The 68,868-nt window shown below is 37.9% G+C and overlaps 2 protein-coding genes, 4 non-coding genes and 35 pseudogenes across 6 annotated transcripts; 15 read left to right on the top strand and 26 right to left on the bottom strand.

The window, feature by feature from the left end:
• Positions 1-8,441: 8,441 nt before the first annotated feature.
• Positions 8,442-8,514, top strand: TRNAY-GUA (transfer RNA tyrosine (anticodon GUA)). Its single transcript has one exon. It is a non-coding gene; the product is annotated as a tRNA-Tyr (tRNA).
• A 17,634-nt stretch (positions 8,515-26,148) lies between these two features.
• On the top strand, positions 26,149-26,251 carry LOC149611023 (5S ribosomal RNA; annotated as a pseudogene).
• A 122-nt stretch (positions 26,252-26,373) lies between these two features.
• On the top strand, positions 26,374-26,492 carry LOC149611022 (5S ribosomal RNA; annotated as a pseudogene).
• Positions 26,493-26,854: 362 nt separating this feature from the next.
• On the top strand, positions 26,855-26,973 carry LOC149611021 (5S ribosomal RNA; annotated as a pseudogene).
• A 137-nt stretch (positions 26,974-27,110) lies between these two features.
• Positions 27,111-27,229, top strand: LOC149611020 (5S ribosomal RNA; annotated as a pseudogene).
• Positions 27,230-27,365: 136 nt separating this feature from the next.
• Positions 27,366-27,468, top strand: LOC149611019 (5S ribosomal RNA; annotated as a pseudogene).
• A 122-nt stretch (positions 27,469-27,590) lies between these two features.
• Positions 27,591-27,709, top strand: LOC149611018 (5S ribosomal RNA; annotated as a pseudogene).
• Positions 27,710-27,846: 137 nt separating this feature from the next.
• Positions 27,847-27,949, top strand: LOC149611017 (5S ribosomal RNA; annotated as a pseudogene).
• Positions 27,950-28,071: 122 nt separating this feature from the next.
• On the top strand, positions 28,072-28,190 carry LOC149611016 (5S ribosomal RNA; annotated as a pseudogene).
• A 137-nt stretch (positions 28,191-28,327) lies between these two features.
• Positions 28,328-28,446, top strand: LOC149611015 (5S ribosomal RNA; annotated as a pseudogene).
• A 137-nt stretch (positions 28,447-28,583) lies between these two features.
• Positions 28,584-28,702, top strand: LOC149611014 (5S ribosomal RNA; annotated as a pseudogene).
• Positions 28,703-28,839: 137 nt separating this feature from the next.
• LOC149611013 (5S ribosomal RNA) lies at positions 28,840-28,942 on the top strand (annotated as a pseudogene).
• A 122-nt stretch (positions 28,943-29,064) lies between these two features.
• On the top strand, positions 29,065-29,183 carry LOC149611012 (5S ribosomal RNA; annotated as a pseudogene).
• Positions 29,184-29,319: 136 nt separating this feature from the next.
• Positions 29,320-29,422, top strand: LOC149611011 (5S ribosomal RNA; annotated as a pseudogene).
• A 643-nt stretch (positions 29,423-30,065) lies between these two features.
• Positions 30,066-34,835, top strand: LOC149611010 (uncharacterized). The gene is made up of 6 exons (XM_089858822.1): positions 30,066-30,116; positions 30,205-32,979; positions 33,036-34,141; positions 34,218-34,365; positions 34,481-34,722; positions 34,796-34,835. Exons 1-6 carry the CDS (start codon positions 30,066-30,068, stop codon positions 34,833-34,835), a joined length of 4,362 nt encoding a protein of 1,453 aa, XP_089714948.1.
• Positions 34,836-36,681: 1,846 nt separating this feature from the next.
• Positions 36,682-36,784, bottom strand: LOC149611009 (5S ribosomal RNA; annotated as a pseudogene).
• A 361-nt stretch (positions 36,785-37,145) lies between these two features.
• LOC149611008 (5S ribosomal RNA) lies at positions 37,146-37,264 on the bottom strand (annotated as a pseudogene).
• A 121-nt stretch (positions 37,265-37,385) lies between these two features.
• LOC149611007 (5S ribosomal RNA) lies at positions 37,386-37,488 on the bottom strand (annotated as a pseudogene).
• A 5,148-nt stretch (positions 37,489-42,636) lies between these two features.
• LOC149611006 (5S ribosomal RNA) lies at positions 42,637-42,739 on the bottom strand (annotated as a pseudogene).
• A 136-nt stretch (positions 42,740-42,875) lies between these two features.
• LOC149611005 (5S ribosomal RNA) lies at positions 42,876-42,994 on the bottom strand (annotated as a pseudogene).
• Positions 42,995-43,355: 361 nt separating this feature from the next.
• LOC149611004 (5S ribosomal RNA) lies at positions 43,356-43,474 on the bottom strand (annotated as a pseudogene).
• Positions 43,475-43,850: 376 nt separating this feature from the next.
• Positions 43,851-43,969, bottom strand: LOC149611003 (5S ribosomal RNA; annotated as a pseudogene).
• A 122-nt stretch (positions 43,970-44,091) lies between these two features.
• On the bottom strand, positions 44,092-44,194 carry LOC149611002 (5S ribosomal RNA; annotated as a pseudogene).
• A 137-nt stretch (positions 44,195-44,331) lies between these two features.
• LOC149611001 (5S ribosomal RNA) lies at positions 44,332-44,450 on the bottom strand. Its single transcript, XR_016376854.1, has one exon. It is a non-coding gene; the product is annotated as a 5S ribosomal RNA (ribosomal RNA).
• Positions 44,451-44,586: 136 nt separating this feature from the next.
• On the bottom strand, positions 44,587-44,705 carry LOC149611000 (5S ribosomal RNA; annotated as a pseudogene).
• A 137-nt stretch (positions 44,706-44,842) lies between these two features.
• On the bottom strand, positions 44,843-44,961 carry LOC149610999 (5S ribosomal RNA; annotated as a pseudogene).
• Positions 44,962-45,083: 122 nt separating this feature from the next.
• Positions 45,084-45,185, bottom strand: LOC149610998 (5S ribosomal RNA; annotated as a pseudogene).
• A 136-nt stretch (positions 45,186-45,321) lies between these two features.
• LOC149610997 (5S ribosomal RNA) lies at positions 45,322-45,440 on the bottom strand (annotated as a pseudogene).
• A 357-nt stretch (positions 45,441-45,797) lies between these two features.
• Positions 45,798-45,916, bottom strand: LOC149610996 (5S ribosomal RNA; annotated as a pseudogene).
• A 122-nt stretch (positions 45,917-46,038) lies between these two features.
• Positions 46,039-46,157, bottom strand: LOC149610995 (5S ribosomal RNA). The gene has a single exon (XR_016376853.1). It is a non-coding gene; the product is annotated as a 5S ribosomal RNA (ribosomal RNA).
• A 136-nt stretch (positions 46,158-46,293) lies between these two features.
• LOC149610994 (5S ribosomal RNA) lies at positions 46,294-46,412 on the bottom strand (annotated as a pseudogene).
• Positions 46,413-46,548: 136 nt separating this feature from the next.
• On the bottom strand, positions 46,549-46,667 carry LOC149610993 (5S ribosomal RNA; annotated as a pseudogene).
• Positions 46,668-46,789: 122 nt separating this feature from the next.
• LOC149610992 (5S ribosomal RNA) lies at positions 46,790-46,908 on the bottom strand. The gene has a single exon (XR_016376851.1). It is a non-coding gene; the product is annotated as a 5S ribosomal RNA (ribosomal RNA).
• Positions 46,909-47,044: 136 nt separating this feature from the next.
• On the bottom strand, positions 47,045-47,163 carry LOC149610991 (5S ribosomal RNA; annotated as a pseudogene).
• A 122-nt stretch (positions 47,164-47,285) lies between these two features.
• Positions 47,286-47,387, bottom strand: LOC149610990 (5S ribosomal RNA; annotated as a pseudogene).
• A 137-nt stretch (positions 47,388-47,524) lies between these two features.
• On the bottom strand, positions 47,525-47,643 carry LOC149610989 (5S ribosomal RNA; annotated as a pseudogene).
• A 121-nt stretch (positions 47,644-47,764) lies between these two features.
• LOC149610988 (5S ribosomal RNA) lies at positions 47,765-47,867 on the bottom strand (annotated as a pseudogene).
• A 133-nt stretch (positions 47,868-48,000) lies between these two features.
• LOC149610987 (5S ribosomal RNA) lies at positions 48,001-48,118 on the bottom strand (annotated as a pseudogene).
• A 137-nt stretch (positions 48,119-48,255) lies between these two features.
• Positions 48,256-48,374, bottom strand: LOC149610986 (5S ribosomal RNA; annotated as a pseudogene).
• A 358-nt stretch (positions 48,375-48,732) lies between these two features.
• On the bottom strand, positions 48,733-48,835 carry LOC149610985 (5S ribosomal RNA; annotated as a pseudogene).
• Positions 48,836-49,851: 1,016 nt separating this feature from the next.
• Positions 49,852-53,113, bottom strand: LOC149610984 (uncharacterized). Its single transcript, XM_089858821.1, has 2 exons — positions 50,308-53,113; positions 49,852-49,934 (listed from the first exon to the last, which is right to left on the bottom strand). The coding sequence occupies exons 1-2, from the start codon at positions 53,111-53,113 to the stop codon at positions 49,852-49,854; spliced, it is 2,889 nt and encodes a 962-aa protein (XP_089714947.1).
• Positions 53,114-68,868: the final 15,755 nt, after the last annotated feature.

Below are 68,868 nucleotides of genomic sequence, written 5' to 3'. Positions count from 1 at the left end.
CGAGGTACATTTTTATTTATTGTTCAATCGAGATGAAATCACTTTTAAGGAGTATTTTATACGGAATTAAGCTGAATTCGGTCAAAAATTTGTCCAGAAAAAAATGCATTCAAAAATGTACCTAAAAAATCGTATGTTTTTTTTCTTCAAGATACAAAATCCGTGACAACGATTTATTGTTGAAAATTGAATTTTAACAGTTTTTTGAATGAATATCGTTACATTTGCTTGAATTAAAGTAAAATGTACAAAACTAACGGCTTCAGTGGTTATATTTGAAAATAGTGAAGAAATTCTCAAAATATGCTTCTCTGGCCGTGAAACGTCGATTTTGAAAATGATATTAAAAATCGAGGTACATTTTTATTTATTGTTCAATCGAGATGAAATCACTTTTAAGGAGTATTTTATAGTGAATTAAGCTGAATTCGGTCAAAAATTTGTCCAGAAAAAAATGCATTCAAAAATGTACCGAAAAAATCGCATGTTTTTTTCTTCAAGATACAAAATCCGTGACAACGATTTCTTGTTTAAAATTGATATTTAACAGTTTTTTGAATGAATATCGTTACATTTGCTTGAATAAAAGCAAAAAGTACAAAAATTATGGTTTCAGTGGTTATATTTGAAAATAGTGAAGAAGTACTCAAAATATGCTTCTCTGGCCGTGAAACGTCGATTTTGAAAATGTTATTAAAAATAGAGGTACATTTTTATTTATTGTTTAATCGAGATGAAATCACTTTTAAGGAGTATTTTATAGGGAATTAAGCTGAATTCGGTAAAAAATTTGTCCAGAAAAAAATGCATTCAAAAATGTACCGAAAAAATCGCATGTTTTTTTTTCTTCAAGATACAAAATCCGTGACAACGATTTCTTGTTGAAAATTGAATTTTAACAGTTTTTTTAATGAATATCGTTACATTTGCTTGAATTAAAGCAAAATGTACAAAAATTATGGTTTCAGTGGTTATATTTGAAAATAGTGAAGAAATACTCAAAATATGCTTCTCTGGCCGTGAAACGTCGATTTTGAAAATGATATTAAAAATCGAGGTACATTTTTATTTATTGTTCAATCAAGATGAAATCACTTTTAAGGAGTATTTTATAGGAAATTAAGCTGAATTCGGTCAAAAATTGGTCCAGAAAAAATGCATTCAAAAATGTACCGAAAAAATCGCATGTTTTTTTCTTCAAGATACAAAATCCGTGACAACGATTTCTTGTTGAAAATTGAATTTTAACAGTTTTTTGAATGAATATCGTTACATTTGATGGAATTAAAGTAAAATGTACAAAAATAACGGCTTCAGTGGTTATATTTGAAAATAGTGAAGAAATACTCAAAATATGCTTCTCTGGCCGTGAAACGTCATTTTGAAAATGTTATGAAAAATCGAGGTACATTTTTATTTATTGTTCAATCGAGATGAAATCACTTTTAAGGAGTATTTTATACGGAATTAAGCTGAATTCGGTCAAAAATTTGTCCAGAAAAAAATGCATTCAAAAATGTACCTAAAAAATCGTATGTTTTTTTTCTTCAAGATACAAAATCCGTGACAACGATTTATTGTTGAAAATTGAATTTTAACAGTTTTTTGAATGAATATCGTTACATTTGCTTGAATTAAAGTAAAATGTACAAAACTAACGGCTTCAGTGGTTATATTTGAAAATAGTGAAGAAATTCTCAAAATATGCTTCTCTGGCCGTGAAACGTCGATTTTGAAAATGATATTAAAAATCGAGGTACATTTTTATTTATTGTTCAATCGAGATGAAATCACTTTTAAGGAGTATTTTATAGTGAATTAAGCTGAATTCGGTCAAAAATTTGTCCAGAAAAAAATGCATTCAAAAATGTACCGAAAAAATCGCATGTTTTTTTCTTCAAGATACAAAATCCGTGACAACTATTTCTTGTTTAAAATTGATATTTAACAGTTTTTTGAATGAATATCGTTACATTTGCTTGAATAAAAGCAAAAAGTACAAAAATTATGGTTTCAGTGGTTATATTTGAAAATAGTGAAGAAATACTCAAAATATGCTTCTCTGGCCGTGAAACGTCGATTTTGAAAATGTTATGAAAAATCGAGGTACATTTTTATTTATTGTTCAATCGAGATGAAATAACTTTTAAGGAGTATTTTATAGGGAATTAAGCTGAATTCGATCAAAAATTTGTCCAGAAAAAAATGCATTCAAAAATGTACCGAAAAAATCGTATGTTTTTTTTCTTCAAGATACAAAATCCGTGACAACGATTTCTTGTTGAAAATTGAATTTTAACAGTTTTTTGAATGAATATCGTTACCTTTGATTGAATTAAAGTAAAATGTACAAAAATAACGGCTTCAGTGGATATATTTGAAAATAGTGAAGAAATACTCAAAATATGATTCTCTGGCCGTGAAACGTCTATTTTGAAAATGATATTAAAAATCGAGGTACATTTTTATTTATTGTTCAATCGAGATGAAATCACTTTTAAGGAATATTTTATAGGGAATTAAGCTGAATTCGGTCAAAAATTTGTCCTGAAAAAAATGCATTCAAAAATGTACCGAAAAATCGCATGTTTTTTTCTTCAAGATACAAAATCCGTCACAACGATTTCTTGTTGAAAATTGAATTTTAACAGTTTTTTGAATGAATATCGTTACATTTGATTGAATTAAAGTAAAATGTACAAAAATAACGGCTTCAGTGGTTATATTTGAAAATAGTGAAGAAATACTCAAAATATGCTTCTCTGGCCGTGAAACGTCGATTTTGAAAATGATATTAAAAATCGAGGTACATTTTTATTTATTGTTCAATCGAGATGAAATCACTTTTAAGGAATATTTTATAGGGAATTAAGCTGAATTCGGTCAAAAATTTGTCCAGAAAAAATTGCATTCAAAAATGTACCGAAAAAATCGCATGTTTTTTTTTTCAAGATACAAAATCCGTGACAACGATTTCTTATTGAAAATTGAACTTCAACAGTTTTTTGAATGAATATCGTTACATTTGCTTGATTTAAAGCAAAAAGTACAAAAATTATGGTTTCAGTGGTTATATTTGAAAATAGTGAAGAAGTACTCAAAATATGCTTCTCTGGCCGTGAAACGTCGATTTTGAAAATGTTATTAAAAATAGAGGTACATTTTTATTTATTGTTTAATCGAGATGAAATCACTTTTAAGGAGTATTTTATAGGGAATTAAGCTGAATTCGGTAAAAAATTTGTCCAGAAAAAAATGCATTCAAAAATGTACCGAAAAAATCGCATGTTTTTTTTTCTTCAAGATACAAAATCCGTGACAACGATTTCTTGTTGAAAATTGAATTTTAACAGTTTTTTTAATGAATATCGTTACATTTGCTTGAATTAAAGCAAAATGTACAAAAATTATGGTTTCAGTGGTTATATTTGAAAATAGTGAAGAAATACTCAAAATATGCTTCTCTGGCCGTGAAACGTCGATTTTGAAAATGATATTAAAAATCGAGGTACATTTTTATTTATTGTTCAATCAAGATGAAATCACTTTTAAGGAGTATTTTATAGGAAATTAAGCTGAATTCGGTCAAAAATTGGTCCAGAAAAAATGCATTCAAAAATGTACCGAAAAAATCGCATGTTTTTTTCTTCAAGATACAAAATCCGTGACAACGATTTCTTGTTGAAAATTGAATTTTAACAGTTTTTTGAATGAATATCGTTACATTTGATGGAATTAAAGTAAAATGTACAAAAATAACGGCTTCAGTGGTTATATTTGAAAATAGTGAAGAAATACTCAAAATATGCTTCTCTGGCCGTGAAACGTCATTTTGAAAATGTTATGAAAAATCGAGGTACATTTTTATTTATTGTTCAATCGAGATGAAATCACTTTTAAGGAGTATTTTATACGGAATTAAGCTGAATTCGGTCAAAAATTTGTCCAGAAAAAAATGCATTCAAAAATGTACCTAAAAAATCGTATGTTTTTTTTCTTCAAGATACAAAATCCGTGACAACGATTTATTGTTGAAAATTGAATTTTAACAGTTTTTTGAATGAATATCGTTACATTTGCTTGAATTAAAGTAAAATGTACAAAACTAACGGCTTCAGTGGTTATATTTGAAAATAGTGAAGAAATTCTCAAAATATGCTTCTCTGGCCGTGAAACGTCGATTTTGAAAATGATATTAAAAATCGAGGTACATTTTTATTTATTGTTCAATCGAGATGAAATAACTTTTAAGGAGTATTTTATAGTGAATTAAGCTGAATTCGGTCAAAAATTTGTCCAGAAAAAAATGCATTCAAAAATGTACCGAAAAAATCGCATGTTTTTTTCTTCAAGATACAAAATCCGTGACAACTATTTCTTGTTTAAAATTGATATTTAACAGTTTTTTGAATGAATATCGTTACATTTGCTTGAATAAAAGCAAAAAGTACAAAAATTATGGTTTCAGTGGTTATATTTGAAAATAGTGAAGAAATACTCAAAATATGCTTCTCTGGCCGTGAAACGTCGATTTTGAAAATGTTATGAAAAATCGAGGTACATTTTTATTTATTATTCAATCGAGATGAAATCACTTTTAAGGAGTATTTTATAGGGAATTAAGCTGATTTTGGTCAAAAATTTGTCCAGAAAAAAATGCGTTCAAAAATGTACCGAAAAAATAGCATGTTTTTTCTTCAAGATACAAAATCCATGACAACGATTTCTTATTGAAAATTGAATTTTAACAGTTTTTGAATGAATATCGTCACATTTGCTTGAATTAAAGCAAAAAGTACAAAAATTATGGTTTCAGTGGTTATATTTGAAAATTGTGAAGAAATACTCAAAATATGCTTCTCATGCCGTGAAACGTCGATTTTGAAAATGTTATTAAAAATAGAGGTACATTTTTATTTATTGTTTTATCGAGATGAAATCACTTTTAAGGAGTATTTTATAGAGAATTAAGCTGAATTCGGTCAAAAATTTGTCCAGAAAAAAATGCATTCAAAAATGTACCGAAAAAATCGCATGTTTTTTTTTCTTCAACATACAAAATCCGTGACTACGATTTCTTATTGAAAATTGAATTTTAACAGTTTTTTGATTGAATGTCGTTACATTTGCTTGAATTAAAGTAAAATGTACAAAAATAACGGCTTCAGTGGTTATATTTGAAAATAGTTAAGAAATACTCAAAATATGCTTTTCTGGCCGTGAAACGTCGATTTTGAAAATGTTATTAAAAATCGAGGTACATTTTTATTTATTGTTCAATCGAGATGAAAGCCCTTTTAAGGAGTATTTTATAGGGAATTAAGCTGAATTCGGTCAAAAATTGGTCCAGAAAAAATGCATTCAAAAATGTACCGAAAAAATCGCATGTTTTTTCTTCAAGATACAAAATCCGTCACAACGATTTCTTGTTGAAAATTGAATTTTAACAGTTTTTTGAATGAATATCGTTACATTTGATTGAATTAAAGTAAAATGTACAAAAATAACGGCTTCAGTGGATATATTTGAAAATAGTGAAGAAATACTCAAAATATGCTTCTCTGGCCGTGAAACGTCTAATTTGAAAATGATATTAAAAATCGAGGTACATTTTTATTTATTGTTCAATCGAGATGAAATCACTTTTAAGGAATATTTTATAGGGAATTAAGCTGAATTCGGTCAAAAATTTGTCCTGAAAAAAATGCATTCAAAAATGTACCGAAAAAATCGCATGTTTTTTTCTTCAAGATACAAAATCCGTCACAACGATTTCTTGTTGAAAATTGAATTTTAACAGTTTTTTGAATGAATATCGTTACATTTGATTGAATTAAAGTAAAATGTACAAAAATAACGGCTTCAGTGGTTATATTTGAAAATAGTGAAGAAATACTCAAAATATGCTTCTCTGGCCGTGAAACGTCGATTTTGAAAATGATATTAAAAATCGAGGTACATTTTTATTTATTGTTCAATCGAGATGAAATCACTTTTAAGGAATATTTTATAGTGAATTAAGCTGAATTCGGTCAAAAATTTGTCCAGAAAAAAATGCATTCAAAAATGTACCGAAAAAATCGCATGTTTTTTTTCTTCAAGATACAAAATCCGTGACAACGATTTCTTGTTGAAAATTGAATTTTAACAGTTTTTTGAATGAATATCGTTACATTTGCTTGAATTAAAGCAAAAAGTACAAAAATTATGGTTTCAGTAGTTATATTTGAAAATAGTGAAGAAATACTCAAAATATGCTTCTCTGGCCGTGAAACGTCGATTTTGAAAATGTTATGAAAAATCGAGGTACATTTTTATTTATTATTCAATCGAGATGAAATCACTTTTAAGGAGTATTTTATAGGGAATTAAGCTGATTTTGGTCAAAAATTTGTCCAGAAAAAAATGCGTTCAAAAATGTACCGAAAAAATAGCATGTTTTTTCTTCAAGATACAAAATCCATGACAACGATTTCTTATTGAAAATTGAATTTTAACAGTTTTTTGAATGAATATCGTCACATTTGCTTGAATTAAAGCAAAAAGTACAAAAATTATGGTTTCAGTGGTTATATTTGAAAATTGTGAAGAAATACTCAAAATATGCTTCTCATGCCGTGAAACGTCGATTTTGAAAATGTTATTAAAAATAGAGGTACATTTTTATTTATTGTTTTATCGAGATGAAATCACTTTTAAGGAGTATTTTATAGAGAATTAAGCTGAATTCGGTCAAAAATTTGTCCAGAAAAAAATGCATTCAAAAATGTACCGAAAAAATCGCATGTTTTTTTTCTTCAACATACAAAATCCGTGACTACGATTTCTTATTGAAAATTGAATTTTAACAGTTTTTTGATTGAATGTCGTTACATTTGCTTGAATTAAAGTAAAATGTACAAAAATAACGGCTTCAGTGGTTATATTTGAAAATAGTTAAGAAATACTCAAAATATGCTTTTCTGGCCGTGAAACGTCGATTTTGAAAATGTTATTAAAAATCGAGGTACATTTTTATTTATTGTTCAATCGAGATGAAAGCCCTTTTAAGGAGTATTTTATAGGGAATTAAGCTGAATTCGGTCAAAAATTGGTCCAGAAAAAATGCATTCAAAAATGTACCGAAAAAATCGCATGTTTTTTTCTTCAAGATACAAAATCCGTCACAACGATTTCTTGTTGAAAATTGAATTTTAACAGTTTTTTGAATGAATATCGTTACATTTGATTGAATTAAAGTAAAATGTAAAAAAATAACGGCTTCAGTGGTTATATTTGAAAATAGTGAAGAAATACTCAAAATATGCTTCTCTGGCCGTGAAACGTCGATTTTGAAAATGATATTAAAAATCGAGGTACATTTTTATTTATTGTTCAATCGAGATGAAATCACTTTTAAGGAATATTTTATAGGGAATTAAGCTGAATTCGGTCAAAAATTTGTCCAGAAAAAATTGCATTCAAAAATGTACCGAAAAAATCGCATGTTTTTTTTTCAAGATACAAAATCCGTGACAACGATTTCTTATTGAAAATTGAACTTCAACAGTTTTTTGAATGAATATCGTTACATTTGCTTGATTTAAAGCAAAAAGTACAAAAATTATGGTTTCAGTGGTTATATTTGAAAATAGTGAAGAAGTACTCAAAATATGCTTCTCTGGCCGTGAAACGTCGATTTTGAAAATGTTATTAAAAATAGAGGTACATTTTTATTTATTGTTTAATCGAGATGAAATCACTTTTAAGGAGTATTTTATAGGGAATTAAGCTGAATTCGGTAAAAAATTTGTCCAGAAAAAAATGCATTCAAAAATGTACCGAAAAAATCGCATGTTTTTTTCTTCAAGATACAAAATCCGTGACTACGATTTCTTATTGAAAATTGAATTTTAACAGTTTTTGGAATGAATATCGTTACATTTGATTGAAATAAAGTAAAATGTACAAAAATAACGGCTTCAGTGGTTTCCACAATATCTGAAGACCATTTAATTTCTGAGCTTCCGTGGCTCAATTTTTGGCGCGTTCGGATGTTAACCGAAAAGTTGGTGGTTCAAGTCCACTCGGGAGCGGTGTTGTGTGGTCTTAGATGTAACGTACAAAGTCAAAGTTTTTCCACGATACCTGACGACCATTTAATTTCTGTACTTCCATGGCGCCTTTTTAGCGCGTTCGGCCGTTAACCGAAAGGTTGGTGGTTCGAGCCCACCTGGGAGCGGTGTTGTGAGGTCTCAGATGTAACGTAAAAAGTCAAATTTTTCCACAATACCTGACAACCATTTATTTTCTAAGCTTCCGTGGCTCAATGGTTAGCACTTTCGCCTGGTAACCGAAAGGTTGGTGGTTCGAGCCCACCTGGGAGCGGTGTTGTGAGGTCTCAGATGTAACGTAAAAACCCAAACTTTTTCCACAATATCCGAAGACCATTTAATTTTTGGGATTTCGTGGCGCAATGGTTAGCGCGTTCGGCTGTAAACCGAAAAGTTGGTGGTTCGAGCCCACCTGGGAGCGGTGTTGTGAGGTCTCAGATGTAACGTAAAAAGTAAAATTTTTCCACAATACCTGACAACCATTTATTTTCTAAGCTTCCGTGGCTCAATGGTTAGCACTTTCGCCTGTTAACCGAAAGGTTGGTGGTTCGAGCCCACCTGGGAGCGGTGTTGTGAGGTCTCAGATGTAACGTAAAAACCCAAACTTTTTCCACAATATCCGAAGACCATTTAATTTTTGGGATTTCGTGGCGCAATGGTTAGCGCGTTCGGCTGTTATCCGAAAGGTTGGTGGTTCGAGCCCACCCGGGAGCGGTGTTGTGAGGTATCAGATGTAACCTAAAAAGTCAAAGTTTTTCCACAATACCTGACAACCATTTATTTTCTAAGCTTCCGGTGGCTCAATGGTTTGCGCGTTTGGCTGTTAACCGAAAGGTTGGTGGTTCGAGCCCTACCGCGAGCCCAGGTGTGAAGTTTTATAAGTAACGTAAAAAGTCAAAGTTTTTCCACAGTAACTGACAACCATTTATTTTCTAAGCTTCCGTGGCTCAATGGTTAGCACTTTCGGCTGTTAACCGAAAGGTTGGTGGTTCGAGCCCACCTGGGAGCGGTGTTGTGAGGTCTCAGATGTAACGTAAAAAGTCAAAGTTTTTCCACAATATCTGAAGACCATTTAATTTTTGGGATTCCGTGGCGCAATGGTTAGCACGTTCAGCTGTTAACCGAAAGGTTGGTGGTTCGAGCCCTACCGCGAGCCCAGGTGTGAAGTTTTATAAATAACGTAAAAAGTCAAAGTTTTTCCACAATACCTGACGACCATTTAATTTTTTGGGTTCCGTGGCGCAATGGTTAGCACTTTCGGCTGTTAACCGAAAAGTTGGTGTTTCGAGCCCACCTGGGAGCGGTGTTGTGAGGTCTCAGATGTAACGTAAAAAGTCAAATTTTTCCACAATACCTGACAACCATTTATTTTCTAAGCTTCCGTGGCTCAATGGTTAGCACTTTCGCCTGTTAACCGAAAGGTTGGTGGTTCGAGCCCACCTGGGAGCGGTGTTGTGAGGTCTCAGATGTAACGTAAAAACCCAAACTTTTTCCACAATATCCGAAGACCATTTAATTTTTGGGATTCCGTGGCGCAATGGTTAGCGCGTTCGGCTGTTATCCGAAAGGTTGGTGGTTCGAGCCCACCCGGGAGCGGTGTTGTGAGGTATCAGATGTAACCTAAAAAGTCAAAGTTTTTCCACAATACCTGACAACCATTTATTTTCTAAGCTTCCGGTGGCTCAATGGTTTGCGCGTTTGGCTGTTAACCGAAAGGTTGGTGGTTCGAGCCCTACCGCGAGCCCAGGTGTGAAGTTTTATAAGTAACGTAAAAAGTCAAAGTTTTTCCACAGTAACTGACAACCATTTATTTTCTAAGCTTCCGTGGCTCAATGGTTAGCACTTTCGTCTGTTAACAGAAAGGTTGGTGGTTCGAGCCCACCTGGGAGCGGTGTTGTGAGGTCTCAGATGTAACGTAAAAACCCAAACTTTTTCCACAATATCCGAAGACCATTTAATTTTTGGGATTCCGTGGCGCAATGGTTAGCGCTTTCGGCTGTTATCCGAAAGGTTCGTGGTTCGAGCCCACCCGGGAGCGGTGTTGTGAGGTATCAGATGTAACCTAAAAAGTCAAAGTTTTTCCACAATACCTGACAACCATTTATTTTCTAAGCTTCCGGTGGCTCAATGGTTTGCGCGTTTGGCTGTTAACCGAAAGGTTGGTGGTTCGAGCCCTACCGCGAGCCCAGGTGTGAAGTTTTATAAGTAACGTAAAAAGTCAAAGTTTTTCCACAGTAACTGACAACCATTTATTTTCTAAGCTTCCGTGGCTCAATGGTTAGCACTTTCGTCTGTTAACCGAAAGGTTGGTGGTTCGAGCCCACCTGGGAGCGGTGTTGTGAGGTCTCAGATGTAACGTAAAAACTCAAAGTTTTTCCACAATATCTGACGACCATTTAGATTTTGGGCTTCCGTGGCGCAATGGTTAGCGCGTTCGGCTGTTATCCGAAAGGTTGGTGGTTCGAGCCCACCCGGGAGCGGTGTTGTGAGGTATCAGATGTAACCTAAAAAGTCAAAGTTTTTCCACAATGCCTGACAACCATTTATTTTCTAAGCTTCCGGTGGCTCAATGGTTTGCGCGTTTGGCTGTTAACCGAAAGGTTGGTGGTTCGAGCCCTACCGCGAGCCCAGGTGTGAAGTTTTACAAGTAACGTAAAAAGTCAAAGTTTTTCCACAATACCTGACAACCATTTCTTTTCTAAGCTTCCGTGGCTCAATGGTTAGCACTTTCGTCTGTTAACCGAAAGGTTGGTGGTTCGAGCCCACCTGGGAGCGGTGTTGTGAGGTCTCAGATGTAACGTAAAAACTCAAATTTTTTCCATAATATCTGAAGACCATTTAATTTTCGGGATTCCGTGGCGCAATGGTTAGCGCGTTCGGCTGTTATCCGAAAGGTTCGTGGTTCGAGCCCACCCGGGAGCGGTGTTGTATGGTATCAAATGTAACGTAAAAAGTCAAAGTTTTTCCACAACACTTGACAACCATTTATTTTCTAAGCTTCCGGTGGCTCAATGGTTTGCGCGTTTGGCTGTTAACCGAAAGGTTGGTGGTTCGAGCCCTACCGCGAGCCCAGGTGTGAAGTTTTATAAGTAACGTAAAAAGTCAAAGTTTTTCCACAATACCTGACAACCATTTATTTTCTAAGCTTCCGTGGCTCAATGGTTAGCACTTTCGGCTGTTAACCGAAAAGTTGAGGGTTCAAGTCCACTCGGGAGCGGTGTTGTGTGGTCTTAGATGTAACGTAATAAGTCAAAGTTTTTCCACGATACCTGTTGACCATTTAATTTCTGTACTTCCATGGCGCCTTTTTAGCGCGTTCGGCCGTTAACCGAAAGGTTGGTGGTTCAAGTCACCCGGGAGCGGTGTTGTGGGGTCTCAGATGTAGCGTAAAAAAACATAATTTTTCCAAAATACCTGACGACCATTTAATTTTGGGGCTTCCGTGGCGCCATGGTTTGCGCGTTTGGCTGTTAACCGAAAGGTTGGTGGTTCGAGCACACCCGGGAGCGGTGTTGTATGGTATCAAATGTAACGTAAAAAGTCAAAGTTTTTCCACAATACCTGACAACCATTTATTTTCTAAGCTTCCGTGGCTCAATGATTAGCACTTTCGGCTGTTAACCGAAAGGTTGGTGGTTCGAGCCCACCTTGGAGCGGTGTTGTGAGGTCTCAGATGTAACGTAAAAAGTCAAAGTTTTTCCACAATATCTGAAGACCATTTAATTTTTGGGATTCCGTGGCGCAATGGTTAGCACGTTCAGCTGTTAACCGAAAGGTTGGTGGTTCGAGCCCTACCGCGAGCCCAGGTGTGAAGTTTTATAAGTAACGTAAAAAGTCAAAGTTTTTCCACAATGCCTGACGACCATTTAATTTTTTGGGTTCCGTGGCGCAATGGTTAGCACTTTCGGCTGTTAACCGAAAAGTTGGTGTTTCGAGCCCACCTGGGAGCGGTGTTGTGAGGTCTCAGATGTAACGTAAAAAGTCAAATTTTTCCACAATACCTGACAACCATTTATTTTCTAAGCTTCCGTGGCTCAATGGTTAGCACTTTCGCCAGTTAACCGAAAGGTTGGTGGTTCGAGCCCACCTGGGAGCGGTGCTGTGAGGTCTCAGATGTAACGTAAAAACCCAAACTTTTTCCACAATATCCGAAGACCATTTAATTTTTGGGATTCCGTGGCGCAATGGGTGGCGCGTTCGGCTGTTATCCGAAAGGTTGGTGGTTCGAGCCCACCCGGGAGCGGTGTTGTGAGGTATCAGATGTAACCTAAAAAGTCAAAGTTTTTCCACAATACCTGACAACCATTTATTTTCTAAGCTTCCGGTGGCTCAATGGTTTGCGCGTTTGGCTGTTAACCGAAAGGTTGGTGGTTCGAGCCCTACCGCGAGCCCAGGTGTGAAGTTTTATAAGTAACGTAAAAAGTCAAAGTTTTTCCACAATACCTGACAACCATTTATTTTCTAAGCTTCCGTGGCTCAATGGTTAGCACTTTTGTCTGTTAACCGAAAGGTTGGTGGTTCGAGCCCACCTGGGAGAGGTGTTGTGAGGTCTCAGATGTAACGTAAAAACTCAAAGTTTTTCCACAATATCTGAAGACCATTTAATTTTCGGGATTCCGTGGCGCAATGGTTAGCGCGTTCGGCTGTTATCCGAAAGGTTCGTGGTTCGAGCCCACCCGGGAGCGGTGTTGTATGGTATCAAATGTAACGTAAAAAGTCAAAGTTTTTCCCCAATACCTGACAACCATTTATTTTCTAAGCTTCCGTGGCTCAATGGTTAGCACTTTCGGCTGTTAACCGAAAGGTTGGTGGTTCGAGCCCACCTGGGAGCGGTGTTGTGAGGTCTCAGATGTAACGTAAAAAGTCAAAGTTTTTCCACAATATCTGAAGACCATTTAATTTTTGGGATTCCGTGGCGCAATGGTTAGCGCGTTCAGCTGATAACCGAAAGGTTGGTGGTTCGAGCCCTACCGCGAGCCCAGGTGTGAAGTTTTATAAATAACGTAAAAAGTCAAAGTTTTTCCACAATACCTGACAACCATATATTTTCTAAGCTTCCGTGGCTCAATGGTTAGCACTTTCGGCTGTTAACCGAAAGGTTGGTGGTTCGAGCCCACCTGGGAGCGGTGTTGTGAGGTCTCAGATGTAACGTAAAAAGTCAAAGTCTTTCCACAATATCTGAAGACCATTTAATTTCTGAGCTTCCGTGGCTCAATGGTTAGCGCGTTCGGCTGTTAACCGAAAAGTTGGTGGTTCAAGTCCACTCGGGAGCGGTGTTGTGTGGTCTTAGATGTAACGTAAAAAGGCAAAGTTTTTCCACAATACCTGACGACCATTTAATTTTTGGGGTTCCGTGGCGCAATGGATAGCGCGTTCAGCTGTTAACCGAAAGGTTGGTGGTTCGAGCCCTACCGCGAGCTCAGGTGTGAAGTTTTATAAGTAACGTAAAAAGTCAAAGTTTTTCCACAATACCTAACAACCATTTATTTTCTAAGCTTCCGTGGCTCAATGGTTAGCACTTTCGTCTGTTAACCGAAAGGTTGGTGGTTCGAGCCCACCTGGGAGCGGTGTTGTGAGGTCTCAGATGTAACGTAAAAACTCAAAGTTTTTCCACAATATCTGAAGACCATTTAGTTTTCGGGATTCCGTGGCGCAATGGTTAGCGCGTTTGGCTGTTATCCGAAAGGTTCGTGGTTCGAGCCCATCAGGGAGCGGTGTTGTATGGTATCAAATGTAACGTAAAAAGTCAAAGTTTTTCCACAATACCTGACAACCATTTATTTGCTAAGCTTCCGTGGCTCAATGGTTGGCACTTTCGGCTGTTAACCGAAAGGTTGGTGGTTCGAGCCCACCTGGGAGCGGTGTTGTGAGGTCTCAGATGTAACGTAAAAAGTCAGTTTTTCCACAATATCTGAAGACCATTTAATTTTTGGGATTCCGTGGCGCAATGGTTAGCGCGTTCAGCTGTTAACCGAAAGGTTGGTGGTTCGAGCCCTACCGCGAGCCTAGGTGTGAAGTTTTATAAGTAACGTAAAAAGTCAAAGTTTTTCCACAATACCTGACAACCATTTATTTTCTAAGCTTCCGTGGCTCAATGGTTAGCACTTTCGGCTGTTAACCGAAAGGTTGGTGGTTCGAGCCCACCTTGGAGCGGTGTTGTGAGGTCTCAGATGTAACGTAAAAAGTCAAAGTTTTTCCACAATATCTGAAGACCATTTAATTTTTGGGATTCCGTGGCGCAATGGTTAGCACGTTCAGCTGTTAACCGAAAGGTTGGTGGTTCGAGCCCTACCGCGAGCCCAGGTGTGAAGTTTTATAAGTAACGTAAAAAGTCAAAGTTTTTCCACAATGCCTGACGACCATTTAATTTTTTGGGTTCCGTGGCGCAATGGTTAGCACTTTCGGCTGTTAACCGAAAAGTTGGTGTTTCGAGCCCACCTGGGAGCGGTGTTGTGAGGTCTCAGATGTAAGGTAAAAAGTCAAAGTTTTTCCACAATATCTGAAGACCATTTAGTTTTCGGGATTCCGTGGCGCAATGGTTAGCGCGTTTGGCTGTTATCCGAAAGGTTCGTGGTTCGAGCCCATCAGGGAGCGGTGTTGTATGGTATCAAATGTAACGTAAAAAGTCAAAGTTTTTCCACAATACCTGACAACCATTTATTTGCTAAGCTTCCGTGGCTCAATGGTTGGCACTTTCGGCTGTTAACCGAAAGGTTGGTGGTTCGAGCCCACCTGGGAGCGGTGTTGTGAGGTCTCAGATGTAACGTAAAAAGTCAGTTTTTCCACAATATCTGAAGACCATTTAATTTTTGGGATTCCGTGGCGCAATGGTTAGCGCGTTCAGCTGTTAACCGAAAGGTTGGTGGTTCGAGCCCTACCGCGAGCCTAGGTGTGAAGTTTTATAAGTAACGTAAAAAGTCAAAGTTTTTCCACAATACCTGACAACCATTTATTTTCTAAGCTTCCGTGGCTCAATGGTTAGCACTTTCGGCTGTTAACCGAAAGGTTGGTGGTTCGAGCCCACCTTGGAGCGGTGTTGTGAGGTCTCAGATGTAACGTAAAAAGTCAAAGTTTTTCCACAATATCTGAAGACCATTTAATTTTTGGGATTCCGTGGCGCAATGGTTAGCACGTTCAGCTGTTAACCGAAAGGTTGGTGGTTCGAGCCCTACCGCGAGCCCAGGTGTGAAGTTTTATAAGTAACGTAAAAAGTCAAAGTTTTTCCACAATGCCTGACGACCATTTAATTTTTTGGGTTCCGTGGCGCAATGGTTAGCACTTTCGGCTGTTAACCGAAAAGTTGGTGTTTCGAGCCCACCTGGGAGCGGTGTTGTGAGGTCTCAGATGTAACGTAAAAAGTCAAATTTTTCCACAATACCTGACAACCATTTATTTTCTAAGCTTCCGTGGCTCAATGGTTAGCACTTTCGCCAGTTAACCGAAAGGTTGGTGGTTCGAGCCCACCTGGGAGCGGTGCTGTGAGGTCTCAGATGTAACGTAAAAACCCAAACTTTTTCCACAATATCCGAAGACCATTTAATTTTTGGGATTCCGTGGCGCAATGGGTGGCGCGTTCGGCTGTTATCCGAAAGGTTGGTGGTTCGAGCCCACCCGGGAGCGGTGTTGTGAGGTATCAGATGTAACCTAAAAAGTCAAAGTTTTTCCACAATACCTGACAACCATTTATTTTCTAAGCTTCCGGTGGCTCAATGGTTTGCGCGTTTGGCTGTTAACCGAAAGGTTGGTGGTTCGAGCCCTACCGCGAGCCCAGGTGTGAAGTTTTATAAGTAACGTAAAAAGTCAAAGTTTTTCCACAATACCTAACAACCATTTATTTTCTAAGCTTCCGTGGCTCAATGGTTAGCACTTTCGTCTGTTAACCGAAAGGTTGGTGGTTCGAGCCCACCTGGGAGCGGTGTTGTGAGGTCTCAGATGTAACGTAAAAACTCAAAGTTTTTCCACAATATCTGAAGACCATTTAGTTTTCGGGATTCCGTGGCGCAATGGTTAGCGCGTTTGGCTGTTATCCGAAAGGTTCGTGGTTCGAGCCCATCAGGGAGCGGTGTTGTATGGTATCAAATGTAACGTAAAAAGTCAAAGTTTTTCCACAATACCTGACAACCATTTATTTGCTAAGCTTCCGTGGCTCAATGGTTGGCACTTTCGGCTGTTAACCGAAAGGTTGGTGGTTCGAGCCCACCTGGGAGCGGTGTTGTGAGGTCTCAGATGTAACGTAAAAAGTCAGTTTTTCCACAATATCTGAAGACCATTTAATTTTTGGGATTCCGTGGCGCAATGGTTAGCGCGTTCAGCTGTTAACCGAAAGGTTGGTGGTTCGAGCCCTACCGCGAGCCTAGGTGTGAAGTTTTATAAGTAACGTAAAAAGTCAAAGTTTTTCCACAATACCTGACAACCATTTATTTTCTAAGCTTCCGTGGCTCAATGGTTAGCACTTTCGGCTGTTAACCGAAAGGTTGGTGGTTCGAGCCCACCTTGGAGCGGTGTTGTGAGGTCTCAGATGTAACGTAAAAAGTCAAAGTTTTTCCACAATATCTGAAGACCATTTAATTTTTGGGATTCCGTGGCGCAATGGTTAGCACGTTCAGCTGTTAACCGAAAGGTTGGTGGTTCGAGCCCTACCGCGAGCCCAGGTGTGAAGTTTTATAAGTAACGTAAAAAGTCAAAGTTTTTCCACAATGCCTGACGACCATTTAATTTTTTGGGTTCCGTGGCGCAATGGTTAGCACTTTCGGCTGTTAACCGAAAAGTTGGTGTTTCGAGCCCACCTGGGAGCGGTGTTGTGAGGTCTCAGATGTAACGTAAAAAGTCAAATTTTTCCACAATACCTGACAACCATTTATTTTCTAAGCTTCCGTGGCTCAATGGTTAGCACTTTCGCCAGTTAACCGAAAGGTTGGTGGTTCGAGCCCACCTGGGAGCGGTGCTGTGAGGTCTCAGATGTAACGTAAAAACCCAAACTTTTTCCACAATATCCGAAGACCATTTAATTTTTGGGATTCCGTGGCGCAATGGGTGGCGCGTTCGGCTGTTATCCGAAAGGTTGGTGGTTCGAGCCCACCCGGGAGCGGTGTTGTGAGGTATCAGATGTAACCTAAAAAGTCAAAGTTTTTCCACAATACCTGACAACCATTTATTTTCTAAGCTTCCGGTGGCTCAATGGTTTGCGCGTTTGGCTGTTAACCGAAAGGTTGGTGGTTCGAGCCCTACCGCGAGCCCAGGTGTGAAGTTTTATAAGTAACGTAAAAAGTCAAAGTTTTTCCACAATACCTGACAACCATTTATTTTCTAAGCTTCCGTGGCTCAATGGTTAGCACTTTTGTCTGTTAACCGAAAGGTTGGTGGTTCGAGCCCACCTGGGAGAGGTGTTGTGAGATCTCAGATGTAACGTAAAAACTCAAAGTTTTTCCACAATATCTGAAGACCATTTAATTTTCGGGATTCCGTGGCGCAATGGTTAGCGCGTTCGGCTGTTATCCGAAAGGTTCGTGGTTCGAGCCCACCCGGGAGCGGTGTTGTATGGTATCAAATGTAACGTAAAAAGTCAAAGTTTTTCCCCAATACCTGACAACCATTTATTTTCTAAGCTTCCGTGGCTCAATGGTTAGCACTTTCGGCTGTTAACCGAAAGGTTGGTGGTTCGAGCCCACCTGGGAGCGGTGTTGTGAGGTCTCAGATGTAAGGTAAAAAGTCAAAGTTTTTCCACAATATCTGAAGACCATTTAATTTTTGGGATTCCGTGGCGCAATGGTTAGCGCGTTCAGCTGATAACCGAAAGGTTGGTGGTTCGAGCCCTACCGCGAGCCCAGGTGTGAAGTTTTATAAATAACGTAAAAAGTCAAAGTTTTTCCACAATACCTGACAACCATATATTTTCTAAGCTTCCGTGGCTCAATGGTTAGCACTTTCGGCTGTTAACCGAAAGGTTGGTGGTTCGAGCCCACCTGGGAGCGGTGTTGTGAGGTCTCAGATGTAACGTAAAAAGTCAAAGTCTTTCCACAATATCTGAAGACCATTTAATTTCTGAGCTTCCGTGGCTCAATGGTTAGCGCGTTCGGCTGTTAACCGAAAAGTTGGTGGTTCAAGTCCACTCGGGAGCGGTGTTGTGTGGTCTTAGATGTAACGTAAAAAGGCAAAGTTTTTCCACAATACCTGACGACCATTTAATTTTTGGGGTTCCGTGGCGCAATGGATAGCGCGTTCAGCTGTTAACCGAAAGGTTGGTGGTTCGAGCCCTACCGCGAGCTCAGGTGTGAAGTTTTATAAGTAACGTAAAAAGTCAAAGTTTTTCCACAATACCTAACAACCATTTATTTTCTAAGCTTCCGTGGCTCAATGGTTAGCACTTTCGTCTGTTAACCGAAAGGTTGGTGGTTCGAGCCCACCTGGGAGCGGTGTTGTGAGGTCTCAGATGTAACGTAAAAACTCAAAGTTTTTCCACAATATCTGAAGACCATTTAGTTTTCGGGATTCCGTGGCGCAATGGTTAGCGCGTTTGGCTGTTATCCGAAAGGTTCGTGGTTCGAGCCCATCAGGGAGCGGTGTTGTATGGTATCAAATGTAACGTAAAAAGTCAAAGTTTTTCCACAATACCTGACAACCATTTATTTGCTAAGCTTCCGTGGCTCAATGGTTGGCACTTTCGGCTGTTAACCGAAAGGTTGGTGGTTCGAGCCCACCTGGGAGCGGTGTTGTGAGGTCTCAGATGTAACGTAAAAAGTCAGTTTTTCCACAATATCTGAAGACCATTTAATTTTTGGGATTCCGTGGCGCAATGGTTAGCGCGTTCAGCTGTTAACCGAAAGGTTGGTGGTTCGAGCCCTACCGCGAGCCTAGGTGTGAAGTTTTATAAGTAACGTAAAAAGTCAAAGTTTTTCCACAATACCTGACAACCATTTATTTTCTAAGCTTCCGTGGCTCAATGGTTAGCACTTTCGGCTGTTAACCGAAAGGTTGGTGGTTCGAGCCCACCTCGGAGCGGTGTTGTGAAGTCTCAGATGTAACGTAAAAAGTCAAAGTTTTTCCACAATATCTGAAGGTCTTTTAATTTCTGAGCTTCCGTGGCTCAATTTTTGGCGCGTTCGGATGTTAACCGAAAAGTTGGTGGTTCAAGTCCACTCGGGAGCGGTGTTGTGTGGTCTTAGATGTAACGTACAAAGTCAAAGTTTTTCCACGATACCTGACGACCATTTAATTTCAGTACTTCCATGGCGCCTTTTTAGCGCGTTCGGCCGTTAACCGAAAGGTTGGTGGTTCAAGTCAACCGGGAGCGGTGTTGTGGGGTCTCAGATGTAGCGTAAAAAAACATAATTTTTCCAAAATACCTGACGACCATTTAATATTGGGGCTTCCGTGGCGCAATGGTTTGCGCGTTTGGCTGTTAACCGAAAGGTTGGTGGTTCGAGCACACCCGGGAGCGGTGTTGTGAGGTCTCAGATGTAACGTAAAAAGGCAAAGTTTTTCCACAATACCTGACGACCATTTAATTTTTGGGGTTCCGTGGCTCAATGGTTAGCACTTTCGGCTGTAAACCGAAAGGTTGGTGGTTCGAGCCCACCTGGGAGCGGTGTTGTGAGGTCTCAGATGTAACGTAAAAAGTCAAAGTTTTTCCACAATATCTGAAGACCATTTAATTTTTGGGATTCCGTGGCGCAAAGGTTAGCGCGTTCAGCTGTTAACCGAAAGGTTGGTGGTTCGAGCCCTACCGCGAGCCCAGGTGTGAAGTTTTATAAGTAACGTAAAAAGTCAAAGTTTTTCCACAATACCTGACAACCATTTATTTTCTAAGCTTCCGTGGCTCAATGGTTAGCACTTTCGGCTGTAAACCGAAAGGTTGATGGTTCGAGCCCACCTGGGAGCGGTGTTGTGAGGTCTCAGATGTAGCGTAAAAAGTCAAAGTTTTTCCACAATATCTGAAGACCATTTAATTTTTGGGATTCCGTGGCGCAAAGGCTTCGCGCGTTCAGCTGTTAACCGAAAGGTTGGTGGTTCGAGCCCTACCGCGAGCCCAGGTGTGAAGTTTTATAAGTAACGTAAAAAGTCAAAGTTTTTCCACAATATCTGAAGACCATTTAATTTCTGAGCTTCCGTGGCTCAATGGTTAGCGCGTTCGGCTGTTAACCGAAAAGTTGGTGGTTCAAGTCCACTCGGGAGCGGTGTTGTGTGTTCTTAGATGTAACGTAAAAAGTCAAAGTTTTTCCACGATACCTGACGACCATTTAATTTCTGTACTTCCATGGCCCCTTTTTAGCGCGTTCAGCAGTTAACCGAAACGTTGGTGGTTCGAGCCCTACCGCGAGCCCAGGTGTGAAGTTTTATAAGTAACGTAAAAAGTCAAAGTTTTTCCACAATACCTGACAACCATTTATTTTCTAAGCTTCCGTGGCTCAATGGTTAGCACTTTCGGCTGTTAACCGAAAGGTTGGTGGTTCGAGCCCACTTCGGAGCGGTGTTGTGAAGTCTCAGATGTAACGTAAAAAGTCAAAGTTTTTCCACAATATCTGAAGACCATTTAATTTCTGAGCTTCCGTGGCTCAATTTTTGGCGCGTTCGGATGTTAACCGAAAAGTTGGTGGTTCAAGTCCACTCGGGAGCGGTGTTGTGTGGTCTTAGATGTAACGTACAAAGTCAAAGTTTTTCCACGATACCTGACGACCATTTAATTTCTGTACTTCCATGGCGCCTTTTTAGCGCGTTCGGCCGTTAACCGAAAGGTTGGTGGTTCAAGTCAACCGGGAGCGGTGTTGTGGGGTCTCAGATGTAGCGTAAAAAAACATAATTTTTCCAAAATACCTGACGACCATTTAATATTGGGGCTTCCGTGGCGCAATGGTTTGCGCGTTTGGCTGTTAACCGAAAGGTTGGTGGTTCGAGCACACCCGGGAGCGGTGTTGTGAGGTCTCAGATGTAACGTAAAAAGGCAAAGTTTTTCCACAATACCTGACGACCATTTAATTTTTGGGGTTCCGTGGCTCAATGGTTAGCACTTTCGGCTGTAAACCGAAAGGTTGGTGGTTCGAGCCCACCTGGGAGCGGTGTTGTGAGGTCTCAGATGTAACGTAAAAAGTCAAAGTTTTTCCACAATATCTGAAGACCATTTAATTTTTGGGATTCCGTGGCGCAAAGGTTAGCGCGTTCAGCTGTTAACCGAAAGGTTGGTGGTTCGAGCCCTACCGCGAGCCCAGGTGTGAAGTTTTATAAGTAACGTAAAAAGTCAAAGTTTTTCCACAATACCTGACAACCATTTATTTTCTAAGCTTCCGTGGCTCAATGGTTAGCACTTTCGGCTGTAAACCGAAAGGTTGATGGTTCGAGCCCACCTGGGAGCGGTGTTGTGAGGTCTCAGATGTAACGTAAAAAGTCAAAGTTTTTCCACAATATCTGAAGACCATTTAATTTTTGGGATTCCGTGGCGCAAAGGCTTCGCGCGTTCAGCTGTTAACCGAAAGGTTGGTGGTTCGAGCCCTACCGCGAGCCCAGGTGTGAAGTTTTATAAGTAACGTAAAAAGTCAAAGTTTTTCCACAATACCTGACAACCATTTATTTTCTAAGCTTCCGTGGCTCAATGGTTAGCACTTTCGGCTGTAAACCGAAAGGTTGATGGTTCGAGCCCACCTGGGAGCGGTGTTGTGAGGTCTCAGATGTAACGTAAAAAGTCAAAGTTTTTCCACAATATCTGACGACCATTTAATTTCTGTACTTCCATGGCGCCTTTTTAGCGCGTTCAGCAGTTAACCGAAACGTTGGTGGTTCGAGCCCTACCGCGAGCCCAGGTGTGAAGTTTTATAAGTAACGTAAAAAGTCAAAGTTTTTCCACAATACCTGACAACCATTTATTTTCTAAGCTTCCGTGGCTCAATGGTTAGCACTTTCGTCTGTTAACCGAAAGGTTGGTGGTTCGAGCCCACATGGGAGCGGTGTTGTGAGGTCTCAGATGTAACTTAAAAACTCAAACTTTTTCCACAATATCCGAAGACCATTTAATTTTTGGGATTCCGTGGCGCAATGGTTAGCGCGTTCGGCTGTTAACCGAAAGGTTGGTGGTTCGAGCCCACCCGGGAGCGGTGTTGTGAGGTATCAGATGTAACGTAAAAAGGCAAAGTTTTTCCACAATACCTGACGACCATTTAATTTTTGGGGTTCCGTGGCGCAATGGATAGCGCGTTCAGCAGTTAACCGAAACGTTGGTGGTTCGAGCCCTACCGCGAGCCCAGGTGTGAAGTTTTATAAGTAACGTAAAAAGTCAAAGTTTTTCCACAATACCTGACAACCATTTATTTTCTAAGCTTCCTTGGCTCAATGGTTAGCACTTTCGGCTGTTAACCGAAAGGTTGGTGGTTCGAGCCCACCTGGGAGCGGTGTTGTGAGGTCTCAGATGTAACGTAAAAAGTCAAAGTTTTTCCACAATATCTGAAAACCATTTAATTTCTGAGCTTCCGTGGCTCAATGGTTAGCGCGTTCGGCTGTTAACCGAAAAGTTGGTGGTTCAAGTCCACTCGGGAGCGGTGTTGTGTGGTCTTAGATGTAACGTAAAAAGTGAAAGTTTTTCCACGATACCTGACGACCATTTAATTTCTGTACTTCCATGGCGCCTATTTAGCGCGTTCGGCCGTTAACCGAAAGGTTGGTGGTTCAAGTCACCCGGGAGCCGTGTTGTGGGGTCTCAGATGTAGCGTAAAAAAACATAATTTTTCCAAAATACCTGACGACCATTTAATTTTGGGGCTTCCGTGGCGCAATGGTTTGCAAGTTTGGCTGTTAACCGAAAGGTTGGTGGTTCGAGCACACCCGGGAGCGGTGTTACGAAGTCTCAAATGTAACGTAAAAAGCAAAGTTTTTCCACAATACCTGACGACCATTTCATTTCTGAGCTTCCATGACTCCATGGTTATCGCGTTCGGATGTTAACCAAAAGGTTGTTGGTTCGAGCGCACCCGGGAGCGGTGTTGTGAGGTCTCAAATGTGACGTAAAAAATAAGAGTTTTTCCACAATACCTGACGAACATTTAATTTTTGGGCTTCCGTGGCGCAATAGTTAGAGCGTTCAGCTGTTAACCGAAAGGTTGGTGGTTCGAGCCCACCCGGGACAGGTGTTATGGGGTCTCAGATGTGACGTAAAAAGTCAAAGTTATTCCACAATACCTGACGACCATTTCATTTCTGAGCTTCCTTGGCTCCATGGATAGCGCGTTCGGATGTTAACCAAAAGGTTGGTGGTTCGAGCCCACCCGGGAGCGGTGTTGTGGGATCTTAAATGTAACGTATAAAGCCAAAGTTTTTCCACAATACCTGACGACCATTTCATTTCTGAGCTTCCTTGGCTCCATGGTTAGCGCGTTCGGATGTTAACCAAAAGGTTGGTGGTTCAAGCCCACCCGGGAGCGGTGTTGTGGGGTCCCAGATGTAACGTAAAGCGCAAAGTTTTTCCACAATACCTGACGACCACTTAATTTTTGGGCTTCCGTGGCGCAATGGTTAGCACGCTCAGCTGTTATTCAAAATATTGCTGGTTCGAGCTCACCCGGGACGGTGTTGTGAGGTCTCAGATGTAACGTAAAAAGCCAAAGTTTTTCCACAATACCTGACGACCATTTCATTTCTGAGCTTCCATGACTCCATGGTTATCGCGTTCGGATGTTAACCAAAAGGTTGTTGGTTCGAGCGCACCCGGGAGCGGTGTTGTGAGGTCTCAAATGTGACGTAAAAAATAAGAGTTTTTCCACAATACCTGACGAACATTTAATTTTTGGGCTTCCGTGGCGCAATAGTTAGAGCGTTCAGCTGTTAACCGAAAGGTTGGTGGTTCGAGCCCACCCGGGACAGGTGTTATGGGGTCTCAGATGTGACGTAAAAAGTCAAAGTTATTCCACAATACCTGACGACCATTTCATTTCTGAGCTTCCTTGGCTCCATGGATAGCGCGTTCGGATGTTAACCAAAAGGTTGGTGGTTCGAGCCCACCCGGGAGCGGTGTTGTGGGATCTTAAATGTAACGTATAAAGCCAAAGTTTTTCCACAATACCTGACGACCATTTCATTTCTGAGCTTCCTTGGCTCCATGGTTAGCGCGTTCGGATGTTAACCAAAAGGTTGGTGGTTCAAGCCCACCCGGGAGCGGTGTTGTGGGGTCCCAGATGTAACGTAAAGCGCAAAGTTTTTCCACAATACCTGACGACCACTTAATTTTTGGGCTTCCGTGGCGCAATGGTTAGCGCGTTCGGCTGTTTACCGAAAGGTTGGTGGTTCGAGCCCATCCGGGAGCGGTGTTGTGAGGTCTCAGATTTGACGTAAAAAGTCAAAGTTTTTCCACAATACCTGACGACCATTTCATTTCTGAGCTTCCTTGGCTCCATGGATAGCGCGTTCGGATGTTAAACAAAAGGTTGGTGGTTCATACCCACCCGGGAGCGGTGTTGTGAAGTCTCAAATGTAACGTAAAAAGCAAAGTTTTTCCACAATACCTGATGACCATTTAATTTTTGGGCTTCCGTTTCGCAATGGTTAGCGCGCTCAGCTGTTTTTCAAAAGATTGGTTACATTTGAGATCCCACAACACCGCTCCCGGGGGCTCGAACCACCAACCTTTCGGTTAACAGCCGAACGCGCTAACCATTGCGCCACGGAAGCCAAAAAATTTAATGGTCGTCAGGTATTGTGGAAAACTCTTACTTTTTACGTCACATCTGAGACCTCACAACACCCCTCCTGGGTGGGCTCGAACCACCAACCTTTCGGTTAACAGCCGAGCGCGCTAACCATTGCGCCATGGAAGCCAAAAAATTAAATGGTCGTCAGGTATTGTGGAAAAACTTTGGCTTCATACGTCACATTTGAGATACCACAACACCGCTCCCGGGTGGGCTCTTACCACCAACCTTTGGTTAACCTCCGAACGCGCTAGCCATGGAGCCAAGGAAGCTCAGAAATGAAATGGTCGTCAGGTATTGTGGAAAAACTTTTAATTTTTACGTCACATCTGAGACCTCACAAACCGCTCCCGGATGGGCTCGAACCACCAACCTTTCGGTAAACAGCCAAACGCGCTATAAAATACTCCTTAAAACTGATTTCATCTCGATTGAACAATAAATAAAAATGTACCTCGATTTTTCATAACATTTTCAAAATCGACGTTTCACGGCCAGAGAAGCATATTTTGAGTATTTCTTCACTATTTTCAAACATAACCACTGAAACCATAATTTTTGTACTTTTTGCTTTAATTCAAGCAAATGTAACGATATTCATTCAAAAAACTGTTTAAATTCAATTTTCAATAAGAAATCGTAGTCACGGATTTTGTCTCTTGAAGAAAAAAAACATGCGATTTTTTCGGTACATTTTTGAATGCATTTTTTTCTGGACAAATTTTTTACCGAATTCAGCTAAATTCCCTATAAAATACTCCTTAAAAGTGATTTCATCTCGATTGAACAATAAATAAAAATGTACCTCGATTTTTAATAACATTTTCAAAATCGACGTTTCACGGCCAAAGAAGCATATTTTGAGTATTTCTTCACTATTTTCAAATATAACCACTGAAACATTAATTTTTGTACTTTTTGCTTTAATTAAAGCAAATGTAACGACATTCAATCAAAAAAAAACTGTTAAAATTCAATTTTCCATAAGAAATCGTAGTCACGGATTTTGTATCTTGCAGAAAAAAAACAAGGGATTTTTTCGGTACATTTTTGAATGCATATTTTCTGGACAAATTTATTACCGAATTCAGCTTAATTCCCCATAAAATACTCCTTAAAAGTGATTTCATCTCGATTAAACAATAAATAAAAATGTACCTTGATTTTTAATAACATTTTCAAAATCGACGTTTCACGTCCAGAGAAGCATATTTTGAGTATTTCTTAACTATTTTCAAATATAACCACTGAAACCATAATTTTTGTACTTTTTGCTTTAATTCAAGCAAATGTAACGATATTCCTTCAAAAAACTGTTAAAATATCTTCTCTTTGTTATTGTTTTATAAAGATGAAGGTTAATTAAATTCAAATTATTAATTAGCACTCTCGTCAACGGCCATATCACGCTGAAAACACCGGTTCTCGTCCGATCACCGAAGTTAAGCAGCGTCGAGCGCAGTCAGTACTTGGGAACACTGCGTGCCGTTGGCTTTTTCACTTTTGTTTCCTCTTTTAAATTCCACCAGATATGAAAAAAGAAAACATATCTTCTTTTTGTTATTGTTTTATAAAAATGAAGTTTAATTAAATTGAAATTATTAAATAGCACGCTCGGCAAGGGCCATATCACGCTGAAAACACCGGTTCTCGTCCGATCACCGAAGTTAAGCAGCTTCGAGCGCAGTTAGTACTTCGGAGGGAGACCACTTCGGAACACTGCGTGCCGTTGGCTTTTTCACTATTTTTTCCTCTTTTAAATTCCAAAAGATATGAAAAAAGCAAACTTATTTTCTTTTTGTTATTGTTTTAAAAAGATGAAGGTTAATTTGTCTCACTTAATTTAAATTTTAATTTTTAACTAGCACTCTCGGCAACGGCCATATCACGCTGAAAACACCGTTTCTAGTCCGATCACCGAAGTTAAGCAGCGTCGAGAGCAGTCAGTACTACGGAACACTGCGTGCCGTTGGCTTTTTCACTTTTGTTTCCTCTTTTAAATTCGACAAGATATGAAAAAAGAAAACATATCTTCTTTTTGATATTGTTTTATAAAAATGAAGGTTAATTAAATTCAAATTATTAAATAGCACGCTCGAAAACGGCCATATCACGCTGAAAACAACGGTTCTCGTCCGATCACCGAAGTTATGCAGCTTCGAGCGCAGTTAGTACTTCGGAGGGAGACCACTTAGGAACACTGCGTGCCGTTGGCTTTTTCACTATTTTTTCCTCTTTTAAATTCCAAAAGATATGAAAAAAGCAAACTTATTTTCTTTTTGTTATTGTTTTAAAAAGATGAAGGTTAATTTGTCTCACTTAATTTAAATTCAAATTATTAAATCGCACTCTCGGCAACGGCCATATAGCGATGAAAACACCGGTTCTCGTCCGATCCCCGAAGTTAAGCAGCGTCGAGCGAAATCAGTATTTGGGAGGAAGACCACTTAGGAACACTGCGTGCCGTTGGCTTTTTCACTTTTTTTCCTCTATTAAATTCCAATAGATATGAAAAAAGCAAACATATTACCTTTTTGTTATTCTTTTAAAAAGATGAAGGTTAATTTGTCTCACTTAATGTAAATTCGAATTATTAACTAGCACTCACGGCAACGGCCATATCACGCTGAAAACACCGGTTCTCGTCTGATCACCGAAGTTAAGCAGCGTCGAGCGCAGTCAGTACTTGGGAAAACTGCGTGCCTTTGGCTTTTTCACTTTTGTTTCCTCTTTTAAATTCCACCAGATATGAAAAAAGCAAACATATCTTCATTTTGTTATTGTTTTCTAAAGATGAAGGTTAATTAAATTCGAATTATTAACTAGCACTCTCGGCAACGGCCATATCACGCTGAAAACACCGGTCCTCGTCCGATCACCGAAGTTAAGCAGCGTCGAGCGCAGTCAGTACTTGGGAGGGAGACCGATTAGGAACATTGCGTGCCGTTGGCTTTTTCACTTTTCTTTCCTCTTTTAAATTCCAATAGATATGAAAAAAGCAAACATATTTTCTTTTGGTTATTGTTTTAAAAAGATGAAGGTTAATTTGTCTCACATAATTTAAATTCGAATTTATAACAAGCACTCTCGGCAACGGCCATATCACGCTGAAAACACCGGTTCTAGTCCGATCACCGAAGTTAAGCAGCGTCGAGCGCAGTCAGTACTACGGAACACTGCGTGCCGTTGGCTTTTTCACTTTTGTGTCCTCTTTTAAATTCTACCAGATATGCAAAAAGCAAACATATCTTCATTTTGTTATTGTTTTATAAAGATGAAGGTTAATTAAATTCGAATTATTAACTAGCACTCTCGGCAACGGCCATATCACGCTGAAAACCCCGGTTCTCGTTCGATCACCGAAGTTAATCAGCGTCGAACGCAGTCAGTACTTGGGAGGGAGACCACTTAGGAACATTGCGTGCCGTTGGCCTTTTCACTTTTTTTTCCTCTTTTAAATTCCAATAGATATGAAAAAAGCAAACATATTTTCTTTTTGTTATTGTTTTAAAAAGATGAAGGTTAATTTGTCTCACTTAATTTAAATTCGAATTTTTAACTAGCACTCTCGGCAACGGCCATATCACGCTGAAAACACCGGTTCTCGTCCGATCACCGCAGTTAAGTAGCGTCGAGCGCAGTCAGTACTTGGGAGGGAGACCACTTAGGAAAATTGCGTGCCGTTGGCTTTTTCACTTTTTTTTTCTCTTTTAAATTCCAATAGATATGAAAAAAGCAAACATATCTTCTTTTTGTTATTGTTTTTAAAAGATGAAGGTTAATATGTCTCACTTAATTAAAATTTGAATTTTTAACTAGCACGCTCGGCAACGGCCATATCACGCTGAAAACAAGGGTTCTCGTCCGATCACGGAAGTTAATCAGCGTCGAACGCAGTCAGTACTTGGGAGGGAGACCACTTAGGAACATTGCGTGCCGTTGGCTTTTTCACTTTTTTTTCCTCTTTTAGATTCCAATAGATATGAAAAAAGCAAACATATTTTCTTTTTGTTATTGTTTTAAAAAGGTGAAGGTTAATTTGTCTCACTTAATTTAAATTCGAATTTTTAAATAGCACTGTCGGCAACGGCCATATCACGCTGAAAACACCGGATCTCGTCCGATCACTGAAGTTAAGCAGCGTCGAGCGCAGTCAGTACTTGGGAACACTGCGTGCCGTTGGCTTATTCACTTTTATTTCCTCTTTTAAATTCCTCCAGATATGAAAAAAGCAAACATATTTTCTTTTTGTTATTGTTTTATGAAAATGAAGGTTAATTAAATTCAAATTGTTAAATAGCACTCTCGTTAACGGCCATATCACGCTGGAAACACTGGTTCTCGTCCGATCACCGAAGTTAAGCAACGTCGAGCGCGGTCAATACTTGGGACGGAGACCACATACGAACACTCCGTTCCGTTGGCTTTTTCACTTTTTTTCCTCTTTTAAATTCCAATAGATATGAAAAAAGCAAACATATTTTCTTTCTGTTATTGTTTTAAAAAGATAATAGTTATTTTGTCTCACTTAATTTAAATTCGAACTATTAACTAGCACTCTCGGCAACGGCCATATCACGCTGAAAACACCGGTTCTCGTCCGATCACCGAAGTTAAGCAGCGTCGAGCGCAGTCAGTACTTGGGAACACTGCATGCCGTTGGCTTTTTAACTTTTGTTTCCTCTTTTAAATTCCACTAGATATGAAAAAAGCAAACATATCTTCTTTTTGTTATTGATTTATAAAGATGAAGGTTAATTAAATCCTAATTATTAAATAGCACTCTCAGCAACGAGCAAATCACGCTGAAAACACCGGTTCTCGTCCGATCACCGAAGTTAAGCAACGTCGAGCGCAGTCAATACTTGAGAGGGAGACAACTTAGGAACACTGCGTGCCGTTGGCTTTTTCACTTTTGTTCCTCTTTTAAATTCCAATAGATATGAAAAAAGCAAACATATTTTCTTTTTGTTATTGTTTTAAAAAGATGGAGGTTAATTTGTCTCACTTAATTTAAATTCGAATTATTAACTAGCACTCTTGGAAACGGCCATATCACGCTGAAAACAACGGTTCTAGTCCGATCACCGAAGTTAAGCAGCGTCGAGCGCAGTCAGTACTTGGGAACACTGCGTGCCGTTGGCTTTTTCACTTTTGTTTCCTCTTTTAAATTCCACCAGATATGAAAAAAGCAAACATATCTGTTATATTATAGATCAATAATAGACTTAGACGAAATAGACCAATAATAGATCTAACAAGATAAGCTTAGTAGGACTGATAAGATAAGCAAACTGATATATAAACAATGACAATGCAGCTTAACGCTCAGTTGTATTTTACATGGCTTGATAATAAAGTAACGTAGACTCTCAGTCGTGGACGCTCCTTCATATCGTATCATGGTGTCAGATACTTGAACCCATTGCCCACTCGTCGCGACCCAGTCCGCGGAAACCGCCCTCCCTCCAGTCGCGCCGCCCGCGTCTTGCATCATGACCTCCACGTCTTTTAAGAGCCCTGACGCCTTCGACCCCGGTACCACCAACCCCGCCGCCGCCTGGACCGAGTACCAGAAAAGCTTTAAAATCTACGCCTTAGCCGCGAAACTATCAGCAGAGCCAGCAGACGTCCAAGTCGCCATCTTCCTGCACATTCTCGGACCATCGGGTCGCCGCGTCTACGACACCCTGACCATTCCTACTCCGCCGGAGATTACCCTGAGCCGTATCTATGAGGCCTTCGACGTTTACTACGCTCCATACAAAAACATCATCGCTTCTCGCTACCTGTTCTTCACATCGAAGCAAGCCCCACATCAACCATTTGACTCGTACATCACCGACTTAAAAACGAAAGCGGTACAATGCGACTTCGGCGATCAACGCTCGTCACTAATATGCACTCAAATCGTCTGTGGTATATTTAAAGAAGAATTACGACGCGCTCTACTCGCTGAATCAAACCTGACCTTAGACCACGCCATCACAAAATGCCAAGCTGATGAATCCGCCACAAAACATGCCAGCACCATGGGACTCCCAGCTCCAACCGACCAATCAACGTCGGCGGTCGACGCCATCCACAGCTCGCGTTCACGGCCGCGCCGCCCATACCGGCACCCCACCAACCGGATCAATAATGACCCACAGACTCTACGAGCGGAACGCCAATACCACAGCTCAAATACTACCCGCACACACAATCGACACCCGATGCCACAGCAACGTCAGCCTTGGGAAACACACCGCCAAGGCTCCCGTCCAAGCACACAACAACGGTGCCCAAACTGCGGTACATCGCATCACCGGCAAAGCACATGCCCTGCCCAACATTCACGCTGCTACATATGTTCCCAATCTGGACACTGGGCCTCACAGTGCCATGCGCAGAACGTTCACGAGACACACCTCGCCCCAGCCGCGCCAAACTGGCCAACTGATGACCCGCCAGTCGAGTACTACTCCAACACGTCGCATGAAACCGAAGGACCATACGACACGGCATACTGCTCCGAACTCACCCTTCACTGTCACGACATCACCTCCCCGCGCACACAGGGAGACGAATGGTTAGAAACCATCTACTTCGCAAACAACCCAGTCATCATGAAACTCGATACAGGATCCCAGGTCAACATTATCCACGAAGGGATCTACAACAGTCTCCCCATACCGCCACCTATGCACAAACCACCATTCACGGTCCGCACATATTCCGGACACACGGTAGATATCACAGGAGTGATATACCTTAGGTGCGCATCATTCGCGGCGGGCGCAGATCAATGTTTCTACGTAACTCCACACAAAACAACACCGATTTTGGGCGCAACAGCCTCAGTGGAGCTTGGCCTCATCCGCCGCAACAAAAACCCAAGCCATGCCGGTCAACGCGCAACTCTTATGAGAGAACGCCCACTATCGCCCCCCCGGACGGTAGATGCTATCGACGCCACCACTGCGTACACCGAAGACAACATACCAGGACCACTGCCACCCCAGCACATCGTCGACCAAATGACACCGGCTGAGATAATCCGAATGTATGGAGACGTCTTCGACCGCATCGGAAAACTTCCAGGAAAGCATAGAATACAACTCAAACCAGGAGCAATCCCATCAATCAGCGCTCCGCGCCAAATTCCACACGCTCTGCACCAACAAGTAGCTCAAGAGCTAGCACGTCTACAATCCTTAGGCATAATAGTCCCCGTGACGGAGCCCACGGACTGGGTTCACCCCATGGTAGTAGTTCGACAAGAAGGAAAACCGATACCGGTCCGGATATGCATCGACCCACGCAAGCTCAACCCTGCCATAAGACTGGAACCACATCCAATGCCAACAGCGCAGGAAATATTTTCGAACCTCCATGACGCTGACACTTTCACAGTCTTAGATGCACAAAGCGCATTTTGGCAAGTTGAGCTCGACCACGACAGCTCGCTACTGTGCACGTTCGCCACTCCCTTCGGACGATATCGTTTCGTACGTCTTGCTCTCGGAATCTGCACATCGTCATCCGTCTTCCAAAGGATAATGCATTCAATATACCCGCCGGCACAATTCCCTGCGATACATATCTCGACAGATGACTTTCTATTGGCTACCAGGAAAAATATGCACAATCGGACCCTTATCACAGTCCTAGAACGAGCTCGCCAGAATGGACTTACATTCAGCACCAGCAAGATGCAACTCGCCGTCCCAGCAATTACCTACCTGGGCCACCGAATATCTCCGAAGGGACTCGAGATCGCACCATCGAAAACCCAGGCGATCCAAGCCATCCCACCACCGACGGAACGCACAGCACTACAGCGTTTCTTAGGCATGATAAACTACCTGGCCAAGTTTCTGCCCCAACATTCGTCGGAAGCCGCGCCCCTACGCAACCTCCTGAAAAAGGATATCACATTTACCTGGGATACAAACGCCGACGCAACATTCAACAAGCTCAAGCGATTGGTGACTACCGCACCAATACTGGCTCTATACAACCCCAACCTCCAATCAACGATTTCGGTCGACAGCAGCCGGGAAGGCGTAGGAGCCGTTCTAATCCAAGACAACAGGCCAGTCGAATACGCATCGACGTCTTTCACCACCACACAGCAAAACTATGCCCCCATTGAGCGTGAACTACTGGGGATAGTTTACGCCTGCGAGCGGTTTCATTATTACGTCGTGGGAACCAGCTCATCGTTCAGACAGACCACCGTCCACTAACATCATTAGTCCAAAAGCCACTGCACCTACTCTCACCACGTCTTCAGCGGCTCGTCCTTAAACTAGCGAGATACAACCTGAAGGTAACCTACGTACCCGGCTCGCAACTGTACGTAGCAGACACACTATCTCGAGCACCACGTAAAGAGAAGGACATAGATACAACGGACCTCGAAGGAACATGTGTAACACTGCACACGACGACGACGGCCCTCCCGGAAAACAAGATAACCAAGATCAAAAACGCGATGACCACTGACACAACATCCCAAGCGTTACTAAAATACATACGACAAGGGTGGCCAGCAACCCCCAATAAACTCCACCCTTCCTTAAAACCACTATGGGGAATTCAAGAGGAGTTCCACGAAGACCACGGGCTCATCTACCGCGGAGATCGCCTATACGTGCCAGTTGGCCAACGTCCGGAAACTCTACGAGATATACACGCAGCGCACCAAGGAATAGCAGCCTGTCTAACAAGGGCCCGACTTCACGTTTACTGGCCACAGATGTCGCAGGATATAACGGATCACGTAAAGAGCTGCGACACATGCCAGAGACGGAGCCGCGCGAACGTGCCACTTCCGATCCACCCTCACACACCACCGCAACGCCCATGGCAAATAGTTGCAACTGATATTTTTCACCTCAATGAGAAGAAAATTATCCTCTTGGTAGATTACTTTTCCAAGTTCGCAGAGGCACAAGAGCTGAAATCGACAAACTCCGAAGTGGTGATCAACTTCCTGAACCCCCATTTTGCCCGATACGGAGCACCGCAGACGTTAGTCTCAGACAACGGACCGCCATACAACTCCAGCAACTTCCACCAGTTCCTTCAACAATGGGGCGTAAAGCACACAACGTCCAGTCCACACCACCCGCAATCGAACGGCCTAGCGGAACGCACCATCCAGACGATTAAAAATATGCTCTACAAGGCCCAACAAGAAGGGAAGGACATGCAAGAAATCCTCATGGAATACCGGTCAACGCCCAGGGGATATCTGCCTTCGCCTGCGGAAATGCTTATGGGTCGGAGAATCCGCACGCCGCTGACAACATCAACACGGACACTCCTCCCACACTTCCCAATAAGACACATTCAAGAGCAGCTGGACAAGCAGAAACATGTGATGGTCCAAAACCAGCGAGCAGCGCATACACCAAAGAATCTCGACTTAACCCCCGGCACAAAAGTCTATCACTACATTGGCCCCCGGCAGTGGGGAAAGGCAACAGTACTCTCAAGAGCTCCAGAACCGCAATCATTCAGAATTCAAACACAGTCAAACCAGGTCCTCCGGAGAACTCGCCACCATCTGCGACCCCAACACATACCAGAACGACGGAATCCACCAGATAACAACCCTGGTGAAGCACGGGAGCCCACAAGACCAATCCCTCCTACGTACACTGGAGATTCGAACCCGCAGACTCAGTACTTCACGACAACGAGAAGGCTAGTAACAGCACAAACTAATCCTAGCAACCACAACAGAGCAGTCGTCGGGACACCTGCGCCCCCTCTCCCCACCAGGTGCCCAACAACCACGCCAAGAACACTCTCTCCACCAAGTCACCACAACATCCCACCGTCGCCATTCTTAAACGCAAGACCACCATTTCCGAATCCAACAACCGGGCCAGTCTCAGCACGACCAAAGCGACAGGCTTATCCCCCAGCACGATACCCGGACGTAGAAAGAACTCGGCGCAGCCAGAACTAACGTATATTGCGTATTTTAAAAACCCCTTATCAAAAATCACTTTTTAACTCTGTTAATATTAATTTTAAAATTAGAACTACAGTCCCGACGGGCATTCCCTTGTTTTTTATATAATTGTATAACGAAAGGAAGATGTTATATTATAGATCAATAATAGACTTAGACGAAATAGACCAATAATAGATCTAACAAGATAAGCTTAGTAGGACTGATAAGATAAGCAAACTGATATATAAACAATGACAATGCAGCTTAACGCTCAGTTGTATTTTACATGGCTTGATAATAAAGTAACGTAGACTCTCAGTCGTGGACGCTCCTTCATATCGTATCAATATCTAGGTTGGAGCGTCCGTCTACTCGCAACCTTACCTGGGGAGTTTGCGTTGGATTTCCAACGTTAGCTGCCCCACTACCTGAGACAAAACCTTGGAAGGCTTGACGCAGGGCATCACTAATAATTTGACTCATTTGCAGCGCCGGGTCTCCGGACACTGCTCCTTCGTCATTATTAGTGGAAACCCCGGATCTTGTTTCCGGCATAATTCAATATAGTGGTATCACTATACTAAAATCACTAATTTCTAAACTAAACTAACTTTCAATCAACTAAATCGGCTCGCGACCACAACACTTTTTTAAATTAAACTTAGAGAAAAATTAAACTAAGTACATGTATTACTCTATTATCTCAAAGTCCCACGTTGGGCGCCAGTTTCTAAGCCCTACAAAACTGGTAGGCTTACCCTAGAGTAATACAGCACTGTTTCACTAAAATAATTTATTCTCACTCACCCAGTCATATTTTAAAGTTTAAAATAAAAAGTACAAAATAAAATACAAGGTAAAAAGCAGAGCTTCCTCTCTTCGTTGAGCAGCCAAAAGATAAAGATATCCTCCTGGTCCCCGGCCCCTCCTTTTATAGACACAGGTCTCGAGTTGGGTCTAAGAGTTCCTTCCCCCTTGACCAAAGGTCTCTGTCGGGATTCCGACTAGGACAGTTAAGCGGTGCAATAGGACTTTCTTAGACCCCCCTGATAGTTTTACAAGCGTATGCTCATTCCGCTGCTACCCCAAGCTCGCTAATTTTAACGTTATGAGGAGCAACGGCCTACCAGGGGTAACGCCATTTCGCGTTTGCGATATGGCCGTTACAGAACCCACCCGGGAGAGGTGTTGTGGGGTCTTAGATGTAGCGTAAAAAGTCAAAACTTTTCCACAATACGTGACAACCATTTAATATCTGAGCTTCCGTGGCTCAATGGTTAGCGCGTTCGGCTGTTAACCAATAGGTTGGTGGCTCGAGCCCACCCGGGAGCGGTGTTGTGGGATCTCAAATGTCACGTATAAAGCCAAAGTTTTTCCACAATACCTGACGACCATATAATTTTTGGGCCTCCGTGGCGCAATGGTTAGCGCGCTCCGCTGTTATTCAAAAGGTTGGTGGTTCGAGCCCATTAGGGAGCGGTGTTGTGAGGTCTCAAATGTAACGTTTAAATTCAGTGTTTTTCCACATTACCTGACGAACATGTAATTTTTGGGCTTCCGTGGCGCAATGGTTAGCGCGTTCAGCTGTTACCAATAGGTTGGTGGCTCGAGCCCACCCGGGAGCGGTGTTATGGGGTCTTAGATGTAGCGTAAAAAGTCAAAACTTTTCCAAGATACGTGACAACCATTTAATTTCTGAGCTTCCGTGGCGCAATGGTTAGCGCGCTCCGCTGTTATTCAAAAGGTTAATGGTTCGAGCACACCCGGGAGCGGTGTTGTGGGATCTCAAATGTCACGTATCTTCAGTGATCGGACGAGAACCGGCGTTTGTAGCGTGATATGTCCGTTGCTGAGAGTGCTATTTAATAATTTGAATTTAATTAACCTTCATCTTTATAAAACAATAACAAAAAGAAGATATGTTTGCTTTTTCATATCTGGTGGAATTCAAAAGAGGAAACAAAAGAGAAAAAGCCAACGGCACGCAGTGTTCCCAAGTACTGACTGCGCTCGACGCTTCTTAACTTCGGTGATCGGACGAGAACCGGTGTTTTCAGCGTGATATGGCCGTTGCCGAGAGTGCTATCTAATAATTTGAATTTAATTAACCTTCATCTTTATAAAACAATAACAAAAAGAAGATATGTTTGCTTTTTTCATATCTGGTGGAATTTAAAAGAGGAAACAAAAGTGAAAAAGCCAATGGCACGCAGTGTTCCCAAGCACTGACTACGCTCGACGCTGCTTAACTTCGGTGATCAGATAAGAACCGGTGTTTTCAGCGTGATATGGCCGTTGCCGTGAGTGCTAGTTAATAATTCGAATTTAAATTAAGTGAGACAAATTAACCTTCATATTTTTAAAACAATAACAAAAAGAAGATATGTTTGCTTTTTTCATATCTATTGGAATTTAAAAGAGGAAAAAAAGTGGAAAAGCCAACGGCACGCAATGTTCCTAAGTGGTCTCCCTCCCAAGTACTGACTGCGCTCGACGCTGCTTAACTTCAGTGATCGGACGAGATCCGGCGTTTATAGCGTGATATGTCCGTTGCTGAGAGTGCTATTTAATAATTTGAATTTAATTAACCTTCATCTTTATAAAACAATAACAAAAAGAAGATATGTTTGCTTTTTCATATCTGGTGGAATTCAAAAGAGGAAACAAAAGAGAAAAAGCCAACGGCACGCAGTGTTCCCAAGTACTGACTGCGCTCGACGCTGCTTAACTTCGGTGATCAGACGAGAACCGGTGTTTTCAGCGTGATTTGGCCGTTACCGTGAGTGCTAGTTAATAATTCGAATTTAAATTAAGTGAGACAAATTAACCTTCATCTTTTTAAAACAATAACACAAAGAAAATATGTTTGCTTTTTTCATATCTATTGGAATTTAAAAGGGGAAAAAAAAGTGAAGAACCAAACGCACGCAGTGTTCCTAAGTGGTCTCCCTCCCAAGTACTGACTGCGCTCGACGCTGCTTAACTTCACTGATCGGACGAGAACCGCTGTTTGTAGCGTGATATGTCCGTTGCTGAGACTGCTATTTTATAATTTGAATTTATTTTTCAAATTCAAATTCAAAAAAAAAAAAATTCAAAAATGTTTATTTTTTCCTTTTCATTATATATACTGTTTTCTACTGGGCTAAGTCACATTGTGACTTGTAAGCCCCGTGCCTATCTGCTTAATTTAAAACAACAATTCAATTTAATCAAATAAAAAATAGATTTAACAATGGTGTATTATAATAATTAGTGTTAAAGATTCATAAAAAAAGAATTAAGGAATATATGTTATATCCACTTAAAATTGAACAGTGGCATGGTATAATATAAAACGTTTAACAATTGGTTATGCCAAAGGTGGCTTTATAAAAACAAATTAAATAAAAAAGTGAAGGTTTTATTATTTTTTTCTAATATTAGTGATTTTATAGTCTTTTTAAATCTAGTTTATGTCGGTTTTGCTTGAATTTCAGGTGATATTGTGTTATATAATTTTATTCCCGTATAAAATATAGACGTGAATTTTTTTGAAGTGTTACATTTAGGTAAATCTAATAGCTCTAGTGATCTAGTATGTCTATTTTTCTGCTTCATTTTTAGTAGGCTATTTTCCCGCCAAATGTTTGTGTATATGAAACATAAGCTATTATACTGTATACTCTCTTGTATGTTTAAAATTTTTGCCCTAGTAAAGTTCTCTTGGGAATGGTCTCTAAATGATAAATTATATATTGATCTAATTGCCCTTTTTTGTAGGATATGTATCCTATTTTTATTAGCTTTTGTTGTGTTGCCCCAGAATTGTATTCCATAGGAGAGCACCGAATTAAATAATGCGTGGTATATTTCAATTAGAATATTTCTGCGTACCATTTTTCTACAATGGTAAAGTAATCCAGTCACTCGGGCTAATTTTGAGCTGGTTATATTAACATGACTGTCCCAGGTCAGGTGTTTATCAAAGTATAGGCCTAGGTATTTGTATTTATCTACTATTTTAATTTTTTCCTTATTAAGTTCGATACCATTTAGTACCCTACTGACATCTGTACCTTTATTATGGAATATTATGCATTCCGTCTTTTTTATATTAAGGAGACGCCCATTATCTGTGATCCACTTAAATATCTTATCTAGGTAGTGGTTTGATTGATCTATTGCATTTATTGGGTTTGCGGATTTATATAAAAGGAGCGCGTCATCTGCGTACATGAACATGTGACCAGACGGTGCCTGTTTAATGAGGTCATTTATAAATAGATTAAATAAGAGTGGTGATATTATAGAGCCCTGCGGAACTCCAGACATTAATTGACTTGGCGCAGATAAATCCCTTCCCACTCTAGTGTAGCATTGTCTAATTTCTAGGTAGCTTTTTAGCCACGCACTTGCAGTTCCTCTGATCCCTTGTTTGTATAGTTTGTTTAGTAGATGTTCGTGATCTACACTATCGAAAGCTTTTCGCAGATCCAGAAAAACGCCCACACAGATTTCACTTTGATCAAGTGCCTCTAGAATATACTTGTATGCTCCCCCTAATGCTTCCATTGTACCATTTCCACTACGGAAACCAAATTGAAATTCCGATAATATGTTAAATTTCTCCACGAAGGAGTTGAGTCGCACGTGAAAGGCTTTATCAAATATTTTTGCTATAATAGATAGAAGTGAAATAGGGCGATAATTTGACAGAGTTTTTGGGTCGTCTCTTTTAAAAATTGGAACTATTATGGTTTTTTTTTTAGATTTTCTGGATAGATACCTAGATTGAAGGATAAGTTAATTAGGTATTTAAGAGGGGTTATTATGCTTTCTATCACTATTTTCAGCGGTTTAGCTTTTATGCCGTCAAAGCCAGATGACGAGTTATTTTGGAGAGAGTTAATTATGGTTACAAGTTCTGCTTCGTCGGTTTCGTAGAGAGCCATTGTGTTGGGGTTTAGTTCGAAAAAGTTTAATGATTTAACATTAATTGGTTTAGATTCGTTGCTAGTAAAATATTCATTTAATTTATTAGGGTGTAATGTAATTTGTTCTGGGATCATTTGACCTTTTCCCAATAGATGATTTACAATTTGCCATTTTTCTTTATTCGTTTTTGAACCATATAACTTACTCCTGAAAAACTCATTACGGCTATTTCTAATAATATTGTTTGCTTGGTTTCTAAGATGTAGGTATTGATCTTTGTTCACCTGTGCGGGCGATCTTCTAAACCTTTTTTGTGCTTTATGTTTATTCCTCAAAATTTCTTTTATATCGTCTGTTATCCACGAGTATTTTCCTAATTTTATTGTCTTGTATGCAAAACTCATGTTATATTCGGCACTGATTTTTTCTTCGAAGAAATCGTAAGCCGTATTAATGTCAGAGTTATTGTAAAGTTGTTCCCAATTTATATTGTTGATTCTTGATTTAAATTTTTGTAAAATGGTTTTACTGTAATCCCTTAATCTAACTGTGTTGTCTTTTTTCAGAATTGTTGTAGAGGTAAGGTATAAGGGCCTATGATCAGTTATATCCACGCTGGCTAGTACTTTGGTAATGCCCTCAAAATTTATAAAGATATTATCAATACAGGTGGCAGTGCTTATCGTTGTTCTAGTGGGAGTTTGGACAGTTTGTTTGAGACCATAGATCAAACATAGTTCTATTAAGGCATTCGAGCATGGAGTGGTTTCTAGTAGGTTTATATTAAAATCACCTGCTAATATTTTCCTATTTTTATTATTTCCCAGTCCCTCCAATATGAATTCCAGGGCATTTAAAAAATTGTGAAAGTTTGAGGAGTGGGGTCTATATATTATCGCATAGATTTCGTCAGTTTCTAAAACCTTTATAACATAACTCTCCACGTCTTGCGTACACATGCATAGGTTTGATATTCTGATTATTTTTATATCTTGTTTACAGTAGAATCCCACCCCCCCCCCACCTAGTCTATTCCCTATTCCAAAAAAATTATAATTTTGCAGGTATAAAAATGTTTTTTCTCTAAACCATGTTTCTATTAAGGCTATTATATCCGGATCTATCCCTTTTGTCGCTAGCGTTGCAATCAGATTTGGTAAATTACATCTTGCGCTTCTGATGTTCGAGTAGATAAATTTCATTTTGGGTTATTATGGATAACAAATATAGAGTATTTTATTGGTATTTAATTTTAGTTCTTTACAAGAACTTTTTGTTCAAGTTCATTGTTATAATATTTTTCATCACCTTTTGGGAAATAAATTTAGTTTTCTCATTTCCAGGGATTTTACAGAACTGTCTTAAATGCAATCGAGCAAATTCTTGTTTCGGCGTGAAATTATGTGATATGAATATATTTGATCCTTTTAATTGGTAAGCCTTTTTTAAGATCTCTCTTTTAGTATCAGCGTCTCCTACACTTAAAACTATCCTACGGATTTCACCACGTCTATATACTTGTGTGGGTCGTATTCTAGTTGGTATGCCCATTAATCCCTTAAAGATATCGTTCACGATATCTGCTAGCTGCTCTCTGGTTTCACCTGGTTTTTCAGGTATACCGGTTAAAACTAAATTATTTCTTCGTTTGTCCAGTTCTATAAGTTCCTGCTTATGTTTTAGCTCATTAATCTCTTTATTTTTTAATTCTAGCTTGTTGTTAATATCAATTACAAAACTATCATAATCAAATCTTATATCCTCTACCATTTCGCTTTGCTTTTCAAGTTTCTCTATTCTAGTTTCATGTTCATTAACTTTTCTACATATTTGGAAAATTAAAGAAATTTACGGAGATAAACCACGTGTAATTAGAGTTAAATAATAATTTATTTAAAACATCCAAATTAAAAATGAGACGTTTCGAGCCGCGGCTCGTCGTTCAGTCTGGTGAACCATAGTGAGTTTCACATTAATTTCTTTAATTTTCCAAATTACTTCACACCCGTGTATAATAATAGTTATGTTTGACCTTTTCTACATATCTTATCAATTTTTCCATTTGTCTCTTTCATCGCCGTTTTTATGTCATCAACCTTCAACGCTATAGTTTGTACTTCTGACCTAATCTTAGTCCCCATCTTATCTACATCAGTTTTTATCGTTGCCCTCAAATCCTTCATTTCTCTAAGTATATCACTTAGTGAGGCTTCCATTTTAGTATTTATTGCCAGTGAGAGCGGTCCTTTGGGTGGATATTGTTTGGTAGTACCAATACGTGTAAAATTTAAGAAGAAATAAATCGTTATAACTACCTATGAATAGAAGAGAGCAGATTGATTAGTTCGGTTCCTGTTTCCTTGGCTATCTGGCGATCTTCGGATTTCGTTAATCACAGTTTAAGTTCAAGATAAGCGATTTTTTGTTCGACCATAGTTTAGATGCTGTTTTTTGTCCGTTTATTTTTTACCGGTTTCGAAAGCGTTTTTATACGGTTAGCTAATTGTACGTTTTAATGTAATTTTTTTATCTCGTTTCTACCGCTTGAGATAACCGTACGCGTTATGTTCTTAAAAAATGAGAACCGAGAGTCATTGAGTCTATAATGCCGCAAAAAAACCGAAAACGTTCCGCAGTTCTGTAGATAATTACGTCTTTCTGGATTACTTGAATTGATGGTGGCGTTTATTTCCGGCGGTGTTGCGGTACCTTTGTTGGAGTAGTCAGAGGAGACACATCCGGTCCGTTTGAGTATCCCTTTTGATCCAAAGTCCTGGCGTATAGTCGTGTCCGTAGCTGGTTTAAGCCGACATTCTTGATAGTAGCAAGCCGCAAATTACCGTTGACTCTACGCACTTAACGACAATTTAAGGGAGACTGTCTACTTGATTACGTGTGCTGGAAGTCGTGTCACCTTTTAACCTTCATCTTTATAAAACAATAACAAAAAGAAGATATGTTTGCTTTTTTCATATCTGGTGGAATTTAAAAGAGGAAACAAAAGTGAAAAAGCCAACGGCACGCAGTGTTCCCAAGTACTGACTGCGCTCGACGCTGCTTAACTTCGGTGATCAGACGAGAACCGGGGTTTTCAGCGTGATATGGTCGTTGCCGTGAGTGCTAGTTAATAATTCGAATTTAAATAAAGTCAGACAAATTAACCTTCATATTTTTAAAACAATACCAAAAAGAAGATATGTTTGCTTTTTTCATATCTATTGGAATTTAAAAGAGAAAAAAAAGTGAAAAAGCCAACCGCACGCAGTGTTCCTAAGTGGTCTCCCTCCCAAGTACTGACTGCGCTCGACGCTGCTTAACTTCAGTGATCGGACGAGAACCGCTGTTTGTAGCGTGATATGTCCGTTGCTGAGAGTGCTATTTAATAATTTGAATTTAATTAACCTTCATCTTTATAAAACAATAACAAAAAGAAGATATGTTTGCTTTTTCATATCTGGTGGAATTTAAAAGAGGAAACAAAAGTGAAAAAGCCATCGGCACGTAGTGTTCCCAAGTACTGACTGCGCTCGACGCTGCTTAACTTCGGTGATCGGACGAGAACGGGTGTTTTCAGTGTGATATGGCCGTTGCCGTGAGTGCCAGTTAATAAATCGAATTTAAATTAAGTGAGACAAATTAACCTTCATATTTTTAAAACAATATCAAAAAGAAAATATGTTTGCTTTTTTCATATCTATTGGAATTTAAAAGAGGAAAAAAAAGTGAAAAAGCCAACCGCACGCAGTGTTCCTAAGTGGTCTCCCTCCCAAAAACTGACTGCGCTCGACGCTGCTTAACTTCAGTGATCGGACGAGAACCGGCGTTTTCAGCGTGATATGGCCGTTGCCGAGAGTGCTACTTAAAAATTCAAATTTAAATTAAGTGAGACATATTAACCTTCATCTTTATAAAACAATAACAAAAAGAAGATATGTTTGCTTTTTTCATATCTGGTGGAATTTAAAAGAGGAAACAAAAGTGAAAAATCCAACGGCACGCAGTGTTCCCAAGCACTGACTGCGCTCGACGCTGCTTAACTTCGGTAATCAGACGAGAACCGGTGTTTTCAGCGTGATTTGGCCGTTGCCGTGAGTGCTAGATAATAATTCGAATTTAAATTAAGTGAGACAAATTAACCTTCATCTTTTTAAAACAATAACACAAAGAAAATATGTTTGCTTTTTTCATATCTATTGGAATTTAAAAGAGGAAAAAAAGTGAAAAATTCAACGGCACGCAGTGTTCCTAAGTGGTCTCCGTCCCAAGTACTGACTGCGCTCGACGCTTCTTAACTTCGGTGATCGGACGAGAACCGGTGTTTTCAGCGTGATATGGCCGTTGCCGAGAGTGCTATCTAATAATTTGAATTTAATTAACCTTCATCTTTATAAAACAATAACAAAAAGAAGATATGTTTGCTTTTTTCATATCTGGTGGAATTTAAAAGAGGAAACAAAAGTGAAAAAGCCAACGGCACGCAGGGTTCTCAAGTACTGACTGCGCTCGACGCTGCTTAACTTCGGTGATCGGACGAGAACCGGTGTTTTCAGCGTGATATGGCCGTTGCCGAGAGTGCTATTTAATTATACGAATTTAAATTAAGTGAGACAAATTAACCTTCATCTTTTTAAAACAATAACAAAAAGAAAATATGTTTGCTTTTATCATATCTTTTGGAATTTAAAAGAGGAAAAAATAGTGAAAAAGCCAACGGCACGCAGTGTTCCTAAGTGGTCTCCCTCCCAAGTACTGACTGCGCTCGACGCTGCTTAACTTCAGTGATCGGACGAGAACCGGTGTTTTCAGCGTGATATGGCCGTTGCCGAGAGTGCTACTTAAAAATTCGAATTTAAATTAAGTGAAACAAATTAACCTTCATCTTTTTAAAACAATAACAAAAAGAAAATATGTTTGCTTTTTCATATCTATTGGAATTTAAAAGAGGAAAAAAAAGTGAAAAAGCCAACGGCACGCAATGTTCCTAAGTGGTCTCCCTCCCAAGTACTGACTGCGCTCGACGCTGCTTAACTTCGGTGATAAGACGAGAACCTGTGTTTTCAGCGTGATATGGCCGTTGCCGTGAGTGCCAGTTAATAATTCGAATTTAAATTAAGTGAGACAAATTAACCTTCACATTTTAAAACAATAACAAAGAGAAAATATGTTTTCTTTTTTCATATCTATTGGAATTTAAAAGAGGAAAACAAAAGTGAAAAAGCCAACGGCACGCAATGTTCCTAAGTGGTCTCCCTCCCAAGTACTGACTGCGCTCGACGCTGCTTAATTTCGGTGAGCGGACGCGAACCGGTGTTTTCAGCGTGATATGGCCGTTGCCGAGAGTACTATTTAATAATTTGAATTTAATTAACCTTCATCTTTATAAAACAATAACAAATGAAGATATGTTTGCTTTTTTCATATCTGGTGGAATTTAAAAGAGTAAAACAAAAGTGAAAAAGCCAACGGCACGCAGTGTTTCCAAGTACTGACTGCGCTCGACGCTGCTTAACTTCGGTGATCGGTGAGAACCGGTGTTTTCAGCGTGATATGGCCGTTGCCGAAAGTGCTAGTTAAAAATTCGAATTTAAATTAAGTGAGACAAATTAACCTTCATATCTTTAAAACAATAACAAAAGAAAATAAGTTTGCATTTTTCATATCTATTGGAATTTAAAAGAGGAAAAAATAGTGAAAAAGCCAACGGCACGCAGTGTTCCTAAGTGGTCTCCCTCCAAAGCACTAACTGTGCTCGACGCTGCTTAACTTCGATGATCGGACGAGAACCGGTGTTTTCAGCGTAATATGGCCGTTGCCAAGAGTGCTATTTAATAATTTGAATTTAATTATCTTCATTTTTATAAAACAATAACAAAAAGAAGATATGTTTTTTTTCATATCTGGTGGAATTTAAAACAGTAAACAAAAGTGAAAAAGCCAACGGCACGCAATGTTTCCAAGTACTGACTGCGCTCGACGCTGCTTAACTTCGGTGATCGCACTAGAACCGGTGTTTTCAGCGCAATATGGCCGTTGCCGAGAGTGCTAGTTAAAAATTCGAATTTAAATTAAGTGAGACAAATTAACCTTCATATCTTTAAAACAATAACAAAAAGAAAATATGTTTGCTTTTTTCATATCTATTGGAATTTAAAAGGGAAAAAAAAGTGAAAAAGCCAACCGCACGCAGAGTTCCTAAGTGGTCTCCCTCCCAAATCCTGACTGCGCTCGACGCTGCTTAATTTCAGTGATCGGACGAGAACCGGTGTTTCCAGCGTGATATGGCCGTTGCCGAGAGTGGTATTTAATAATTTGAATTTAATTAACCTTCATTTTTATAAAACAATAGCAAAAAAAAGATATGTTTGCTTTTTTCATATCTTTTGGAATTTAAAAGAGGAAAAAATAGTGAAAAAGCCAACGGCACGCAGTGTTCCTAAGTGGTCTCCCTCCCAAGTACTGACTGCGCTCGACGCTGCTTAACTTCAGTGATCGGACGAGAACCGGTGTTTTCAGCGTGATATGGCCGTTGCCGAGAGTGCTACTTAAAAATTCGAATTTAAATTAAGTGAAACAAATTAACCTTCATCTTTTTAAAACAATAACAAAAAGAAAATATGTTTGCTTTTTCATATCTATTGGAATTTAAAAGAGGAAAAAAAAGTGAAAAAGCCAACGGCACGCAATGTTCCTAAGTGGTCTCCCTCCCAAGTACTGACTGCGCTCGACGCTGCTTAACTTCGGTGATAAGACGAGAACCTGTGTTTTCAGCGTGATATGGCCGTTGCCGTGAGTGCCAGTTAATAATTCGAATTTAAATTAAGTGAGACAAATTAACCTTCATATCTTTAAAACAATAACAAAAAGAAAATATGTTTGCTTTTTTCATATCTATTGGAATTTAAAAGGGAAAAAAAAGTGAAAAAGCCAACCGCACGCAGAGTTCCTAAGTGGTCTCCCTCCCAAATCCTGACTGCGCTCGACGCTGCTTAATTTCAGTGATCGGACGAGAACCGGTGTTTCCAGCGTGATATGGCCGTTGCCGAGAGTGGTATTTAATAATTTGAATTTAATTAACCTTCATTTTTATAAAACAATAGCAAAAAAAAGATATGTTTGCTTTTTTCATATCTTTTGGAATTTAAAAGAGGAAAAAATAGTGAAAAAGCCAACGGCACGCAGTGTTCCTAAGTGGTCTCCCTCCCAAGTACTGACTGCGCTCGACGCTGCTTAACTTCAGTGATCGGACGAGAACCGGTGTTTTCAGCGTGATATGGCCGTTGCCGAGAGTGCTACTTAAAAATTCGAATTTAAATTAAGTGAAACAAATTAACCTTCATCTTTTTAAAACAATAACAAAAAGAAAATATGTTTGCTTTTTCATATCTATTGGAATTTAAAAGAGGAAAAAAAAGTGAAAAAGCCAACGGCACGCAATGTTCCTAAGTGGTCTCCCTCCCAAGTACTGCCTGCGCTCGACGCTGCTTAATTTCGGTGAGCGGACGCGAACCGGTGTTTTCAGCGTGATATGGCCGTTGCCGAGAGTACTATTTAATAATTTGAATTTAATTAACCTTCATCTTTATAAAACAATAACAAATGAAGATATGTTTGCTTTTTTCATATCTGGTGGAATTTAAAAGAGTAAAACAAAAGTGAAAAAGCCAACGGCACGCAGTGTTTCCAAGTACTGACTGCGCTCGACGCTGCTTAACTTCGGTGATCGGTGAGAACCGGTGTTTTCAGCGTGATATGGCCGTTGCCGAAAGTGCTAGTTAAAAATTCGAATTTAAATTAAGTGAGACAAATTAACCTTCATATCTTTAAAACAATAACAAAAAGAAAATAAGTTTGCATTTTTCATATCTATTGGAATTTAAAAGAGGAAAAAATAGTGAAAAAGCCAACGGCACGCAGTGTTCCTAAGTGGTCTCCCTCCAAAGCACTAACTGTGCTCGACGCTGCTTAACTTCGGTGATCTGACGAGAACCGGTGTTTTCAGCGTGATATGGCCGTTGCCGAGAGTGCTATTTAATAATTTGAATTTAATTAACCTTCATTTTTATAAAACAATAACAAAAAGAAGATATGTTTGCTTTTTTCATATCTGTTGAATTTAAAAGAGTAAACAAAAGTGAAAAAGCCAACGGCACGCATTGTTTCCAAATACTGACTGCGCTCGACGCTGCTTAACTTCGGTGATCGGACTAGAACCGGTGTTTTCAGCGCGATATGGCCGTTGCCGAGAGTGCTAAATAATTTGAATTTAAATTAAGTGAGAGAAATTAACCTTCATCTTTTTAAAACAATAACAAAAAGAAAATATGTTTGCTTTTTCATATCTATTGGAATTTAAAAGAGGAAAAAAAAGTGAAAAAGCCAACGGCACGTAATGTTCCTAGGTGGTCTCCCTCCCAAGTACTGACTGCGCTCGACGCTGCTTAACTTCGGTGATCGTTGAGAACCGGTGTTTTCAGCGTAATATGGCCGTTGCCGAAAGTGCTAGTTAAAAATTCGAATTTAAATTAAGTGAGACAAATTAACCTTCATCTTTTTAAAACAATAACAAAAAGAAAATACGTTTGCTTTTTTCATATCTATTGGAATTTAAAAGAGGAAAAAAAAGTGAAAAAGCCAACGGCACGCAGTGTTCCTAAGTGGTCTCCCTCCAAAGCACTAACTGTGCTCGACGCTGCTTAACTTCGGTGATCTGACGAGAACCGGTGTTTTCAGCGTAATATGGCCGTTGCCGAGAGTGCTATTTAATAATTTGAATTTAATTAACCTTCATTTTTATAAAACTATAACAAAATGAAGATATGTTTGCTTTTTTTATATCTGGTGGAATTTAAAACAGTAAGCAAAAGTGAAAAAGCTAACGGCACGCAGTGTTTCCAAGTACTGACTGCGCTCGACGCTGCTTAACTTCGGTGATCGGACTAGAACCGGTGTTTTCAGCGCGATATGGCCGTTGCCGAGAGTGCTAAATAATTCGAATTTAAATTAAGTGAGACAAATTAACCTTCATCTTTTTAAAACAATAACAAAAAGAAGATATGTTTGGTTTTTCATATCTGGTGGAATTTAAAAGAGGAAACAAAAGTGAAAAAGCCAACGGCACGCAGGGTTTTCAAGTACTGACTGCGCTCGACGCTGCTTAACTTCGGTGATCGGACGAGAACCGGTGTTTTCAGCGCGATATGGCTGTTGCCGAGAGTGCTAGTTAATAATTCGAATTTAAATTAAGTGAGACAAATTAACCTTCATCTTTTTAAAACAATAACAAAAAGAAGATTAATCAAAACGCGTCTTGGATTTAACCAAGACCTAAAAAGTATCGATAAGATTAAGGTTAATCACTTGACTGAATGCGCAGATATTGAAACTTTTTTTTAATTAAAACTTACATGCTTAAGAAAGTATGTTCCATCACCCTATTCCATTGAATAAACTTACTTTACTGGTAGTAAATTTTTTCCCTCTCAATAATTTTAAAAATTTACTTATCTCGGGTTTTCGAGCACAATTCCATTCCCCGAAAACATTTTATAACTACATTTATTATCACTTTTAAGAGAGTACGTGTATGACATTGTGTCGTTAATAGGTTGCTAACATATCCCCGTTCATGCCCTGAACGCTCCATAGTGAAACCTTTTGTTAATTTTAGTGCAAATTTCAACAATGGCAGCACATTCAACATGGACGTTATGATTTTTACTCTTGGTTAAACTGACTTATGTTAATAGACCACTTCGACATGGAAAGACACGGGGGTAAAACTTTGCCTTCCATCTCGCTCGAGTGAGTCGAGTCGATGGAAAGATCATAAATAGAGCAGAGACGGCGAGGGGTGAAACCCCCCCCCCCTCCCATATGTCCCGATACTAAGGATTGACATCTCTTTTTTACGTAAAAAGGGTCTATAGCAACGGTACGAGAGACAATGGTCAAACGGTTCTGCCATGGCGTTTCTATGGTTCGCAAGCAGTAGTGTCACAGAATAGTTTTAAAACCTTTAAATCTCGTAGGCGAAATAATGGTTCAGTCCAAGGGTTAGCGAAAAACACAAAATTATCATGAACTTTAATACAAAAAACGGTCACTCCGACCAACACGTCTTTACATCCCGAAAAATATATGGAGAGTGATCTTTTCTTATTGAAAAAGTACCCAAAAAACTCAAAATGAAACCCCCCTTTTTTTACTCCCAACCTCGCTCGGTATCTTATAATCCCCCGAATCGAGGAATCGTCAACAGAGGGGGCGAACCTCCAAAACTAGGAGCGGTCCATGCCGGTGGTCTTAACCCTTAACCAAGAAAACTTATCCCCTTAGGAATAAGTTCTCCCTATCCATGAATATTGGCATTTTAAAGCTAAGTATCTCAGTTCAATTTACGATTTACGTCACGCTCCCCCCATGAACTTTTAGAAGTTCATCTTTAAATTCAAATTAATCCCTTAATACCAATACAAGTAAATTCAAACAATCCAATAAAATGATACAGAATAAAACACAACATGCAATACAAATGGATTCTAATTTAAAACTTCTAATTTGTAGAGCAACTGTATAGGGCGTTTCAAAAATGTTCCGTTAGGTAATCTAACCCTACACGATCTTGTAATTCCGTCGCGTCCTTTAAATAATTCGGCTATCAGTCCAGTTTTCCACAACATACGCGGGGTACGGTCCTCCTGAACCATCACCAGGTCGTCGATCTGGTATTCGGTCCCCTTAGAAGCTGGCTTCCTCTCGTTACTAGTGCGAAGCTCCAGAAGGTACTCCTTGTTCCATCTTTGCCAGATTCTTTCCAGAAGCACCTGTTGATACTTTAAGCGATTAGTCAACTCTTTCTTAGTTGACGGGACGACTACGCTGGTCGGGAATTTTCTCGACGGTAGTGACGTCAGTCGATCTCCGATTAGAAAATGTCCTGGGGTTAAAGGAGAGGGCTCGTCCTTCTCGTTGTAGGTGAACGTGAGAGGCCTCGAATTCAGAATCGCCTCCACTTCTGCCAGTAGAGTCCTCATCTCCTCCTTGTCTAGTTTGGCTTTACCTAAAACCTTCCTTAGAGCTATCTTTGTTAGCCCCACCATCCTCTCGTACCATCCTCCCCACCACGCTCCTCGTTCAACGATAAACTTCCACGTTATCCTGGCTTCCGAAAAGTAGTTCATTACATCCCGATCTCGGATGGTTTTCCAAATTATCTTTAAGTCTTCGGAGGCTTTCTTAAACGTGAGCGCGTTGTCGCTATAGATCGTTGATGGTATTCCCCGTCGGGCGGCAAACTGCCGAAAAGCCTGGAGAAACCTTTCCGTGGTCAAGCTTGGTACCAATTCTAAATGCGTCGCTCTCGTGACGGCGCAGGTGAAGAGAGCTATATAAGATTTTTCAGTTGTGGTTTTGCCGGTTTTAGTATGTAGTGGTCCAGCAAAATCCACCCCGGTTATTTCAAACGGTTTGGCTTTTCTAATCCGGTCCGCCGGAAGCGGTGCTTCAATCTGTTTCCCTGGCTTGGCCGATAATCTTCGACAGATTAAACAAGAATTGATTCTTGATTTTATCAATTGGCGTGCTCTGGGGATCCAAAATCTTTCCCTCAGATGCGTCATTGTCATTCCTTGACCTCCGTGCATTGTTTTTAGGTGGCAGGAATCTGCGACTAAACGAGATAGTTGATTTGTCGGGTCCAATATCCAGGGGTGCTTTTCTCTATACGTGAATTTCGACTTTTCTAATCTACCTCCAACGCTGAGTAGTCCATTTTCATCTAGGAACGGGTCTAGTAGATATAGTTTCGATTCCTTCGAAATTTCTTGTCTATTCTTAATTTTTGAGATTTCGTTTCCATAATCTCTTTTCTGTTCTTGCTGGATGACTATCCTCTCGGCTTTGTTTATTTCCTCAGCATCCAAGGGTCCCCCTTTCCACTCCTCTTTCTTCTTTGACACTCTCGCTCTGACGTTTCCAACGAATCTGTGTACCCAGGCCATTACCCGTAGTACTTTCTTTAGAGTGCTGAACTTTTCTAGGTCGAGGAGGGGTTCAGGTTCCTTTCCGCTTATACAGGCTCCTTGGTATGTATCCTTAAACGCCGGTCTAAGTTCTTCATCGCAAGCCTTTGGGTAAATTCCCGGGCTTGGATTCTCTTTAATCCAATCTTTTTCCTCCATTCTTAAAAATGGTGGCCCTTCCCACCATAACTTGAGAGTGAGAAGCTCTTCTGCTTTTCTTCCCCTCGTAGGTAAATCAGCGGGGTTGTTAACCCCTCGACAGTAGTGCCAAGTAGTCGGGTCCGTTAGACTCTGGATTTCGCTTACTCTGTTGCTGACGTAGGGTAAATACTTGTTTGGTGAATGTTTGATCCATCCCAGAGCTATGGTGCTGTCCGTCCACATTGACAATTTGGGATTTTCCCTTGTAAAATCTTTCTCTAGCAAGTATTTTACTAGCCGTGCTCCTAGTAGGGCTGCCGTTAATTCTAGTTTCGGCAGTGTGATCTTCGTGGTCGTGATTTTCTTATTTTTTGAACTGGTTTTCTTCAGAGGCGCTACTCGGCTTTTAGCTGCCACTAGAGTAGTTCCGATCTTCCCTTCCGATGTCTTGTACCGTAAATACACCACAGCAGCGTATCCCTTTTCGCTTGCGTCACAAAAACAAACGAGTTCCTTGTACGGTATGGTAGAACCTTCGCTCCTTTCTTGGAAATAGTGCCTTGGGATTTCAATCTTTCCAAGGTGCGGTACTTCTTGACACCAGTTTTCAAAGATTTTTACCAATTCATCGTCTAATTGATCGTCCCAATCAACACCTCTCTGCCAAAGTTCTTGGAATAGAAATTTTCCTCGAACCGTGAAGGGTGCTAGTAGGCCCAGAGGATCGAATATCCTGGCTACTGCTTGTAAAATGAATCTTTTGGTGCATTTTTTCTCGACCAGAAATTCCAACAGACCTGTCATGTCAAATGCCAAACAATCCTTTTCTGGTTTCCATTTTATGCCTAAGATGGTTGAATCCGGATTTCTGGGGTCTGTTAGTAGGAAATCCTCTGACTTTCCCATATTTTCATTCCATTTTTCTCTTAGTTCTCTTGAATTTGTTTTCCATTTTCGCAAATTCATTCCCGCTCTGCTCATGACTTCTTTGCATCCTATTGATAAATCAAAAGCTTCTTTTACGTCATCGGCTCCAGACGCTAGATCATCTATGTACAGTCCCTCTCGAATAGCTTCGCAGATGACATGATTTTCCTTTTGATTCTGATCTAGGTGATGCCTGATCGTCGCGGTTAAAAGGAATGGACTCGAAGTGACTCCAAAAGCAACTCGAGTTATCCGATATTCGTCGAAGGGCTGTGAAATATCTTCCGGTGATCCGTCCCTCCACAGAAAACGCAGAGCGTCTCGATCATTAGTATTCAAGGATATTTGCAGAAACGCCTTCGCTATGTCTGCAGTAAACGCTATTCGAGGCTTTAACATTTTCAAAATCGACGTTTCACGGCCAGAGAAGCATATTTTGAGTTTTTCTTCATTATTTTCAAATTTAACCACTGAAACCATAATTTTTGTACTTTTTGCTTTAATTCAAGCAAATGTAACGATATTCATTCAAAAAACTGTTAAAATTCAATTTTCAACAAGAAATCGTTGTCACGGATTTTGTATCTTGAAGAAAAAAACATGCGATTTTTTCGGTACGTTTTTGAATGCATTTTTTTCTGGACAAATTTTTGACCGAATTCAGCTTAATTCTCTATAAAATACTCCTTAAAAGTGATTTCATCTCGATTGAACAATAAATAAAAATGTACCTCGATTTTTAGTAACATTTTCAAAATCGACGTTTCACGGCCAGAAAAGCATATTTTGAGTATTTCTTAACTATTTTCAAATATAACCACTGAAGCCGTTATTTTTGTACATTTTACTTTAATTCAAGCAAATGTAACGACATTCAATCAAAAAACTGTTAAAATTCAATTTTCAATAAGAAATCGTAGTCACGGATTTTGTATCTTGAAGAAAAAAACATGCGATTTTTTCGGTACATTTTTGAATGCATTTTTTTCTGGACAAATTTTTTACCGAATTCAGCTTAATTCCCTATAAAATGCTCCTTAAAAGTGATTTCATCTCGATTGAACAATAAATAAAAATGTACCTCGATTTTTAATAACATTTTCAAAATCGACGTTTCACGGCCAGAGAAGCATATTTTGAGTATTTCTTCACTATTTTCAAATTTAACCACTGAAACCATAATTTTTGTACTTTTTGCTTTAATTCTAGAAAATGTAACGATATTCATTCAAAAAACTGTTAAAATTAAATTTTCAACAAGAAATCGTTGTCACGGGTTTTGTATCTTGAAGCAAAAAACATGCGATTTTTTCGGTACATTTTTGAATGCATTTTTTTCTGGACAAATTTTTTATAGAATTCAGCTTAATTCCCTATAAAATACTCCTTAAAAGTGATTTCATCTCGATTGAACAATAAATAAAAATGTACCTCGATTTTTAATAACATTTTCAAAATCGACGTTTCACGGCCAGAGAAGCATATTTCGAGTTTTTCTTCATTATTTTCAAATTTAACCACTGAAACCATAATTTTTGTACTTTTTGCTTTAATTCAAGCAAATGTAACGATATTCATTCAAAAAACTGTTAAAATTCAATTTTCAACAAGAAATCGTTGTCACGGGTTTTGTATCTTGAAGAAAAAAAACATGCAATTTTTTCGGTACATTTTTGAATGCATTTTTTTCTGGACAAATTTTTGACCGAATTCAGCTTAATTCTCTATAAAATACTCCTTAAAAGTGATTTCATCTCGATTGAACAATAAATAAAAATGTACCTCGATTTTTAATAACATTTTCAAAATCGACGTTTCACGGCCAGAAAAGCATATTTTGAGTATTTCTTAACTAGTTTCAAATATAACCACTGAAGCCGTTATTTTTGTACATTTTACTTTAATTCAAGCAAATGTAACGACATTCAATCAAAAAACTGTTAAAATTCAATTTTCAATAAGAAATCGTAGTCACGGATTTTGTATCTTGAAGAAAAAAACATGCGATTTTTTCGGTACATTTTTGAATGCATTTTTTTCTGGACAAATTTTTTACCGAATTCAGCTTAATTCCCTATAAAATGCTCCTTAAAAGTGATTTCATCTCGATTGAACAATAAATAAAAATGTACCTCGATTTTTAATAACATTTTCAAAATCGACGTTTCACGGCCAGAAAAGCATATTTTGAGTATTTCTTAACTAGTTTCAAATATAACCACTGAAGCCGCTATTTTTGTACATTTTACTTTAATTCAAGCAAATGTAACGACATTCAATCAAAAAACTGTTAAAATTCAATTTTCAATAAGAAATCGTAGTCACGGATTTTGTATCTTGAAGAAAAAAACATGCGATTTTTTCGGTACATTTTTGAATGCATTTTTTTCTGGACAAATTTTTTACCGAATTCAGCTTAATTCCCTATAAAATGCTCCTTAAAAGTGATTTCATCTCGATTGAACAATAAATAAAAATGTACCTCGATTTTTAATAACATTTTCAAAATCGACGTTTCACGGCCAGAGAAGCATATTTTGAGTATTTCTTCATTATTTTCAAATTTAACCACTGAAACCATAATTTTTGTACTTTTTGCTTTAATTCTAGAAAATGTAACGATATTCATTCAAAAAACTGTTAAAATTAAATTTTCAACAAGAAATCGTTGTCACGGGTTTTGTATCTTGAAGCAAAAAACATGCGATTTTTTCGGTACATTTTTGAATGCATTTTTATCTGGACAAATTTTTTACCGAATTCAGCTTAATTCCCTATAAAATACTCCTTAAAAGTGATTTCATCTCGATTGAACAATAAATAAAAATGTACCTCGATTTTTAATAACATTTTCAAAATCGACGTTTCACGGCCAGAGAAGCATATTTCGAGTTTTTCTTCATTATTTTCAAATTTAACCACTGAAACCATAATTTTTGTACTTTTTGCTTTAATTCAAGCAAATGTAACGATATTCATTCAAAAAACTGTTAAAATTCAATTTTCAACAAGAAATCGTTGTCACGGATTTTGTATCTTGAAGAAAAAAACATGCGATTTTTTCGGTACATTTTTGAATGCATTTTTTTCTGGACAAATTTTTTACCGAATTCAGCTTAATTCCCTATAAAATGCTCCTTAAAAGTGATTTCATCTCGATTGAACAATAAATAAAAATGTACCTCGATTTTTAATAACATTTTCAAAATCGACGTTTCACGGCCAGAGAAGCATATTTTGAGTATTTCTTCACTATTTTCAAATTTAACCACTGAAACCATAATTTTTGTACTTTTTGCTTTAATTCTAGAAAATGTAACGATATTCATTCAAAAAACTGTTAAAATTAAATTTTCAACAAGAAATCGTTGTCACGGGTTTTGTATCTTGAAGCAAAAAACATGCGATTTTTTCGGTACATTTTTGAATGCATTTTTTTCTGGACAAATTTTTTACCGAATTCAGCTTAATTCCCTATAAAATACTCCTTAAAAGTGATTTCATCTCGATTGAACAATAAATAAAAATGTACCTCGATTTTTAATAACATTTTCAAAATCGACGTTTCACGGCCAGAGAAGCATATTTCGAGTTTTTCTTCATTATTTTCAAATTTAACCACTGAAACCATAATTTTTGTACTTTTTGCTTTAATTCAAGCAAATGTAACGATATTCATTCAAAAAACTGTTAAAATTCAATTTTCAACAAGAAATCGTTGTCACGGGTTTTGTATCTTGAAGAAAAAAAACATGCGATTTTTTCGGTACATTTTTGAATGCATTTTTTTCTGGACAAATTTTTGACCGAATTCAGCTTAATTCTCTATAAAATACTCCTTAAAAGTGATTTCATCTCGATTGAACAATAAATAAAAATGTACCTCGATTTTTAATAACATTTTCAAAATCGACGTTTCACGGCCAGAAAAGCATATTTTGAGTATTTCTTAACTAGTTTCAAATATAACCACTGAAGCCGTTATTTTTGTACATTTTACTTTAATTCAAGCAAATGTAACGACATTCAATCAAAAAACTGTTAAAATTCAATTTTCAATAAGAAATCGTAGTCACGGATTTTGTATCTTGAAGAAAAAAACATGCGATTTTTTCGGTACATTTTTGAATGCATTTTTTTCTGGACAAATTTTTTACCGAATTCAGCTTAATTCCCTATAAAATGCTCCTTAAAAGTGATTTCATCTCGATTGAACAATAAATAAAAATGTACCTCGATTTTTAATAACATTTTCAAAATCGACGTTTCACGGCCAGAAAAGCATATTTTGAGTATTTCTTAACTAGTTTCAAATATAACCACTGAAGCCGTTATTTTTGTACATTTTACTTTAATTCAAGCAAATGTAACGACATTCAATCAAAAAACTGTTAAAATTCAATTTTCAATAAGAAATCGTAGTCACGGATTTTGTATCTTGAAGAAAAAAACATGCGATTTTTTCGGTACATTTTTGAATGCATTTTTTTCTGGACAAATTTTTTACCGAATTCAGCTTAATTCCCTATAAAATGCTCCTTAAAAGTGATTTCATCTCGATTGAACAATAAATAAAAATGTACCTCGATTTTTAATAACATTTTCAAAATCGACGTTTCACGGCCAGAGAAGCATATTTTGAGTATTTCTTCATTATTTTCAAATTTAACCACTGAAACCAAAATTTTTGTACTTTTTGCTTTAATTCTAGAAAATGTAACGATATTCATTCAAAAAACTGTTAAAATTCAATTTTCAACAAGAAATCGTTGTCACGGGTTTTGTATCTTGAAGCAAAAAACATGCGATTTTTTCGGTACATTTTTGAATGCATTTTTATCTGGACAAATTTTTTACCGAATTCAGCTTAATTCCCTATAAAATACTCCTTAAAAGTGATTTCATCTCGATTGAACAATAAATAAAAATGTACCTCGATTTTTAATAACATTTTCAAAATCGATGTTTCACGGCCAGAAAAGCATATTTTGAGTATTTCTTAACTAGTTTCAAATATAACCACTGAAGCCGTTATTTTTGTACATTTTACTTTAATTCAAGCAAATGTAACGACATTCAATCAAAAAACTGTTAAAATTCAATTTTCAATAAGAAATCGTAGTCACGGATTTTGTATCTTGAAGAAAAAAACATGCGATTTTTTCGGTACATTTTTGAATGCATTTTTTTCTGGACAAATTTTTTACCGAATTCAGCTTAATTCCCTATAAAATGCTCCTTAAAAGTGATTTCATCTCGATTGAACAATAAATAAAAATGTACCTCGATTTTTAATAACATTTTCAAAATCGACGTTTCACGGCCAGAGAAGCATATTTTGAGTATTTCTTCACTATTTTCAAATTTAACCACTGAAACCATAATTTTTGTACTTTTTGCTTTAATTCTAGAAAATGTAACGATATTCATTCAAAAAACTGTTAAAATTCAATTTTCAACAAGAAATCGTTGTCACGGGTTTTGTATCTTGAAGCAAAAAACATGCGATTTTTTCGGTACATTTTTGAATGCATTTTTTTCTGGACAAATTTTTTACCGAATTCAGCTTAATTCCCTATAAAATGCTCCTTAAAAGTGATTTCATCTCGATTGAACAATAAATAAAAATGTACCTCGATTTTTAATAACATTTTCAAAATCGACGTTTCACGGCCAGAAAAGCATATTTTGAGTATTTCTTAACTAGTTTCAAATATAACCACTGAAGCCGTTATTTTTGTACATTTTACTTTAATTCAAGCAAATGTAACGACATTCAATCAAAAAACTGTTAAAATTCAATTTTCAATAAGAAATCGTAGTCACGGATTTTGTATCTTGAAGAAAAAAACATGCGATTTTTTCGGTACATTTTTGAATGCATTTTTTTCTGGACAAATTTTTTACCGAATTCAGCTTAATTCCCTATAAAATGCTCCTTAAAAGTGATTTCATCTCGATTGAACAATAAATAAAAATGTACCTCGATTTTTAATAACATTTTCAAAATCGACGTTTCACGGCCAGAGAAGCATATTTTGAGTATTTCTTCATTATTTTCAAATTTAACCACTGAAACCATAATTTTTGTACTTTTTGCTTTAATTCTAGAAAATGTAACGATATTCATTCAAAAAACTGTTAAAATTCAATTTTCAACAAGAAATCGTTGTCACGGGTTTTGTATCTTGAAGAAAAAAACATGCGATTTTTTCGGTACATTTTGGAATGCATTTTTTTCTGGACAAATTTTTTACCGAATTCAGCTTAATTCCCTATAAAATGCTCCTTAAAAGTGATTTCATCTCGATTGAACAATAAATTAAAATGTACCTCGATTTTTAATAACATTTTCAAAATCGACGTTTCACGGCCAGAGAAGCATATTTTGAGTATTTCTTCACTATTTTCAAATTTAACCACTGAAACCATAATTTTTGTACTTTTTGCTTTAATTCTAGAAAATGTAACGATATTCATTCAAAAAACTGTTAAAATTAAATTTTCAACAAGAAATCGTTGTCACGGGTTTTGTATCTTGAAGCAAAAAACATGCGATTTTTTCGGTACATTTTTGAATGCATTTTTTTCTGGACAAATTTTTTACCGAATTCAGCTTAATTCCCTATAAAATACTCCTTAAAAGTGATTTCATCTCGATTGAACAATAAATAAAAATGTACCTCGATTTTTAATAACATTTTCAAAATCGACGTTTCACGGCCAGAGAAGCATATTTCGAGTTTTTCTTCATTATTTTCAAATTTAACCACTGAAACCATAATTTTTGTACTTTTTGCTTTAATTCAAGCAAATGTAACGATATTCATTCAAAAAACTGTTAAAATTCAATTTTCAACAAGAAATCGTTGTCACGGGTTTTGTATCTTGAAGAAAAAAAACATGCGATTTTTTCGGTACATTTTTGAATGCATTTTTTTCTGGACAAATTTTTGACCGAATTCAGCTTAATTCTCTATAAAATACTCCTTAAATGTGATTTCATCTCGATTGAACAATAAATAAAAATGTACCTCGATTTTTAATAACATTTTCAAAATCGACGTTTCACGGCCAGAAAAGCATATTTTGAGTATTTCTTAACTAGTTTCAAATATAACCACTGAAGCCGTTATTTTTGTACATTTTACTTTAATTCAAGCAAATGTAACGACATTCAATCAAAAAACTGTTAAAATTCAATTTTCAATAAGAAATCGTAGTCACGGATTTTGTATCTTGAAGAAAAAAACATGCGATTTTTTCGGTACATTTTTGAATGCATTTTTTTCTGGACAAATTTTTTACCGAATTCAGCTTAATTCCCTATAAAATGCTCCTTAAAAGTGATTTCATCTCGATTGAACAATAAATAAAAATGTACCTCGATTTTTAATAACATTTTCAAAATCGACGTTTCACGGCCAGAGAAGCATATTTTGAGTATTTCTTCATTATTTTCAAATTTAACCACTGAAACCAAAATTTTTGTACTTTTTGCTTTAATTCTAGAAAATGTAACGATATTCATTCAAAAAACTGTTAAAATTCAATTTTCAACAAGAAATCGTTGTCACGGGTTTTGTATCTTGAAGCAAAAAACATGCGATTTTTTCGGTACATTTTTGAATGCATTTTTATCTGGACAAATTTTTTACCGAATTCAGCTTAATTCCCTATAAAATACTCCTTAAAAGTGATTTCATCTCGATTGAACAATAAATAAAAATGTACCTCGATTTTTAATAACATTTTCAAAATCGATGTTTCACGGCCAGAAAAGCATATTTTGAGTATTTCTTAACTAGTTTCAAATATAACCACTGAAGCCGTTATTTTTGTACATTTTACTTTAATTCAAGCAAATGTAACGACATTCAATCAAAAAACTGTTAAAATTCAATTTTCAATAAGAAATCGTAGTCACGGATTTTGTATCTTGAAGAAAAAAACATGCGATTTTTTCGGTACATTTTTGAATGCATTTTTTTCTGGACAAATTTTTTACCGAATTCAGCTTAATTCCCTATAAAATGCTCCTTAAAAGTGATTTCATCTCGATTGAACAATAAATAAAAATGTACCTCGATTTTTAATAACATTTTCAAAATCGACGTTTCACGGCCAGAGAAGCATATTTTGAGTATTTCTTCACTATTTTCAAATTTAACCACTGAAACCATAATTTTTGTACTTTTTGCTTTAATTCTAGAAAATGTAACGATATTCATTCAAAAAACTGTTAAAATTCAATTTTCAACAAGAAATCGTTGTCACGGGTTTTGTATCTTGAAGCAAAAAACATGCGATTTTTTCGGTACATTTTTGAATGCATTTTTTTCTGGACAAATTTTTTACCGAATTCAGCTTAATTCCCTATAAAATGCTCCTTAAAAGTGATTTCATCTCGATTGAACAATAAATAAAAATGTACCTCGATTTTTAATAACATTTTCAAAATCGACGTTTCACGGCCAGAAAAGCATATTTTGAGTATTTCTTAACTAGTTTCAAATATAACCACTGAAGCCGTTATTTTTGTACATTTTACTTTAATTCAAGCAAATGTAACGACATTCAATCAAAAAACTGTTAAAATTCAATTTTCAATAAGAAATCGTAGTCACGGATTTTGTATCTTGAAGAAAAAAACATGCGATTTTTTCGGTACATTTTTGAATGCATTTTTTTCTGGACAAATTTTTTACCGAATTCAGCTTAATTCCCTATAAAATGCTCCTTAAAAGTGATTTCATCTCGATTGAACAATAAATAAAAATGTACCTCGATTTTTAATAACATTTTCAAAATCGACGTTTCACGGCCAGAGAAGCATATTTTGAGTATTTCTTCATTATTTTCAAATTTAACCACTGAAACCATAATTTTTGTACTTTTTGCTTTAATTCTAGAAAATGTAACGATATTCATTCAAAAAACTGTTAAAATTCAATTTTCAACAAGAAATCGTTGTCACGGGTTTTGTATCTTGAAGCAAAAAACATGCGATTTTTTCGGTACATTTTTGAATGCATTTTTATCTGGACAAATTTTTTACCGAATTCAGCTTAATTCCCTATAAAATACTCCTTAAAAGTGATTTCATCTCGATTGAACAATAAATAAAAATGTACCTCGATTTTTAATAACATTTTCAAAATCGATGTTTCACGGCCAGAAAAGCATATTTTGAGTATTTCTTAACTAGTTTCAAATATAACCACTGAAGCCGTTATTTTTGTACATTTTACTTTAATTCAAGCAAATGTAACGACATTCAATCAAAAAACTGTTAAAATTCAATTTTCAATAAGAAATCGTAGTCACGGATTTTGTATCTTGAAGAAAAAAACATGCGATTTTTTCGGTACATTTTTGAATGCATTTTTTCTGGACAAATTTTTTACCGAATTCAGCTTAATTCCCTATAAAATGCTCCTTAAAAGTGATTTCATCTCGATTGAACAATAAATAAAAATGTACCTCGATTTTTAATAACATTTTCAAAATCGACGTTTCACGGCCAGAGAAGCATATTTTGAGTATTTCTTCACTATTTTCAAATTTAACCACTGAAACCATAATTTTTGTACTTTTTGCTTTAATTCTAGAAAATGTAACGATATTCATTCAAAAAACTGTTAAAATTAAATTTTCAACAAGAAATCGTTGTCACGGGTTTTGTATCTTGAAGCAAAAAACATGCGATTTTTTCGGTACATTTTTGAATGCATTTTTTTCTGGACAAATTTTTTACCGAATTCAGCTTAATTCCCTATAAAATACTCCTTAAAAGTGATTTCATCTCGATTGAACAATAAATAAAAATGTACCTCGATTTTTAATAACATTTTCAAAATCGACGTTTCACGGCCAGAGAAGCATATTTCGAGTTTTTCTTCATTATTTTCAAATTTAACCACTGAAACCATAATTTTTGTACTTTTTGCTTTAATTCAAGCAAATGTAACGATATTCATTCAAAAAACTGTTAAAATTCAATTTTCAACAAGAAATCGTTGTCACGGATTTTGTATCTTGAAGAAAAAAACATGCGATTTTTTCGGTACATTTTGGAATGCATTTTTTTCTGGACAAATTTTTTACCGAATTCAGCTTAATTCCCTATAAAATGCTCCTTAAAAGTGATTTCATCTCGATTGAACAATAAATTAAAATGTACCTCGATTTTTAATAACATTTTCAAAATCGACGTTTCACGGCCAGAGAAGCATATTTTGAGTATTTCTTCACTATTTTCAAATTTAACCACTGAAACCATAATTTTTGTACTTTTTGCTTTAATTCTAGAAAATGTAACGATATTCATTCAAAAAACTGTTAAAATTAAATTTTCAACAAGAAATCGTTGTCACGGGTTTTGTATCTTGAAGCAAAAAACATGCGATTTTTTCGGTACATTTTTGAATGCATTTTTTTCTGGACAAATTTTTTACCGAATTCAGCTTAATTCCCTATAAAATACTCCTTAAAAGTGATTTCATCTCGATTGAACAATAAATAAAAATGTACCTCGATTTTTAATAACATTTTCAAAATCGACGTTTCACGGCCAGAGAAGCATATTTCGAGTTTTTCTTCATTATTTTCAAATTTAACCACTGAAACCATAATTTTTGTACTTTTTGCTTTAATTCAAGCAAATGTAACGATATTCATTCAAAAAACTGTTAAAATTCAATTTTCAACAAGAAATCGTTGTCACGGGTTTTGTATCTTGAAGAAAAAAAACATGCGATTTTTTCGGTACATTTTTGAATGCATTTTTTTCTGGACAAATTTTTGACCGAATTCAGCTTAATTCTCTATAAAATACTCCTTAAAAGTGATTTCATCTCGATTGAACAATAAATAAAAATGTACCTCGATTTTTAATAACATTTTCAAAATCGACGTTTCACGGCCAGAAAAGCATATTTTGAGTATTTCTTAACTAGTTTCAAATATAACCACTGAAGCCGTTATTTTTGTACATTTTACTTTAATTCAAGCAAATGTAACGACATTCAATCAAAAAACTGTTAAAATTCAATTTTCAATAAGAAATCGTAGTCACGGATTTTGTATCTTGAAGAAAAAAACATGCGATTTTTTCGGTACATTTTTGAATGCATTTTTTTCTGGACAAATTTTTTCCCGAACTCAGCTTAATTCCCTATAAAATGCTCCTTAAAAGTGATTTCATCTCGATTGAACAATAAATAAAAATGTACCTCGATTTTTAATAACATTTTCAAAATCGACGTTTCACGGACAGAGAAGCATATTTCGAGTTTTTCTTCATTATTTTCAAATTTAACCACTGAAACCATAATTTTTGTACTTTTTGCTTTAATTCAAGCAAATGTAACGATATTCATTCAAAAAACTGTTAAAATTCAATTTTCAACAAGAAATCGTTGTCACGGATTTTGTATCTTGAAGAAAAAAACATGCGATTTTTTCGGTACGTTTTTGAATGCATTTTTTTCTGGACAAATTTTTGACCGAATTCAGCTTAATTCTCTATAAAATACTCCTTAAAAGTGATTTCATCTCGATTGAACAATAAATAAAAATGTACCTCGATTTTTAATAACATTTTCAAAATGGACGTTTCACGGCCAGAAAAGCATATTTTGAGTATTTCTTAACTATTTTCAAATATAACCACTGAAGCCGTTATTTTTGTACTTTTTGCTTTAATTCAAGCAAATGTAACGATATTCATTCAAAAAACTGTAAAAATTCAATTTTCAATAAGAAATCGTTGTCACGGATTTTGTATCTTGAAGAAAAAATCATGCGATTTTTTCGGTACATTTTTGAATGCATTTTTTCTGGACCAATTTTTGACCGAATTCAGCTTAATTCCCTATAAAATACTCCTTAAAAGTTATTTCATCACGATTGAACAATAAATAAAAATGTACCTCGATTTTTAATAACATTTTCAAAATCGACGTTTCACGGCCAGAAAAGCATATTTTGAGTATTTCTTCACTATTTTCAAATTTAACCACTGAAACAATAATTTTTGTACTTTTTGCTTTAATTCAAGCAAATGTAACGATATTCATTCAAAAAACTGTTAAAATTCAATTTTCAACAAGAAATCGTTGTCACGGATTTTGTATCTTGAAGAAAAAAAACATGCGATTTTTTCGGTACATTTTTGAATGCATTTTTTCAGTACCAATTTTTGACCGAATTCAGCTTAATTCCCTATAAAATACTCCTTAAAAGTGATTTCATCTCGATTGAACAATAAATAAAAATGTACCTCGATTTTTAATAACATTTTCAAAATCGACGTTTCACGGCCAGAAAAGCATATTTTGAGTATTTCTTCACTATTTTCAAATTTAACCACTGAAACCATAATTTTTGTACTTTTTGCTTTAATTCAAGCAAATGTAACCCCTCCATAGAAAATGCATTAGACTATACTTTGCAGGCTCGTAACTCTGTTTCTACTGTAGATACGGGGATGTCCTTTGAGTATGTTATAGACCAATTTGTCCCCCATCTAGCCATACTAAGAATTAGGGCTACGACAAACAGGGGCCGAGTAATTAAGCTAAACGTAAACAAACAACCCGTCCATAGGAAATGCATTAGACTATACTTTGCAGGCCCATAACTCTGTGTCTACTAGAGATACGAGGATGTCCTTAGTATATGTTATAGTCCAAATTGTCCCCCATCTAACCATACTAAAAACATTGAGCTACGACAAACAGGGGCCGAGATATTAAGCAAAATGTTCGTCAACTTTGGTATCGTCTCACTTATTTTTATTATGTTACTTATGATTTTTGCACTAAACTTTGGAGGCTCATAACTCTTGTTCTACAAGAGATACTGGGATCTCCTTTGGATATGTTATAGTACTCTTTGCTCCCCATACAAGGATACTTTAAACTTGAGGCTACCTCAATATCGTCGTCAACTTAATTTTTGTCTCACTTATTGTTAGAAGGTTACTTTTGATTTTTGAAAATAAACTTTGCAGGCTCGTAACTCTGTTTCTACTGGAGATACGGGGATGTCCTTTGAGTATGTTATAGACCAATTTGTCCCCCATCTAGCCATACTAAGAATTAGGGCTACGACAAACAGTAGTCGAGTAATTAAGCTAATCGTAAACGAACAAACCCCTCCATAGGAAATACATTAGACTAAATTCTGGAGGCTGGTAACTCTGGTTCTACCAGAGATACGGGGATGTAAATAATGTGACCTTGACACAAATGTTCGGATAATTATAAAAAAAAAACTTCGCGGTTTCGAACCTGTGGCCTTCCGGGAGTGAGGCGGATGCGATAACAGCTACACTAAAAATATGTTATTATTTTTGATCGAAAGAACAGGGTCAAGTAATTAAGCAATACGTGAACAAACAAACCCCTCCATAGAAAATGCATTAGGCTATACTTTGCAGGCTCGTAACTCTGTTTCTACTGTAGATACGGCGATGTCCTTTGAGTATGTTATATTCCAGTTTGTCCCCCATCTAACCATACTAAAATCATTGAGCTACGACAAACAGGGGCCGAGTAATTAAGCTAAACGTAAACAAACAACCCGTCCATAGGAAATGCATTAGACTATACTTTGCAGGCCCATAACTCTGTGTCTACTAGAGATACGGGGATGTCCTTAGGATATGTTATAGTCCAAATTGTCCCCCATCTAACCATACTAAAAACATTGAGCTACGACAAACAGGGGCCGAGATATTAAGCAAAAGGTTCGTCAACTTTGGTATCGTCTCACTTATTTTTATTATGTTACTTATGATTTTTGCACTAAACTTTGGAGGCTCATAACTCTTGTTCTACAAGAGATACTGGGATCTCCTTTGGATATGTTATAGTACTCTTTGCTCCCCATACAAGGATACTTTAAACTTGAGGCTACCGCAATATCGTCGTCAACTTACTTTTTGTCTCACTTATTGTTAGAAGGTTACTTTTGATTTTTGAAAATAAACTTTGCAGGCTCGTAACTCTGTTTCTACTGGAGATACGGGGATGTCCTTTGAGTATGTTATAGACCAATTTGTCTTCCATCTAGCCATACTAAGAATTAGGGCTACGACAAACAGTAGTCGAGTAATTAAGCTAATCGTAAACAAACAAACCCCTCCATAGGAAATATATTAGACTAAATTCTGGAGGCTCGTAACTCTGGTTCTACCAGAGATACGGGGATGTAAATAATGTGACCTTGACACAAATGTTCGGATAATTATAAAGGTCTTTGCATGTTCCAAGCAAAAAAAAAAAAAAAAAAAAAACTTCGCGGTTTCGAACCTGTGACCTTCCGGGAGTGAGGCGGATGCGATAACCGCTACACTAAAAATATGTTATTATTTTTAATCGAAAGAACAGGGTCAAGTAATTAAGCAATACGTGAACAAACAAACCCCTCCATAGAAAATGCATTAGACTATACTTTGCAGGCCCATAACTCTGTGTCTACTAGAGATACGGGGATGTCCTTAGGATATGTTATAGTCCAATTTGTCCCGCATCTAACCATACTAAAAACTTTGGGCTACGACAAACAGGGGCCGAGTAATTAAGCTAAACGTAAACAAACAACCCCTCCATAGGAAATGCATTAGACTATACTTTGCAGGCTCGTAACTCTGTTTCTACTGGAGATACGGGGATGTCCTTTGAGTATGTTTTATTCCAATTTGTCCCCCATCTAACCATACTAAAAACATTGAGCTACGACAAACAGGGGCCGAGATATTAAGCAAAATGTTCGTCAACTTTGGTATCGTTTCACTTATTTTTATTATGTTACTTATGATTTTTGCACTAAACTTTGGAGGCTCATAACTCTTGTTCTACAAGAGATACTGGGATCTCCTTTGGATATGTTATAGTACTCTTTGCTCCCCATACAAGGATACTTTAAACTTGAGGCTACCTCAATAGCGTCGTCAACTTATTTTTTGTCTCACTTATTGTTAGAAGGTTACTTTTGATTTTTGAAAATAAACTTTGCAGGCTCGTAACTCTGTTTCTACTGGAGATACGGGGATGTCCTTTGAGTATGTTATAGACCAATTTGTCCCTCATCTAGCCATACTAAGAATTAGGGCTACGACAAACAGTAGTCGAGTAATTAAGCTAATCGTAAACAAACAAACCCCTCCATGGGAAATACATTAGACTAAATTCTGGAGGCTCGTAACTCTGGTTCTACCAGGAATACGGGGATGTAAATAATGTGACCTTGACACAAATGTTCGGATAATTATAAAGGTCTTTGCATGTTCCAAGCAAAAAAAAAAAAACTTCGCGGTTTCGAACCTGTGGCCTTCCGGGAGTGAGGCGGATGCGATAACCGCTACACTAAAGATATGTTATTATTTTTAATCGAAAGAACAGGGTCAAGTAATTAAGCAATACGTGAACAAACAAACCCCTCCATAGAAAATGCATTAGACTATACTTTGCAGGCTCGTAAATCTGTTTCTACTGTAGATACGGGGATGTCCTATGAGTATGTTATAGTCCAATTTGTCCCCCATCTAACCATACTAAAAACAATGAGCTATGACAAACAGGGGCCGAGTAATTAAGCTAAACGTAAACAAACAACCCGTCCATAGGAAATGCATTAGACTATACTTTGCAGGCCCATAACTCTGTGTCTACTAGAGATACCGGGATGTCCTTAGGATATGTTATAGTCCAATTTGTCCCCCATCTAACCATACTAAAAACATTGAGCTACGACAAACAGGGTCCAAGATAGTAAGCAAAATGTTCGTCAACTTTGGTATCGTCTCACTTATTTTTATTATGTTACTTATGATTTTTGCACTAAACTTTGGAGGCTCATAACTCTTGTTCTACAAGAGATACTGGGATCTCCTTTGGATATGTTATAGTACTCTTTGCTCCCCATACAAGGATACTTTAAACTTGAGGCTACCTCAATAGCGTCGTCAACTTATTTTTTGTCTCACTTATTGTTAGAAGGTTACTTTTGATTTTTGAAAATAAACTTTGCAGGCTCGTAACTCTGTTTCTACTGGAGATACGGGGATGTCCTTTGAGTATGTTATAGACCAATTTGTCCCTCATCTAGCCATACTAAGAATTAGGGCTACGACAAACAGTAGTCGA

The sequence above is a fragment of the Phalangium opilio genome, unplaced genomic scaffold (genome assembly GCF_054372755.1).
Source record: "Phalangium opilio isolate 3A_F unplaced genomic scaffold, DU_Popi_V2 ptg000329l_1, whole genome shotgun sequence".
Lineage (NCBI taxonomy): Eukaryota > Metazoa > Arthropoda > Arachnida > Opiliones > Phalangiidae > Phalangium > Phalangium opilio.
The sequence above is the reverse complement of the archived record's forward strand: the minus strand, read 5'-3'. Positions and strand labels throughout refer to the sequence as shown.

What these genes read in the sequence shown, in the direction of transcription:
- LOC149611010 (XM_089858822.1), top strand. Translation starts at nt 30,066, where the DNA reads ATGACAATGCAGCTTAACGCTCAGTTGTATTTTACATGGCTTGATAAT. An exon ending in CATCGTTCAGACAGACCACC is followed by an intron (nt 32,980 to 33,035) that starts GTCCACTAACAT and finishes CCACGTCTTCAG; the next exon opens with CGGCTCGTCCTTAAACTAGC. An exon ending in CATGTGATGGTCCAAAACCA is followed by an intron (nt 34,142 to 34,217) that starts GCGAGCAGCGCA and finishes GGCCCCCGGCAG; the next exon opens with TGGGGAAAGGCAACAGTACT.
- LOC149610984 (XM_089858821.1), bottom strand. Translation starts at nt 53,113, where the DNA reads ATGTTAAAGCCTCGAATAGCGTTTACTGCAGACATAGCGAAGGCGTTT. An exon ending in TCAGGAGGACCGTACCCCGC is followed by an intron (nt 49,935 to 50,307) that starts GTATGTTGTGGA and finishes TTCTTGGTTAAG; the next exon opens with GGTTAAGACCACCGGCATGG.